A 72,089-nucleotide genomic window follows, 5' to 3' on the forward strand; every position below is an offset into this window, starting at 1 on the left:
TGAATATGTGTTCTTGGTGTTCTTGAAGAGTTCTGAGAATCAAACTCAAATTTGAAGGTGATTCTGTTATCCGTTTTTGATGCTCGAATAACCAATCTGAAGCTCTCATCAAGATCTTTGTTTTGATATCAACATCACAATCTAAGGTTAAGTTTTATGCAATTTCGGTTTTTGAAATTAAGAACTCGATTTGGGTTTTGGGGTTTGATTGATTGTTGAATGATTCTGGGCTTACAGATAGTTTTAGAATGTTGATTGGAAACGATTTACGTGTTTACTTCAGTCATTTGATTCCCAGAATGTTATAGACGAATTCTTAGTTTAGCCATTTTTGTTTTCGGTTTTATGAATTTACTGGTGATACGCTGAATGATTTTGAATATATAGATTGATTCTATGCATCCAGGGCTTCATTTTCGTGCATAGGTTGTTGAATTTGGTTGTCAATCGCGTGTTTTGCAATTTTCCGATGGTATCGCCGGAAAAGTATTCGATTTTTATCGGATCTTTTGAAGCTACGATTGTATGACGATTATGTTTGTGTTTCTGAGTTGCTGGAAGGTTTTGGAACTGATTAAGACCGAAAACCTGTTTGTATCGAGTCATTTTCTGACTCAACGGAGCTTCACCGGAAAATAAAAATTCCGGGCCGGATCTGGGACCAACGGCGGTGTTCTTCGAACATCCGGCCGTGTTCTTCACTCCTCCGCCAGTTCCTTCCGCCTGTCGATCCAAGGAAGAAGAAGACAGCCCCCTTAAACCTGTTTCTGCATTTTCTGTTTTATTTTAAGTCAAAAATCTTATTTTTTTAATTTCTAAAAATTCATTTCTATTTTAGAAATCATTATTTTAATTCTGAAAATTTATTTTTTAATTCAAAAATAAATCCAAATTATTTAGTTAATTAAATTTAGTTGATAATTAATTATTTAATTAGTCAATTAATTTAAATTTTAATTGATTAATTAATTTTAATTAGTTATTAATTAATTTTAATTGATTATTTAATTAGATTTAATTATTTATTTTTTTAATTTAAAAACTTCAAAAAATAGTTTCGAGGTTTAAAATATTATTGTAAATTATTTTCCAGGCTCAATAATTCTTACAAAATTATTTCGAGTGTTTGAGCACTATTATTTAGTTATAAATGATTCGGAGACCCGTTTTTATTCCGAAAAATGTTCGAAAATTCATAATAAATCAACCGTTCGTCCGTTTGATACGAAACGAACGCCTCTAGACTCAGAAAAATATTCTGCTTCTATTAAAAATATTTTCGAGACCTAAATTCTTTTATATTAAAAGGATATTTGTTTCACGAATCATCCTGAGTCGGTAATTGATTGATAAAATGTTCTTTTTGACCCAATTTCAACTCTAAACATATCGAGACCTATCTTTTGACGATTCAACTTATATGTTACGTGAATTACATGATTACGTGTTATCTGGATAATATGATTACCTGTCCTATGTGTATGTATTATGTAAATAATGAATCAACATGTCTTTTGAATGCTATCTGAATGAGATGTGATTCTTATATATTATTATTATCGGACGGGTAGACGATAGGGATAAGTGTATAGACTAGTCAATTATATATTGTCAGCTCATTGAATAGTATTATTTGTGATAGATGCATATAGTATGAGACGTTCAAAGCCAGATAGAGATGGTAGAAGTGAAGCCTGATTTCGTGTAATACTGAAACAAGTGGATTTGGGATAAAGATAACCTAAGAAGGTAAATGATAAGAAAGGTCAAGTAGCTCGTCAAGGGTAGTACAGAGGCGACAGGACTGAGTGATATGTCAACTAGTTAAAGATCAGAGGGATTCTCAATTGAGGCAAGTATCTCTATCATCACTTATTGTTCAAGTGATATTTATTTTAAATTTTATCATGCAAGTATTGCTTTCCCTATTCTCAGTTTAGAATCGATAAATATATCGCTGAATTAAATAATTCTGTTTATGCAAGTATTTTTGATTTTTCTTTTAAAACACTGCAAGTATTCCTAACCTTTCTCCTTAAATACTGCAAATATCTATTCGCTCCTATTCTAAGTTCATAATAGTTAGCTGTTTTATATTTCGCTGCAATTACTCTTATTATGCCAGTTCTTTTAATTCTTGTTCCTATAATTCGATTGCTCTCTTGAGCAAATACCCATTCGTTCGGGTTAATTGTGAACCCTAATTTGGGATGTGTTGAAATCAAAATGATTTGATATCAAAATACTCCACGGACTGGATAGTTACTATATATATATATATAAGGACCAGTGATGAGCTGGATCCTATGGGCCGGAGATGGACCGGACCCTTTAGGCCATAGTTGCCTGAGTACTCCTAATGTTGGTTGGGTCTATGCAGTTGGGTATAGATCCGCACTATCTCCTGACTGATCAGCAGGTTATAGTGCATATGTTGGTTTCTAGTGTTCAGTCCAATTTATTGTTGTTCGCCATTAAGGGCATTCCCTCTTGAAATAAAATATGATTATGGGTTAAAGTTATTCTTTCTTAGCCCTCAGTTTTGGGAAATTACAATGTTTCTAAATATATTCGAGGTTCAGATTGTTGCTGCAGCATTAGTTGCTCAGTGATAGTTAGGATCTCGAATGAATTGAGATCTTCTTAATTATTCAACCCGTCCTTATCAGGCTGGTTTAGCAGGCTAAGTCTATGGAAACTTAGTCGATAATGATGGATACTGAATAGTTAGGAATTTCTTGAACGTCGTTTTATGAATAGTTAGTGCATCCATTGCTCAATTATGAGATGATACCAGAAGCTATTTTGAAAACACGCGATCTCTAAAAGCTCTGACAAAAATGTCATTATGTCCTTTGTGATTTATAGCAATACAAATCAAATTGATTTTAAGCTGATAAAGTATATCCTTTAAATGATTTCGTGTTTCGCTCTTCAAAATATTTCAGAGAAATTAATGTTTAAGACTCAAATTATATACTTGCTGGGCATTTTTGGCTCACTCTTGCTTTGTTAATTCTTATTTCTGCCAGAAACAGATAAGGATACAAATGAATAGCTTAGATAGACAACAGAAGTTCGAGAAATCTCCGCTGCGAGAGGGTGAAGAAGTTAGAAGAATATGCTTCGAGCATTAGTTCAGAGGTATTTACAATTGTATATTAGTTGTTGTAAGTTGTAGAAGATTAGATTCTTGTTTCATACCATAACCTGTAAACGATCCGAATTCAAGGGGTTATTTATTTATTTCTTTCTTTATTCTATGTAAGGATTGTTTAGTAACACCAAATCTTGACCCCGGATTTGGGGGTGTTACAGTTGGTATCAGAGCTACAGGTTATTGGTCACTGAAATAAGAATAGATGAGAGTAAGATAAAAATGATAGGCCGTACAAGATAGGAAAGATCCTAGGCATATTCAGGATAAATTGAGTTGAGTACGAATTAGGGTTAGCAGATCCAATAAGGAGATGGTAAGATAGGATTGCTGAGAAAGTGTAAGGCGAATATCACAACATTATAGGTATATTGAGTTCTCAGATTCTATAGTAATGAGAAATCGACAGATCGACGGAGACTGGGTAGGTTACCCTACTTTCATGTGGTTTTAAGGAAAATGCGATTGAGTCTTGTGAGAACTTCGTGAGTTTTAGTACGATTTAACTTAGAATTAGGTAGTAAGACGAGCTCCATGCCGAAGGTAAACAGTTGATGGAAGCTGATGAAGAACCAACATTGCGCGTTTCGAAGGCACCACCGTTGCGAGAAGATTCTTATCACTCATCGGGAGCTGCGCGAGGAATAATAGCTACCTTAATAGGTATAGATAAAACTAGCAAGAAGATGCGACCCTATATACAGACGGAACGTCGAATCACATGTGTGGTTGTAAGCATAACGTCAAGGACGACGACAGGAATGTCAAAGATAGTACTAAACGTCAGTGTTGCGATAGAATTGTGAATACAATGATTTACGATGGCGAATGAAGTTTCGGCGACTAATCAGTGCGAGCAGAATCCAAGGAAAAGTGAAAGAGGTACCAAAGTGGAGAGACCCTTATATGGGCATTATTTTAGTTTGACATTTCATTGGTAAATCAGGAAAATAGCAGGTAACTTATATAGTGATAACGACTAAATATTTGATTTCCAAAACTTTAAAATGAGATTGCAGAAAAGATTTTCTTAATCAGGTTTCAGAAGATTTTTGGTATTAAATGAGTTTTACAATTTGGTTATCGAATTACTATTTATGTTCTTGTTATTATAAAGAGAAAATGACCTAAAAAGAAGAAAGGAAGTAGACTTAGTATTATTAATCTGGAAGACCAAATAGACCCACTAGTGAGAAGAAAGTTTAAACTTTTTGTGAAAGATGAATATAAATTTTGTTTAATACTAATGATTAAATTAACTTGTTAAAACATTATTTCCTCAATTCATGAAATTGTTAAAAGATGCGTAATTTGAGCGGACAACAGATGACTGAAGGAAATCAGAAGTAATAAATTATAAATTTCGTAGGAACGCGATTACGATCAAATCATTAAAGCATTTAATATGGAGGCATTTTCAGACGACATTTCGAAGATATAATGTGACCTAAATTATGAATCTCTCATCTGATTGGTTTCTGAAGCTATACGTAAGTAAAGCGTGGAAGGTGATCGGCATTGACATTCTTTCTTCTAGTATGATAACATATGTTCTTCTCGAATTTGAATATTTATGAGCTTCTTCTGTTGATAAATCATATGAGGCGGAAAACGAAAGAAAATTTATTGTATTCCTTCTGAATTGTTTCTCTTTTCGAATCCTTGATTTCTGATTGAGACAACAGTGCTGTGATATAACGTTTTGTCGAAATGACGAAAAGTCGGGTGGGACGCCACCTAATCATGTGTTGTATGCCATATAGTATGAAAGACTGGCCATCTTGAGTACGAATATGGTTGTCTCATTCTTCACTCATTTTTCTTCTTTCAATTTTCTGATTTACCAGTTCTCCCAATTATCTGTGGCATTGTTATTTCTTATTCAATTTTCAATCAAAATCATATTCACAAACTCTCCTTTTGCGTAGAGTCTGTTCTCTGACGATTTCAAAAGAAATGAAATAGTATAATACGTAGAATTATACAACTAACATAGATACGACTGCAATTCAATAAATAATGGACATCTGCGAGCAATGAAAATAGATGCACTGGCAAATATGGACGTGGCAAAGACATCAAGTCAGGTAGTGGTTCATGTTACGAGGATCTCATCAGTGATGAAAGTTTGATGCAGAACCATAAGTAGAGATGAAGCAATGGTGATTCGATGATGAAACCTTTTAAGAAATAACGATATAACGATTAAGGTTCTACCAGATTGCGACGATAGTAATGAAAACCGTGCGTGGTTATTGAAAGATAAACGGAATAGTTAATAAAAAAAAAAAATTAATTAAGTGCGTATTGTCAACAATAAATGATTGGTGTGACCAATTAAATGATGCGGTATAATTTTTCTATACACAATTAGTAATGACAATAAATAAGTTAAAATACTCGCGAAATAAAATTTTAAGACACGAGATAAATTTTAAAGCTTAATGGTAAAATTTTGTAACATTCTGAAAGAACTAGGAAGAAAGTGGTTATATTAATTTTTGTTGATTTAAAACCTTAAATCTCATTTCATATATATATATATATATGTTATGCCAATTAACCATACCTATACTAATCAAAAGGATATAGTTTGAATTATAGTGGATGGATGAATTTGGTTAATGAAAATGGATGGATGTGATTGTAGATGATTTGGAAGATTGATGGTGTCGGCTCGAATCCGACTGGTAGTCAATGGTATAGGGGAGGTGTTGCCCAAATTTTTAGAAATTACCCTACTTGTAAGAATAAAGGAGGGTGTTCTCGCTCCCAGTTGTACTCCAAATGATTGGTAAGTTAAAGGAATCGATGGTGTTAACAGGAATCAAAGTTAATAGAATTAGCGTGATGTTACCACGGACATGTGTGAGACTTTATCTAGATGAATACGCTCTTTTCGATAAACAAGAGGAACATAAAGTAATTGGTACATTCTAGTAAAAAGAATATTTCTAAGAACTAAAGGTTCAAGATAAAGCAAAGAGGTTCTATTATCTGAAATAGCATTCCCGGAAGGACCGGAAAGTATAACCATATCGAATGGCGATTGAATAAAATTTTTCGAAAGCTCGTAAATCTAAGTATCTAAGGTACACTAACAAAGTATTCATGTGAATTTGGGAAAAAGAAATGCTGATCAATTGAGGGAAAGTCAAATACGCAAACTGCGATGATTTAAGCAAGGCTAAGGAAATAGCTACCAAAGAAATTCGATAACTCTGTTAGTAAAAAAAAAAAAAAAAAAAAATAATAATTTAAATAGTACAAATAAAAGCCTTCATTCCAGTGTGAACTTCAGAAATGACCTATCCAATAATAAACGAAGTAATATTACTAAGAAAAAGAAATTCGTTATGTATGAACAAGATAATGAATAATGAAAACGAAGAACTAATCAAGACAAGAAGTGGAATCAAAAGGATGATAAAGAAATTTTATAAAATAATCCAGAAAATATATAAGTTGGGAACGTCGGTTGTGCCAGAACTATTAAGAGAATAAGATGGAACGTCGATAGTTGAAAATAGGAGTTCGTTCCAAGAATGCATGTAAGCAGGGGGATGAATAAAGGGATAGGAAAAGTTAGAAATTGAGAGCAGGTTTGATCCGACTTCTGGAATATTCTGATACTTATTTTGTTGTTAAATATCAAAGGTGGTATTAACATAGATGATTGGTGTTGACTTCAGTATGAAATGTTGTTAGCATCAAAGTTCATATTTATATCTAATTTGATATGACAATAAAATTAGTATTAATACAAGAGTTCGGTTTTGAATAAAGTTATGGTTCATTCTATTCCAAATTAATATTCTATTTAAAGAATAAAAGATTTCACTTGATGAATCTATTTGTTTAAAAAAAAAAAAATTGAAAAATACTACAAAATGGTGAGTTAAATGCGATGGTCGGGATTGCCTTTTTAATTGTTAGTTTTAATATATTCAAAACATTTCTAAGCGTTAAACGCCATGAGTTTAGTATATCGGGCGGATACAGAGTGAAAGTACAAGAAACCAACTAAAGGTTCTCGAATACGATTAAAAACAATTATAGGCCAGATTAACCAAATAGAAGGAGACGTGAGAAGTAAAGTTGAACAGTCAGGAAAATAGAAGGTGCATAATCGCAAATTGTTAAAATTAGAAAGAAAATCAGATTGGTATAACTCAAGTTAATCCATCAAGACAATGAGATAGATAGAACGGTTACGAATGAGCTGACCCTTTTCTTATAGGCATAACAAGTTCATAAGATATTTAAATGTATATGGCTGAGAAAGGTAATTTAGTTCCCTACGTATAAAAATGAAGAATGATTCAGGTTATGTGAGTAATTGACAGATTTAATGTCAGTGAAAGACTGCTAAATTGTGATTAAAATAATGAGACCGAGGAATTATAGGAAGGGTACTTGGAGAATATCATAGTTAACGTCAGAAAGCCAATGCGCCCCAGTTCCCGTGCATCCTTTACAAATGAAGAAGAAGATTACAGGAACGGTTACCTTCAGTGCGATAGGAAGTGATTACAAATTAGATTATTTGAACAAAGAAACATATGAGGACGAGATTCAACACCGAGTAACAATTGGAAATGCACGTAGGCACGAGTTACTGGAATTAGAAAGAAAAAGAGAATTAAGATGTGTTATGTTGTTCCTCCTAAGTAGTAAATAGACATGATAAGTAGAAGTGAGTTGGCTTCATCGTTACCCATACAGCGCATTCATAAGGCGTTTATCTGTAGAAATTCGGAAGGAGTAATTCGCTCCAGTATATATAAGAGATAGAGAGTTGAATTGAGTTATGCAAGCAATAAATAAAATATGATGTTAGCAAGAGGCTATAAAGGAAAGATTGGTATTATACGTTAAGGATATGAAAAATTATGAGGTTGAGAGATTAACCTGAGAAAATGAAAATTATATATATATATACTTGAAAAATAATAGTATTATTCCTTAGCGTGATTCTGAGGACAGAATCCTTTTAAGGGGGGAAGGATGTAACATCTGGGAAATATCGTATAATTATTTATATCAATATATGATTATTATGTGAATATTATATGAATTTTTGGTGAATTATCTGGTGTTTGATAATAATATTTGGATGTTTGTATGTAATAAAATGTGAGTATGTTAATTTTAATATGTCCAGAATAAAATATAGATAATTAAGATATTTTCTGGTAATTTTTGGAGTGTTAGATGATTTTATAATAATTTATGAAATTATTAATTATTTTCTGAATAATTACAAAATTATTTTATAAAGCCGGGAATCAGCCGACTTCAACCGTTTTTACGTTTTTATAACCCGAAAATCTTCCGAAAACTCCTTCCTAACCTAATCTGGTAATTCCGGACATTTTCCGTGTTTTGACTTTTTCGATCCGGATTACGGTTTAACCCGTGCGCGGCCCGGCGCAAGTTTTTCGATACGATAATCATTTCGGTGAACCAACGAAACCCGTATTTTCAAAAGACGGGATATTATTACATTACTTCCGTATAAAGTATTTTATAAAAAGCCCGGTTGGGATAATTATCCAAAACTGATATCAAATCGGATCGTTATTGCAATTACTTAGCGGCTAAGTAACTAATTTAACGATCCAAAATGATCCAGAACGATCCAATATTCCATAAATATAAATAGCCTATTTATTATTTCGTTTATTCCGTTTATGCATTTGCAACCAGTTAAAACACCGTAAATACAGAGAAAAACCCGAGAAACCGATACGTTCCCGAGAATCAAACACACGAACGAAGGCGTTATCGAACTCCGATTCGGGCGTGCAGCATATCAAAACGAAGCTCTCGGAATCCTCTTTCTGAATCAATCATCAGTTTCTGCCCAGAAATCACCGTAATTTTCTTATTTATTTATTTATATTCGAATTATTTGATAATTAAATTATGAAAATTTGTTCTTGATGTTGTTGATGTGATTTGATGATTCCATGTTGTAGAGCATGTTTTTCTGGTCAATTTGGTATATTATACTTCAAAAATAGGGTTCAATATCATGTAGTAATTAAGGTTTGATTTTCTGAAAATTTCTTGAATATGTGTTCTTGGTGTTCTTGAAGAGTTCTGAGAATCAAACTCAAATTTGAAGGTGATTCTGTTATCCGTTTTTGATGCTCGAATAACCAATCTGAAGCTCTCATCAAGATCTTTGTTTTGATATCAACATCACAATCTAAGGTTAAGTTTTATGCAATTTCGGTTTTTGAAATTAAGAACTCGATTTGGGTTTTGGGGTTTGATTGATTGTTGAATGATTCTGGGCTTACAGATAGTTTTAGAATGTTGATTGGAAACGATTTACGTGTTTACTTCAGTCATTTGATTCCCAGAATGTTATAGACGAATTCTTAGTTTAGCCATTTTTGTTTTCGGTTTTATGAATTTACTGGTGATACGCTGAATGATTTTGAATATATAGATTGATTCTATGCATCCAGGGCTTCATTTTCGTGCATAGGTTGTTGAATTTGGTTGTCAATCGCGTGTTTTGCAATTTTCCGATGGTATCGCCGGAAAAGTATTCGATTTTTATCGGATCTTTTGAAGCTACGATTGTATGACGATTATGTTTGTGTTTCTGAGTTGCTGGAAGGTTTTGGAACTGATTAAGACCGAAAACCTGTTTGTATCGAGTCATTTTCTGACTCAACGGAGCTTCACCGGAAAATAAAAATTCCGGGCCGGATCTGGGACCAACGGCGGTGTTCTTCGAACATCCGGCCGTGTTCTTCACTCCTCCGCCAGTTCCTTCCGCCTGTCGATCCAAGGAAGAAGAAGACAGCCCCCTTAAACCTGTTTCTGCATTTTCTGTTTTATTTTAAGTCAAAAATCTTATTTTTTTAATTTCTAAAAATTCATTTCTATTTTAGAAATCATTATTTTAATTCTGAAAATTTATTTTTTAATTCAAAAATAAATCCAAATTATTTAGTTAATTAAATTTAGTTGATAATTAATTATTTAATTAGTCAATTAATTTAAATTTTAATTGATTAATTAATTTTAATTAGTTATTAATTAATTTTAATTGATTATTTAATTAGATTTAATTATTTATTTTTTTAATTTAAAAACTTCAAAAAATAGTTTCGAGGTTTAAAATATTATTGTAAATTATTTTCCAGGCTCAATAATTCTTACAAAATTATTTCGAGTGTTTGAGCACTATTATTTAGTTATAAATGATTCGGAGACCCGTTTTTATTCCGAAAAATGTTCGAAAATTCATAATAAATCAACCGTTCGTCCGTTTGATACGAAACGAACGCCTCTAGACTCAGAAAAATATTCTGCTTCTATTAAAAATATTTTCGAGACCTAAATTCTTTTATATTAAAAGGATATTTGTTTCACGAATCATCCTGAGTCGGTAATTGATTGATAAAATGTTCTTTTTGACCCAATTTCAACTCTAAACATATCGAGACCTATCTTTTGACGATTCAACTTATATGTTACGTGAATTACATGATTACGTGTTATCTGGATAATATGATTACCTGTCCTATGTGTATGTATTATGTAAATAATGAATCAACATGTCTTTTGAATGCTATCTGAATGAGATGTGATTCTTATATATTATTATTATCGGACGGGTAGACGATAGGGATAAGTGTATAGACTAGTCAATTATATATTGTCAGCTCATTGAATAGTATTATTTGTGATAGATGCATATAGTATGAGACGTTCAAAGCCAGATAGAGATGGTAGAAGTGAAGCCTGATTTCGTGTAATACTGAAACAAGTGGATTTGGGATAAAGATAACCTAAGAAGGTAAATGATAAGAAAGGTCAAGTAGCTCGTCAAGGGTAGTACAGAGGCGACAGGACTGAGTGATATGTCAACTAGTTAAAGATCAGAGGGATTCTCAATTGAGGCAAGTATCTCTATCATCACTTATTGTTCAAGTGATATTTATTTTAAATTTTATCATGCAAGTATTGCTTTCCCTATTCTCAGTTTAGAATCGATAAATATATCGCTGAATTAAATAATTCTGTTTATGCAAGTATTTTTGATTTTTCTTTTAAAACACTGCAAGTATTCCTAACCTTTCTCCTTAAATACTGCAAATATCTATTCGCTCCTATTCTAAGTTCATAATAGTTAGCTGTTTTATATTTCGCTGCAATTACTCTTATTATGCCAGTTCTTTTAATTCTTGTTCCTATAATTCGATTGCTCTCTTGAGCAAATACCCATTCGTTCGGGTTAATTGTGAACCCTAATTTGGGATGTGTTGAAATCAAAATGATTTGATATCAAAATACTCCACGGACTGGATAGTTACTATATATATATATATAAGGACCAGTGATGAGCTGGATCCTATGGGCCGGAGATGGACCGGACCCTTTAGGCCATAGTTGCCTGAGTACTCCTAATGTTGGTTGGGTCTATGCAGTTGGGTATAGATCCGCACTATCTCCTGACTGATCAGCAGGTTATAGTGCATATGTTGGTTTCTAGTGTTCAGTCCAATTTATTGTTGTTCGCCATTAAGGGCATTCCCTCTTGAAATAAAATATGATTATGGGTTAAAGTTATTCTTTCTTAGCCCTCAGTTTTGGGAAATTACAATGTTTCTAAATATATTCGAGGTTCAGATTGTTGCTGCAGCATTAGTTGCTCAGTGATAGTTAGGATCTCGAATGAATTGAGATCTTCTTAATTATTCAACCCGTCCTTATCAGGCTGGTTTAGCAGGCTAAGTCTATGGAAACTTAGTCGATAATGATGGATACTGAATAGTTAGGAATTTCTTGAACGTCGTTTTATGAATAGTTAGTGCATCCATTGCTCAATTATGAGATGATACCAGAAGCTATTTTGAAAACACGCGATCTCTAAAAGCTCTGACAAAAATGTCATTATGTCCTTTGTGATTTATAGCAATACAAATCAAATTGATTTTAAGCTGATAAAGTATATCCTTTAAATGATTTCGTGTTTCGCTCTTCAAAATATTTCAGAGAAATTAATGTTTAAGACTCAAATTATATACTTGCTGGGCATTTTTGGCTCACTCTTGCTTTGTTAATTCTTATTTCTGCCAGAAACAGATAAGGATACAAATGAATAGCTTAGATAGACAACAGAAGTTCGAGAAATCTCCGCTGCGAGAGGGTGAAGAAGTTAGAAGAATATGCTTCGAGCATTAGTTCAGAGGTATTTACAATTGTATATTAGTTGTTGTAAGTTGTAGAAGATTAGATTCTTGTTTCATACCATAACCTGTAAACGATCCGAATTCAAGGGGTTATTTATTTATTTCTTTCTTTATTCTATGTAAGGATTGTTTAGTAACACCAAATCTTGACCCCGGATTTGGGGGTGTTACATAAAACACTGGACATCCTTCCGGCACTGACCACTATGTTTTTTACCACATAACTTACAATCCACAACTGGCCTGGTTGACTGAACTGGGGCAGAGGCAACTGAGGTGACACCAGAATTCCTCTAAGCCATGCCTTGCCTTCTAAATCTCTTATTCCTATTCCGGCCAAACTTCCTTGGGAACTTCTGACTAGACTCCTTCTGGTCTATATTATCTATACCACCTTCAAACTTTCTCTTCCCATTACTCCTTTCCTTGGAGGTCAGCTTCTGATCACTCTCAATCACTAGGGCAGCTTGAACTACAGAGGTATATGTCTTAAGCTGTAGGGCCACCACTCCACTACGAACTTCCAGCTTTAGTCCTTGCTGAAATCTCCTAGCTTTCTGAATCTCAGTGTTCACATATCCAGGGGCTAGTCAGGCCAACTCCGTAAACTTGGCCTCATACTCAGCCACGCTCTTTTCTCCTTGCTTCAATTCCAAAAATTCTACTTCCAACTGACACTGTAAATAATCTGGAAAATACTTCTCTAGAAACAACTCCATAATTCTGGCCCAAGAAACAGGGCCTTCTCCTTCTAAGGCACGCGCAGAATTCCACCAAAAACTTGCTTCACCTTTAAGAAAGTAACTGGCATAATCCGACTTAGAATCATCACTGACATGAATAAGGGTAAAGGCTTTCTCCATTTCTTTAAGCCAGATTCTAGTAGCAACCGGATCTACCTCGCCCTTAAACTCTGGGGGTTTAACTGACTGAAAAGACTTGGAGCTAACAGTCTGGTTCAACTCTCTTAGCTGGGGGGGGGGTTGTTGGAGCTATAGCTGTTGTTGGGTTTGTTGATGTTGTTGTTGTATGTAATAACCCCAATTTTTGGGAAATTTTTGAAACCCTTATGAATAGTGTTTTTGCTGAATGAGAAAACTTTTCATGCCACACTATGTAGGGGTTCTGATATGGATATTCTGAGATTTTATTAGTACTTTATATGGGATATAAGTGTATGTAAAGATCGTCAGAATCAAAATCCGAACACTTTGATTTTTCCCGGAAATACACTAGATACGGAAAGATTTGAGAAAAAGGTAACAGGATAAAAATGATTTAAATTAAAGGATTATAGGAGAGGATCATAAAAGGAATATAATATATTGAGAAAGGTTAAGGGAACCTAAGTAATAAGATCCCGGGTATGATCCTTCAAACGATAAACGAAAAGGAAAGTTAAGTGAACCGTATAACAGATCAGCGGTCATTAGGCAAACAATTAGGAAGTTAATCAAAGGGATTAGAGAGGATGATGTCACCCAACCAATGAGAAGAGGACAAGGAGGGCAGGATGACATCATGAGGATGACACAAGCATGACATGGGAAGGAAGGAGATGTGGTGGCTTTTTAACCACACAAAATCAAGGGCAACTAGGTAATTTACTAAAACAAACACAAAAATCAAACCAACCAAGCCAAGCAAATCATTTTTCATCAAAATCAAAAAGAAACCAAGGCATTGTTCTTCATGCTCTCGGCCAAAACAGAACCAGAACACTAAAACTGCTGTATCTCCTTCATTTCTCACTCAAATATTGTGTTCTATAGCTCATTGGAAAGGTATTGAGATGGCCTACAACTCTTGTTCACAAGTCTCATCCAAATAATCACGGTAAGACCCTCATTTTTACAGTTCTTTAAATCGGACTTTTAGAAACTTCAAAGCCTAACTTTGTGTTCTTGATTTCTTTGGAAAGATCAAGCTTGTAGGAGGCTCCCTCAGGCTTCCTAGCAACTTAACACCTCCCAAGGAAGGTATAAACTTCAAACCCTATCCTTTACTTTATTTGTTAGTAAGTTTAATGGTTGGTGTTGTGAAATGAGAAGCATGGATTGTGATTATTAGTAGTTTGGTTTGATTTGGAAGTGTTTTGGTAATTGAAGCTTGATTATAGTTCATAGGTCTTGATTGTGGTTGTTTGAGTTGAAAACCTTGGAGATTATGGACTGATGTGGTATGGTTTAGGTGAAGTTTTGTTGTATTGATGGTTAGAGTTGGTTGGTGGTTAATTGGAGTAGTTTAAACATTGGTAATCGCGTAAACATAGCCGTCGTAACGTCCGATTTTCTTTGGACTGTTTTTGTGCATAACATTAGGACCCGAGAACCCCCTGCTAGATTATGACCACTGCCATGTTTAGATAGCTCATGTTACGAGCTTCGTTTTGATATGTAGTTCGTTCGATTCCGATGCACGGTTTAGGAGAAACGACCGTTTCAAGTAACGGCGTTTCGTGAACGAAACTTTTCCCCTTGCCTTACTTTGAAACATAGGTTAAAGACCAAAAATGGTTAATTAATGTATGAAACATTTATGGTAAGTGTGTTAGGCAGTTGGTAAGACACTCGCGAAAGAATCGCCTTAAAACTCGTAAAGGTTAAATTATTAAAAATGGTGGAGCCGAGGGTACTCGAGTGACTTAAGAGAATCAGTAAGCGCAAAACAAGCGTTAGAGTCTAAGTTAGTTAAAGTATAGATTTACAAGTGACTTTGGTTTAATTCCAACTTACTTGTTGTTTATAGGTTACCAGACTCGTCCCGAGCCATTCGTAACCCCCAGTCGCTCAGGCAAGTTTTCTACCCGTTATACTGTTGTTGTGATGTATATATGTATATGCATTATCTTGCGATAGATGCATGATGTTTATATTAGCAAATGTTGCAATATATTGAAGCATGCTGCTATGGTATATATATGCATGCCTGTTTCATATTCTTTCCATATATAATTGTTGATTCAGTTGATAATACCTATGCTAGAGGATAGCGGTAACTTGCATATACCCTTAGTATAGGGACCCAAAAGGTAGGAAATATTTTCTAAACCGGGAGTCGAGGATCCCGAGTAGATTTTGTATATATGTATATATATACATATATATTTATATAAATATATGGTTATAGTTTTCAAAACTATTAATCGAATAAGGTTTATTCGATAACTTTATTTTATTTAATGAATATTATTTTGAATATTCATTCGAGGACTTATGACTCCTTTATTTTATTATTGAATATTATTTGAATATTCATTTGAGGATGTATGACTCCTTTATTTTATTTAATGAATATTATTTATAATATTCATTCGAGATATTATGACTCCGCTTATTACTAAAATATATTCCTTATTTTATTAAAGAATAAGGTGTCAATAGTCAAACTTATTTTCGATTATTCAAATAAAGATAGTACTTTCATATAAGTATATCTTTGGTTATTTGATATCCATTTCAAGTTTAAGTTTTAATACTTCTACTTCGATTATTTTTATAAAGATTATTCTTTATGGGAATATTATTTAAATAATAATATTCAGACATTTTCTAAATATAATGGGGACTGATTTACTTCATTAAATCAGCTTTACCCCAAACATTCTTAAAAATGTTTTCGAGTCTTCAAAATGAATTTAAAAGGTAGAGCGGATCCCAAAACTTGTTTTCAAATTCAAGATCTTCCATTTTAAGGGGACTTGAATACTCGCTCAAAAACCTAAGGGATCCGGCTCTGTGGTGTATTTTATATTCGCAACAAGGTTGCTGTTTTGTTAAATGAATCGATTACTTACCCAACACTCGGGAAGTAAAATTCTTGGAACAAGTTAATCCATTAACAGGCATCGCCTGGGAAACATCGGTGAGTTCTCCTTTCCAACTAGATACGACTTCTTGGTGGAGCCGTATCAACAAGTTTCTACTTGGGGAAAGGGGGAACGAGCTTTACAGTTTCAGAGTCATGGATTTCATCTGAACTAGGAGTGGCGTAAGTGGTCGAGTGGCGCCGGCCCAGCCTTATTATATTGGCCCAAATGGCCTGGAAGTTCCGCTAAGGCGGTCCATTCCTTAGGAGTTCAGTGTTCGGTTGACAAGTAAATCCGACAGGTTCTCCTCTACATGTAGAAAATGGTGGGGTTGTACTACTACGACTGATCATCGTAAGTGGTCTTCCTGGCGCGGCAAACTCCCGTAATGAGTTCATCATCCAATTGGATATTTCTGCAACACTACCCAGAGCACTTCGATAGAAAGGCTACGGCTGGGCGATTGTTGAGTGTTGGCAGGGTCAAGTTTTCAAAATGATGTTTGCATCAAATGAAGTATCTCGTAACTTCATTTTATTTTGATGATATTTTAAAGATTTAATCTATTCAAATCTGGTCTTGTAGTCTCATCTACGTGATGAACTTTTGAAACTAATTATAACTTGAACGGTGGTAGTTCAAGTAGTATTTGGAAAAGATATAAGTATATTGGAGTATCTTGTAACTTCATCTTTTAAACTTATATCTAGTAAATGATTATCTTATGCATGACAAAGATTTTCAGAAAAAAAAAACGTTGAGACAAGGTTAGATATATGAGATCACCTTGCAACAATATTTTTATACAGTTATAAACTGGAACTCTGTGTATATTATGTATGGAAGAGGACTTCCAAGATTTTGAAAAGTATATATGTATATATACTGAATATTTTGCGACTTCATCGCATTAAGATATCAACTTGGTTCATTTCTTTTGACCAAGACTTTCATGAGTACTATGAGAAGGCTCATATACTATTAATCATTATACATATTATTTTGGTGGGCTTGCTGCTCACCCTTGCTTTCTTCTTTCATCACACAACAACAGATAGAAAAGATGAACAGAACCAAGCTCCCGATTCGCAAGCGATTAGGAGACATTCCGCAGTTTTCTAGAAGCATTGATGCCGCCGTAGCTGAGGTAGGAACTACCAATAGGCTAGGCTTTCAACTTTTGATGAACCAGATTTATTTATATTTATGAATTGTAATAATGGCAAAGAAATGTAAATTTATTCAGAAAACCTTTTAAGGTGTATTGGCAGATAATTGTGGAATAAAATGACTTGTGGTTATTTTTGGATGTTCATCTCTGAGACTATAACGTGTGGTGTGTGTGTTTATTGTGGGGTCACAGTACAGAGTAGTTGAGTAATTATTAAGATTGAGTGTTATTAAGGGAAATGGAACTCGTGACGACCCGGATCCCCGACCCCGGATCTGGGGGTGTTACATAATCAACCCGACCTCAGACTCTTTCTTCTAAAAAAGAAATTTATATATATATCTTTCTTTTTCTTTTTTAAAAAAGCTGCAAGACCAAAACGGGGTGCAAAGAACCGAAAGCCCTTCTTTTAAGTTCCTCCCAGATACATGGCTTACATACCCGGCCCAACATTCTTGGAAAACAATCGAATCGAGGGTTCGGAGGAGAATTGGCCATTCAATCTTGTGAACTAATCGAGACCAAAATTGGAGAAAGAGATACAAACGGAGAGGAATAACCAATCGATGAAAGAACATGAAACCATTCTGTTTCAATAGAGGTACAAGAAAGGGTTGGGGGCAATGAAGTAGGTGAAGTGGTTGGATTTTGCGAGCTGTTCCAACCACTGCTGGATGTGATTCCAAGAGCCGAACGAGAATGAATACCACACAGAAGAGTCAAGACCAGGCTCCCTAATGGAATGTTTAACCGATCCATTCCGGATCGACCGAATTGGTACAGAAGTTGTAACATGGGAAAACCACGGAAAACACGACTTATTTGAATAACCCAGTGACCTACCAATTGTAGAAGTAGGATTTTTGGCAAGCAATAAGCACTTAAATAATACAATTCAAGTGTACCATCTTCTTTATCATTTCGAGGAAAAGGTGCGGAAGGAAAAGGAAACAGCGGAGGGATCCGAATCGGACCTAAATGGGAATGACATGAAAAGTCTTTTTCAAAACCTAGCATTAAGGGTGTTACGACTGATATACGAGAGGAATAGAGAAAAACTCGTGATTGGTGTGGAGGGGAAGATCTGTTTATGATATAGTGAAAGAAAGAGTCGTCTCATTTCCTTACTTCTTCGTTCTTTCTAATTCATTCACTTCAAGACTGGTTCTGAACGCCGCATAACATCATCTTCAACCAACCTCCACCTTCCCACCCTTTCTTTGAACCTTGTTCAATGATCGAACTTAAAGATATGAACTGAGTGCCATTTGATGAGTAACTGAGAACAAAGGAGAGGGATATGGAAAGAATGAAGTAATGAAAGAGGAAGTCATTGCTAGTAGTAACGACTTGTCACGATCCATTGGTTCATATAGAATCCATGTCCTAGGTGTATCAAAAAACATTCTTTTCGCTAAGCGTATATAATAAAATAGAGTGAAAGGGTCCACCCCGAAACCAAGGGGGTACTAACTAACAGCTGAGTCCTCTCCGAACCGCAGGAGATAGTTGCCCATCATACGGCTCACCAACTTCACTTGCCTCTATGGGGGGCTCGCTCCAGGCAGGTTCGGATCACTTACAATACACGGCTCTACGAAGAAAGGGGTTGGGTTAGGATCGTTTTCAATATGATTCTTTTCCTGTATTTGTTCGATGAGAAATGCGAGACGAAAAAGGAACCCATCTTTTCGACTGGGAAATGCGAGTCTGTTTTGTCCACTTTCTCCATCCCCCTCTATAAAAATGATGAAAAAAGGGAAGGCGAGCTTGCTTCTTAATTCTCGTCTTTAATCTCTTCCATCCCTGCCTCGCTCGTTGTCACCTATGTTGAAGAAAGATTTGGAACCCTGTAGAGAATGAAGAGGGGCCAGGGATCTTCCTCTCAACAGTGCTTCTCGAGGCTCCACCCTCCCCCCTGAATAAGTAAGGCCCCGTTAGCCTGGGCGAAGATGGGGATAAAGAGTAAGGATTGAAGCCCCCTTAGCTCTGCCAGGCACTGGACAGGGGTTAGCTCTGTAAATGTGTAGAGCCAAGTGTAGTGTGGTGTAGTAGTAGGCACTTCTAGGCCCCTTCCCGGCTACTGGATCGCTCCAGTGCTTCGGGTACTACGGACCCTCTGCCATCCATTGCAGCAGAGCCGTTTCATGAGCGGGGGGGCTAAGCACAGTTCTTTGAATCAAACGTTGAATGAAATCGATTCTCTTTTTATAAAAAAAATAGAAATCGGATAGGATAGCTGGATGGATCTATCTTTTATTCATATATATTACTCAAAAAAAGGATTTCTATAGTTAAGTAGCGTAGCAAGAAGCCCCAAATCCTTGATTTGGCCAGGAAAGACTGCACTGCTTTGGGCCCAGGAAGCGAAGGGAATGAGCTCGGCTGCTTCTCCTCCAAACTTTTTATCCGTGCCCGTTTCGCATGCGCTTCGCGCGCCATTGGCGCTTTGCTCTCCTCTTATTCTTCATTGGACGGTTCGGATGGACTTCGCCGTTCTTTCCCAACATAAATTTAAAAGGCTGTATCACATCGAGATGTCGATTCGTTTTCCGCCCCCAATGAGATGGGGAATTTGTAACCCCCTATTTATACTTTTTGGCCCTTCATCTTTATGAATCGAGACCCGGCCCGGCTCGCGTCGTTCCAACAACCGGCGGGGAGCACCTCAGTATACGATCGCGCGTAGTAACTGGGAGTCCTATTACACCTAAGGCCAACTTCAATTCACCAAACCAAGGTTCATCTCGTGTAGTGATTGTGAACTCGTACAAGGATATTGAGTAGACGGTTGATGTATCAGACTCGACCCTATCTTTCGTAGCATGCATTCCCATCCGTGTCGCAACTGATTCGGTAAGCTACGTGTCCGGTGCACGGAGAACTGCCTTCGGTCCCCCAAACTGACTTACTCGTGGCAACCTTCCGGCCGCCCAACGACCTATAACGCTAGTCACTATTCCCACTGGGGCTAGGAAGTAAGCCCCACAACCCAAAGCGGCAAAAAACAAATAGAATTTGCTACAAAAGCCGGCTAACGGGGGTATTCCTGCGTATGAGAACATAGTAATGGAGAAGGTAATAGCCGAAATAGGATTCGTTTTGGCTAGAGCGCCCAAATCCGCTATATATTTGACACGGGTTTGCCGTAATGCTGAAACTATGGCGAATGCATCTATCGTCATTGATGCATAAATAAAGATACCAATTAGTAGTGATTGAATTCCTTCTATGGTTCCGCACGAGAAACCAGTACGAATATAACCTACATGTCCAATTGAACTATGAGCTAGAAGTCTTTTTACTTTCGTTTGGGCCATGGCGGCCAGTGCTCCTAAGATCATAGAAGCAATGCTGCAGAAAAAGAAGATTTGTTGCAATGTAGCTCCATAAGAACCATAAATAGAAACACGTGAAATATTAGCAGAAATAGAGATTTTAGGCGCAATAGAAAGGAATGCTGTAACCGGGGTGGGTGAACCCTCATAGATATCAGGTGCCCACATATATAGAGTCAAAAGAGATATGGAATCCGGGGGGGTGGGTGGTTTTCTTCGGGGCTCGAGAGATGGAATAGATAGGGCCCACAAGTTTTTAATTCGCCGCTGGGGAATTCACACGAAAGGGAACGACGAATTCTCAACAAAAAAAGTGCTCTCTGAACCGAACGTGAAAGTCGTTTTCCATCAGACGGCTGTTCCCGTAACTCTACTCTCGACTTGGATTATATATCCAAAAAGGTCCGCTCTCGGCCATTCCACGCGCTGCCCTAGCAGAGGCGCGGTTATCTGAAGTGGATTCTCTCTTTTGTAGTAGATGCCGAACCTGCTGCCCCATTGACTAAGAGGGGGGCGGGCGCAGCAGCTACATGGACCCCTTCCTTTCTGTTGTTGCCAGCGCTTTCCCGGGCCGAGCCGGAATTCTTTATTCTATTAGAAAGGGCAGGTAAAGCCCGAAGGCTGCTATCCCAATAGGCCAGCGGGCGGAACGAGGAGAGAGCCCGACAATCATACCGCCGCGGTCGAAAAAGCGTGTTCCCTTCAGATAAGACGCACCGTAGGCCATCCTCGGCCTTCTTCGTTTTCGATGAAAAACAAAGAAAATATCGATCTCCGAAAGCCTTTTCCTTCCCCCGACGCGTCTCCCCCCCCCCCTCGTCGAGCCTTTCCTTTAATGGTTGGGGGAAGCATTCCCTTATCTGAACTTGGCGGACATTCTTTCCAGCCTGCCTCAAATAGGGGGGTGGGGTTGGTTTGAACATAAGCTCAAACATGATTTGAAGGGTCCTAGCTCCGCCATGCGTTCCATACAAAATATGGAAAGCAGCAGGGATGACAAAAAGAGGGCGCTTTCCTGTGTTGCACTGAAAAAAAAGGACCTAAGAGAAGAGCGTCTTCTCTTAGCTTTCTTCCTCCCGCGCCCGCCGCCGCCCGGTCCGCGTTAGAGGGGAAGATTCGCAAAGCGGGAAAAGGCAGAGGGAGGGGGAGCACCATCTTATTATCTTCGCGATAACTTCCGGATCGAAGAAGCATTCGGAACGGGCTCCGCGTTCATAAAGAGCAGATGGATCCTATCCCCTATATCGAACACTCATTCCTATCTATTGATAGAAAGATCTTCGTAAAATACCGGACTTTTCCTTTTTTTAATAATTCCTCATATCCAAGGCAGCTTATCACAAGCACCCCGCCCCATACGACTAGTTGGGGGGGCTGTTCGCCTTTTGAATCAAACAAAGTAAGTAGTAGGGGCTTCATAGCGACTTTCATTCTAAAGGAAAGCGAAGAACCAACTTTTCTTTTAGTCAAATAAGAGCCCTACTTCCCTCTTTGCGACCTCATCACTGAAATTAAAGTGCAAACCCATTTCTTAGTCACCGGGCTGAGCGCACCTTTGGTACTTCAGTAGGGCGAGCTGTTTGATAGCGACTTCTTTCGTTTGGTAGGGCGGCGAAAGGCTACTTCAATCTAGAAAACAGCCGGAAACTCGAGAGGGTCGCCTTTGGAAACGTTCGCCGGTAACCAAAGTGTCACTCCTTCCTTTTGATTATGTCGTGACGCTGACTGAATCCAATCCATAAACCCAGGAAACGAAACAAAGTTCGTTCCCTTTCGTCAAGTAGGTAAACAAGTAGGTAAAGTAGGCATACGAGCCACTTTTGCTTTGCCTTAGACTCTATTGGAACAAAGCAAAGAAGGAGGGGGAATGGAGAAAGGAAAGGGACAAGGGCGGTCTTGCTTGGCGCGAAGGCTGCTGGTTCGGGGGTAGAGTACAGTACTAAAGGTCCTCGGACTTCCAGGCGGTTTTTCTTTTGGGCAGCTGTTCACCGTTGGATCTCGCCAATACAGCCCCCTATAGTTTTCGTTACCGAGATATCTTTTTTTTCATTGTTCCCAGGTATTTTTTGGGTAATCTGCTCCCATGCTGCAAACAGTAAAATCTGAACTTCACTTTGTCGCCCTTCTTTCTTTCCTCGCGAGCAGGAAGCACACCAGCAGCGCGCGTTGCGTGATTCTACTGTGTTTTTTGCACTTGACTGGGTGGATAGTTGACCGGAAGATAACTTCGATTCGCCCGGCCAGCAGGCGGGCGGCGTGCTTATCTTGTGTGACAACACTACGAGTGGCTCTTCTAGGCGGGCAGCTGTGTGACAACGCTACAGAGAAAGCGGCGCTTTCGTGTAACATGCTATGGTCTCAACGCCCTTACGAGGTAGTGATGAGTTTCACGCGCTCTAAGCGCGGCCCGCGCGCGGTTAGGAAGATTGGCCGCAATCTGAGCGGTACCACCCACCCTACCCTACCACCTATAGGCGGCCGTCTGTCCTACAGCCGCCCGAAAAGGAACTGCAGTGATCTTGAATAGGGATCCTACAGCGATAGATAGAATCCTCATAAAAATACCACTAGATCGAGCACCAGTGATTTCGTATCCGGTCAAAATCTTGGCTAATTGATCAAAGTGGGTAGCTCCAATAGACCCATAGATCATGGAACAAATAGGGTGGGTAGGCCCAACCACCACACTACACGTATAGACGCGAACCCCCCTCGTTACCGTACGTGCGACTCTCACCGCATACGGCTCGCACAAAGACTCCTAAATCCACCCCGAGCCTTTTCTTTTATTCCACCTCTCCTCTCCAATCCTCGATAAAACTTGCGTTCCCCAGGCGCTAATTAAATGGGGGTCTTTCCTTTTCGCCTATCGTATGTATCGGCTTGGCTTCGTCCCGAACCAGGGGGGCATTTTTGCTTGCGCGTGCGTGTAGGAAGGCCGGCGGCTCCATAAGCTAAAAGACTACGACTACAAGCCAAGCCGGAAGCGACTCGCTTCTATTCTCGCTGGGATTGGACATAGATGGGGGATTTATAAATCGTAGTAGTTCGCCAACCTCTCTTACTAACATACGATACAATTTCACTTCACGACACGGCCAAAAAAAGAAAGAAAGAGCTTCGGCTCGGTTGGCCTTCCTACGCTGACGAATGCCTCTTTTCTCTTCTCTGAAGTCTACAACAAACAAGTGGGAGAGGCAGGATTCGAACCTACGTAGAAAAACTTCAACAGATTTACAGTCTGCCGCTTTTGACCACTCGGCCACTCTCCCCTTCCCGGGCCCGGGCCGGGGCCCCCCTCAATGGGTTAGAAGAAGGAGGGCGGCGCTCTGAATCAATCAAAACAAGCTTATTGATTTCATTGAAGGGAACTAAGACTATTAGCTTAGCTAGCGTTCCGGGAGAATCTAGTCATTTAGTCATAACAATATCTGTAAAGCAAGGGGCAAGGCTTCTATGATAGCTTCCCCTCATGTAGTCGTCGGCCTTCCCCGGCCCCCCTTCGTCGCTTCTGGCGAAGCTGCGGGTTCATGAGCAAGTGAATGAACGAGCCATGTTCCTAAAAGGAGTGACCATCTTTGTTTTCTTCCCTTCCCCTATCCCTTCAAAGCCCTTGTATAGGTTGGGCGCTAGCGCTTGACTAATAGAATAGGAAAGTAAGGCTCTTCTGCTGAGCGAAGCTGCGAGCCTACCCTTCTCGAGCCTACTTAAATAGCTTACGCTTACCAAGCCTTATGTAATAACCCCAATTTTTGAGAAATTTTGAAACCCTTATGAATAGTGTTTTTGCTGAACGAGAAAACTTTTCATGCCACGCTATGTAGGGGTTCTGTTATTGATCTTATGGGATATTATTAGTACTCTATGTGGTATATAAGTGTATGTAAAGATCGTCAGAATCCAATTCCGAACACTTTGATTTTTCCCGGAAATCCACAAGATACGGAGAGAATTGAGTATAAGGTAACAGGATAAAAAGGATTGAAATTAAAGGATTATAGGAGAGGATCATAAAAGGAATATAATATATTGAGAAAGGCTAAGGGAACCTAAGTAATAAGATCCCGGGTATGATCCCTCAAACGATAAACGAGAACGAAAGTTAAGCGAACCGTATAACAGATCAGCGGTCATTAGGCAAACGATTAGGAAGTTAATCAAAGGGATTAGTGGGAATGATGTCATCCAACCAATAGAAAGAGGACAAGGAAGGGAGAATGACATCATGAGGATGACATAAGCATGACATGGGAAGGAAGGAGGTGTGGTTGAATGAGAACCACACAAATTCAAGGGCAAGAAGGTAATTGACTAAAGCAAGCACAAAAACCAAGCAACCAAGCCAAGCAAAAATCATTTTCATCAAAAATCAAAAGCAACCAAGGCTTGTTCATGAAGCTCTCGGGTGGTTTTCTTAAAATTTGAAGATCCAAGCTCCACCACTTACTATTTAGCAAGGTAATTATCTAAGCTTCCCCATGGATAGTTACATACTTCCTATAAGTTTAAGCTTCTAATTCCAAGCCAATCTTTTTCTATAAATCAAGGAAGAAGATGGTGAATAGTAACCTTCAAGAAATAACTTTAGTTTTCTTGAATTTTTATGAAAGATTAAGGTTATACAAGCAAGGATCAAGGTTCTTTTAGGCATTCAAAGCTCTTGGGTTGTGTTAGGAAGCTTCAAGGAGGTATAAACAACTTTCACCTTTAACTTATAGTTTGAACTTTGAGTTTTGATGAGTTTATGGATGGATTAATGTATATATAGAAATATCCATGTATGTATAGCAAGATCCATGTATGTTAGATGGTTTGGTTGGATTTGTGGTGATTTTGGATATGAATCTTGGTTAATGGTTAATGAATCTTAAGTTATGGTTAGTAGATCATGTTTGTGGTTGAATAAGTTGGAAAACCTTGAGATTATGGACTGACTTTGCCTTGATATAAGTTGTGTTTGAGGTATTGATGATGGTTGGGTGGTTTGTAGTGAATTGGTAAAGAATTGGAGTGGTATAAATATTGGTAATCGCGTAAACATAGCCGTCGTAACGTCCGATTTTCTTTAGACTGTTTTGTGCATAACATTAGGACCCGAGGACCCCCTGCTAGATTATGACCACTGCCATGTTTAGGTAGCTCATGTTACGAGCTTCGTTTTGATATGTAGTTCGTTCGATTCCGATGTACGGTTTAGGAGAAACGACCGTTTCAAGTAACGGCGTTTCGCGAACGAAACTTTTTCCCTCGCCTTACTTTGAAACATAGGTTAAAGACCAAAAAGGGTTAATTAATCTATGAAACATTTATGGTAAGTGTTTTAGGCAGTTGGTAAGACATTCGCGAAGGAATCGCTTTAAAACTCGTAAAGGTTAAATTATTAAAAATGGTGGAGCCGAGGGTACCCGAGTGACTTAAGCAAATCAGTGAGCGCAAAACAAGCGTTAGAGTCTAAGTTAGTTAAAGTATAGATTTACAAGTGACTTTGGTTTAATTCCAACTTACTTGTTGCTTATAGGTTACCAGACTCGTCCCGAGCCATTCGTAACCCCCAGTCGCTCAGGCAAGTTTTCTACCCGTTATACTGTTGTTGTGATGAATATATGTATATGCATTATCTTGCGATAGATGCATGTTGGTTAATTAGCAAATGTTGCGATATATTGAAGCATGCTGATATGGTATATATATATGCATGCATGTTTCGTATTCTTGATTTATATATCTGTTGGTTCAAGTGCTTATTCGTTGCATAATACCTATGCTAGAGATAAGCGGTATTTGCGTATACCCTTAGTATAGGGACCCAAAGGTGAAAATATTTTCAAAAACCGGGAGTCGAGGATCCCGAGTAGATTTTATATATATGGATATGGATATTTATATATATATATATATATTTATATATATATATGGTTATAGTTTTCCAAACTATTAATCGAATAAGGTTTATTCGATAGCTTGAAACTTTATTTTATTATTGAATATTATTTCGAATATTATTCGAAGGCATATGACTCCTTTTATTTATTTATCTGAATATTATTTGAATATTCATTCGAGGGCTTATGACTCTTTTATATTATTTATTGAATATTATTTGAATATTCATTCGAGGACTTATGACTCTTTTATATTATTTATTGAATATTATTTGAATATTCATTTGAGGATGTATGACTCCTGTATTTTATTTAATGAATATTATTTATAATATTCATTCGAGGTATTATGACTCAGCTTATTTTATTTATTGAATATTATTTGAATATTCATTTGAGGATCTATGACTCCGATTATTTGCTGAGGTATATTCTTTATTTTATTAAAGAATAAGGTGTAAATAATCAAACTTATTTTCGATTATTCAAATAAAGATAATACTTTCATATAAGTATATCTTTGGTTATTTAATACTCGTTTCAAGTATAAGTTTTAATACTTCTACATCAAATTATTTTTATAAAGATTATTCTTTATGGGAATATTATTTAATTAATAATATTCAGTCATTTTCTAAATATTCTGGGGACTGATTTACTTCATTAAATCAGCTTTACTCCAAACACTCTTTAAAGTGTTTTCGAGTCTTCAAAATGATTTTTAAAAGTCAGAGTGGATCCCAAAACTCTTTTTTTTATATTTAAGATCTTCCTTTTAAGGGGATTTAAATACTCGCTCAAAACCTGGGGAATCCGGCTCTGTGGTGTATTTTATATTCGCAACGAGGTTGCTGTTTTGAGAAAACAATTTGATTACTTGCCCAATGTTCGGGAAGTAAGTCCATTTGATTGAGTCGGCATAAGCGACAGGCCGGGGTACAGTCTATTATTGTGTAAGTGGCTGGGTGGCAGTCCATCAACGCGTGAGGGGCCGGGGTACGGTCTAGCGCGAGGTCCTAATGCGGCCAGGGTGATGACCGGTGAGGAATTCATCCATCTACAGTAGAAAAGGTTACTTATTGGTATCTTTGCCTGATCAGCAAGATATCGGGTTTATGCCAAAATTCTTTTCCTTTCCAAAATTCATTGGATGTTTCAAACTCTGTTCATACTTTACATAACAGAGGTTTCAGGAAATGTTGAAAGGGGTATATATGTGGATATATATATATCGGGACTAAATAAAGTATCTCATAACTTTTTCATTCAATAATATTTCAAAGATTGAATCTATTCAAATCTTGTCTTGTAGTCTCATCTATGTGATGAACTTTTGAAACTGGTTATAACTTGAACGGTGGTAGTTCAAGTAGTATTGGGAAAGATATAAGTATATTGGGGTATTTTGTAACCTCATCTTTTAAACTTATATCTAATTAATAATTGTCTTATGAATGACAAAGATTTTCAGAAAAACGTTGAGACAAGGTTAGATATATGAGATCACCTTGCAACGATATTTTTTTTATACAGTTGTACACTGGGACTTTGTGTATATTATGCATGGAAGAGGACTTCCAATATTTTGAAAAGTATATGTGTATATATACTGAATATTTTGCGACTTCATCGCATTAAGATATCAAACTTGGTTCATTTCTTTTGACCAAAACTTTCATGAGTATTATGAGTAGGCTCATATAATGTAAATCATTATACATATTATTTTGGTGGGCTTGCTGCTCACCCTTGCTTTATTTCTTCATCACACAACAACAGTTAGGAAAGATGGCCAGACTCCAGCAGACCCAGCGCAAGCGCGTGGGAAGCGTCCCGCGTCTTCCCGTTGATGTTGTGGCTGCTATAGCTGCAGAGGTAGATCTATTTGTAGATCAGACCATCTACTTTTGAGAATCAATTATGTATAATTATAACTTGTGGCAGATAATGGCAATTAACTGTAAATTTATCAAGTAATCATTTTGGGTTGTAATAACTTTTAAATTGTGGATTCAAAGACTTGTACTTATTTAAATTTCATCTCTGAGACTATAACGGGTTGTGGTGTGTGTTAGTGTGGGGTCACAGCATAAGGTTATTTATTATTAATTAAGTGAAGTGATATTGTGGAAAGAAAGACCCTGACGACCCGGATCCCCGACCCCGGATCTGGGGGTGTTACAGAAATGGTATCAGAGCTAAGCGTTATAAACCTCAGAGATGATGGGACGTTAAGATAATAAGTTCACTAAGATAATAAGAACTCTTGCCAAGTTCATAGTCGGACTACCTAACGTAGTACTGACAGTTAAAACCCTTATGGGAACCCTTATAAATGTAGCGATAGAAGCGTAGTTCGTTATCGTATAGAGTAGCGGGACTCCGAACCCTGAGGTTGAGGAGCAACAGCGCGATGATGTTTTATTACTAATTGGAGATCGGATTGTGGATCCGATAGAGTGTCCTAATGCAGGACCGGATGATGTTGATATTGAGGATGTAGCGGTTGAGGATGTTGTCCTAGAAGGGATAGTTGCTGAGAAGGATCCCATGGAGGATCCTGACAAGAATGAATAAAGGACCACTGATGAATTGATGACCATGGTTAGGTCGACTACCAGAGGTAGGATTGGTCGGTCACTACCGGAGGTTCGTTCAAGTTTGTAAAGATAGTAGCCCCTTTAACACGGCTTACTCGTAAGACTGAGAAGTTCGAATGGACAGAGAAATGCGAGAACAGCTTTCAAGAACTAAAGCAGAGGTTGGTGATGGCCCTATGCTGGCATTGCCGGATGGAAAAGGAGATTTTGTGAAATGTAGTGACGCTTCGCATAAGGAATTAGGGTGCTTCTTAGCACAGCAAGATAATCGCGTCTGCGTCAAGAAAATTAAGGTAATATGAAATTTGATATCACCGCCCATGAGCTTGGGCTCGTGGCAATACTTTTTCCCTAAAGATTGGAGGCACTACTTGTATGGAGAGAAGTGCAAGATTTACACAAACCATAGGAGCTCTAGTACATTTTTACGTAGAAAGAGCTCAACATACGCCAGAGGAGGCGGTTAGAGCTAATCAAGAATTATGATTGGGAGATTCTTTATCATTCGGGGAAAGCCTATATGGTGGCTGATGCCCTTAGTAAAAAGGAGAGACTCAAGATGATAATGTCTTTTGGAGAGTTTATAAGAGATTTTGAGAAAATGGAAATAGTAGTGAAGGTAACCGGAGCCGGTACCGAAAAGCTGTTTGAGATAGCAATACAGCCCGAATTATTGGAAAAGAACATATTGTGCCAGTAAAGGTGATGAATGAAGGCAGAGAGCCAACAAATAAATATGAGATTAATACCGAGAAAGATGATAAGGGAGTAATGAGGTATTCCTACAGAATTTGGGTTCCAATTGTTCAAAAGCTTAAAGATGAGATCTTAGATGACAGCTAGTTTGAGGAATAAGATTTAGAGCAAACCCTGAACGTGATAGTCAGGGAGGTCGCCATCAAGATAGAAGGAACCCATAACATAATGAAGTGAAAATGAGGATTTAAAATATGAAGGATGGCCCCGATTATGGGGAGGAGGAGGAAATGTTCAGACTAAGGAAACAGAAAGTCGAGTAAGGAAAGGAGACCCGAGACGGTACTCCTATACGGCAATTCATGGACCTGTCTAAAAAGAACTTAGACTATTATCCCCAACCACCACCCTGAGGAGACAGTACGGTGAGAAATTCTTTCAGGACCTTTAAGTCATTAAGCTCTCAGAGTTCCAAGGAACAAGCTGACCCAGCCGAGGCAAGAGCCTGGCTAAAGGAAATAGAGGAATCATTTGAGATTCTAAATGATTGACGAACCACAAAGGACTATTTTTGTCACTTACCCTCCTAAGAGAGAGGCCACCCGCTGGTGAAAGACCAAGAAAGGCACGGAGCCAGAGGTTATAATAAACTGATTTAAGTTCAGCCAATTATTTTCGGGAAAGTAATTCCCAAGGTTATGGAGAGAGTGTAAAAGCTTTAGAGCCAGAACAAAGGAAGACGAGTATGATGAATTATGAATTTAAGTTGTAAAAGTTATCAAGATTCGTTCTGAGGACACGAATCCAGAATGACGGGATGTTTAAAATCAATGCTTATGTTGTGTTAGTTCATGAAATAATGATAAGGAAGTTGGGTATGAGGAAACCCTAAAGACTCGTAGTAATAGAAATAGAAAAGTAAGTAATCGTCAGGATGAGGGTGATTCACCATGAGTTAAAATTGATGGTTGAGGGCATAAGAGATACATATATATTATCCCCTGTAAGTTGGGAGGATTCGAAGAAACCTTGAGATAGTTCGAAGGATAAATAATGAGACGCGGATAGACTGAGGAGACGAGAAAGTAAGAAATTAAGAAAATTGGATGAAGGAAGTGACCTTCAAGAATGTGAAGTGTAAGACCGGTGGCTTGTTACCCAAAAAGGGAGACGCCAGGTATGGGAGGTATCCCAACATTGAGGTGACTGTTGAGATAAACAACAAAAGTAAATAAGGAATTATTAAGAAGAAGTTCACGTTGAACACGACCAATATCTTCCAGATCATCCATGTGATCATTACCAAATCAGGAAAGAAAAGCGGATAACCATTGTTATCTTTTGGAGGCCATATGGATTGACCTCAATTTGAATAAGGATGCTATTATGAAGTTAGGTATAGACTATCGAGGTGGGAATGATGGATAAGATAATCTATCAAGGATATATGACTTGATTTATCCGTGGAAGGATGCAGGTACCTTTTAAAGGTGGAATTAAGGATAGAACATTGGTAACTTAAAATGAATCCTAGGGGACTGCATAAAGGTTGGCATGTCACCCTTAATAGGGATAGTGTGAGTTTTGACAGTATGAATTGGAAATGATTAAGGTAATAACAACCTTTAAGGATCAGTGGAGAAATTTTTCAGAAGTATATAGACAATGGTTCTAGTAATAGTGAATGGTATTTTGATATGCCCTGTATCTAGGGAATACAGGAGGAACGATTGAAGGATAACCTTAGAGGTTTTACAAGGAGAAAGGTAATATTCAAAATTCTCAAGAATAAGAATGTTGATAAAGGAAATATGACATAATTATAATGTTGCCAAGTGGGGCACGTGTTAAACCACGAGAAAGTATGGATCGAACCAGTAATGGTCAAAATTGTTCAGGGCAATTAGGACTTAAGATAAAAGATGTTCTAAGTATGATTGAGAGTCAGTCTTGACAGTGATTAGCCTCTAAAGACTGAGGCAATAACTTATGGAAAAATGGTGATATTTTTTTTTTCTTTTCTTTCCCATCTGATTTTAAGGAAAACATCTTCACTCAAGCAGTGATCGGAAATAAGGTAGGAAATTTATTTGGAGGTGGTTAAAATGACATTGACTGTAAGGAAATTTTACTATCAGGAAAGGCCAAAGAGGTGGCCGACACTTTAAAGGTAAGTGGATAATTATAGGCGCGTGTGCCAAAAGAATACAGTGATGATGGTTAAAAATGTGAAGGTTGAATTATGGGTTGGAAGATTGACATTCCTTCTGATGACTGTGCAATACCCAACCGTAATAGTAGTTGGTAAAGGTTTAATTTGTGTAATCGCCATGAACGGGCTATCTATCTTAGAAGGTACTATCTTGAGAATGAGCCTGGACCATGTTTCAAAAGGACTAAACGAACCTTTGAGTAAGTCTTCTATTTAAGGCATATGGTTTAGAATGGTATTAACCTGCTACCGTTGCTTTGATGGAAACTCTTCTGCAATTTTATCTGCTTCATGTCATGATGTATGTCAGGATCAGGAGTGTTCTTCATGAATCAGGAATGGTGATTATGTTACCTCCGTAGAAGGATTTGATACGAGATGTATGGACTCCGTATGGTTAGCTATTAAGACTTCATGGAAAATGAATGACTACAGTAGGTCAGTGGTGGACCATAGTAAGGTAGCAATGATTCTGCGAGTAATGAGCTGATTACAACCGTGAGAGTTGTATTGGAATGGGTGTTGAGATTGAGTACCACTAATCGGGTCGTGGTAGTGTATAAGTTATCATTGATAGACTAATTAAGTAGAGTATCTACCTAGTGAATAATTATTCTTTCTTATCAATAGAGAGTCGTATTATTATACGAGGAAGGATGCGGTGCAAGCATAGAATTCTAGTAACGATGATGTATAGAATGAGATCCCAGATTCGATTTTCGATGTCGAGGGAGTTTCAAAGGTAATTGTGTATAAGCTCGAGGAAGAGCATGGGTCCATAGAATGATGGACGGGATAGCGAAAATATTTAGGCATGGGAAATACGAGGCTATAATGCTTGATGCTGATATAAATACGTATATGTTTTGTTCTCCTATGATAAACCTCTATAGTTCAGAGGTAGGTTCCAAGCCAGATATTTTGTGGCAGTATATTTTTTTCATATATACAATTCTCTTCAGTTCGTTCTTTTCTCTTCTTTTCATTTCATGTAAGCTGAGAAGAACAACCCTTCCAGAAGGGGAGGTATTGCCGAATGACTATCTATCTTTGTGATAGAAGCCTAGTAGGATACCACATGTTGTTTAATTGCTTGTCAAGTACTAAAGGCTGGCCACCTTCTGTACTAACTATGCGATATAACAAGTGTTCATGATCATAGTGATCTCTCAACAAATTCCTTTACTTCTATTTGATTGATTAAATTTTGGAAAATAGAAACCACTGAAAAAGGAGTAATAAAGTGGTGGTAGTATGCGGAATGGGAACACATTCGTGATACTAAGGTTGACGTGGTTATTAAAAGGTTATAGAACGCTAACGAGCACAAGTATAACCAGTATAATATTAGGAATGGAAGGTAGTAGCGATTACGAACTGGAAAAGAATGGGTATTGAGAAGCAAAAGTTCTAATGATAAAAGCTATAATGGGAGTCTGTGCAATAGACTTGAAAGAATTTGGAATGATCACTTAATTCGGATTGAGTTATCTTACGACAATAGATCATATGTCATTATCGAGATGTCGCCTTATGAGATCCTTGAGGGAAGACAATGTCGATCTCCCTTACGTTAGGATGAAGTTGTAGAGCGCAAGATGCTCGGACCTGCAGTAGTCCAAAGGACCAAGGATATGATAGATCTAATCAGAGGACGGCTGGTAGTAGCCCAAGATGGACATGATAAGTATGTTGATTTGACACGAAAGGATAAAGAGTATGAAATAGGGGACCTAGTAATGTTATAGGTATCCCTTGGAAAGGATTGATGAGGTTCGGAAAGAAAGGAAAGCTAAGTCTACAATTTGTTGGACCCTTGGATATATTAAGACGTTTGGGAAGTTAGCATATGAGCTAGCCCTAACCCCGAACATGTAGCAAGTTCATAACGTGTTCCACGTATCAATGTTAAGGAAGTGTAATTCGGATGCCAGTCAAATAGGGGCATATGAGCGCATAGATATGCAACCCGACGTAACCTTTATGGAGCAACCAGGAAGGGTTATAGAGTGAAAACGAACAAGTGCTTAGGAGAAGGATTATCAAACTAGGCAGAGTTTGGTGGTAGAACCACAATGTGGAAAATTGACTCGAGAGTTAGAATGTGTAATGCTAATAAAGTATCCCCATTTGTTTTCTATCTGATTCCGGGACGGAATCCTTTTAAGGAGGGGAGACTGTAATAACCCCAATTTTTGAGAAATTTTGAAACCCTTATGAATAGTGTTTTTGCTGAACGAGAAAACTTTTCATGCCACGCTATGTAGGGGTTCTGTTATTGATCTTATGGGATATTATTAGTACTCTATGTGGTATATAAGTGTATGTAAAGATCGTCAGAATCCAATTCCGAACACTTTGATTTTTCCCGGAAATCCACAAGATACGGAGAGAATTGAGTATAAGGTAACAGGATAAAAAGGATTGAAATTAAAGGATTATAGGAGAGGATCATAAAAGGAATATAATATATTGAGAAAGGCTAAGGGAACCTAAGTAATAAGATCCCGGGTATGATCCCTCAAACGATAAACGAGAACGAAAGTTAAGCGAACCGTATAACAGATCAGCGGTCATTAGGCAAACGATTAGGAAGTTAATCAAAGGGATTAGTGGGAATGATGTCATCCAACCAATAGAAAGAGGACAAGGAAGGGAGAATGACATCATGAGGATGACATAAGCATGACATGGGAAGGAAGGAGGTGTGGTTGAATGAGAACCACACAAATTCAAGGGCAAGAAGGTAATTGACTAAAGCAAGCACAAAAACCAAGCAACCAAGCCAAGCAAAAATCATTTTCATCAAAAATCAAAAGCAACCAAGGCTTGTTCATGAAGCTCTCGGGTGGTTTTCTTAAAATTTGAAGATCCAAGCTCCACCACTTACTATTTAGCAAGGTAATTATCTAAGCTTCCCCATGGATAGTTACATACTTCCTATAAGTTTAAGCTTCTAATTCCAAGCCAATCTTTTTCTATAAATCAAGGAAGAAGATGGTGAATAGTAACCTTCAAGAAATAACTTTAGTTTTCTTGAATTTTTATGAAAGATTAAGGTTATACAAGCAAGGATCAAGGTTCTTTTAGGCATTCAAAGCTCTTGGGTTGTGTTAGGAAGCTTCAAGGAGGTATAAACAACTTTCACCTTTAACTTATAGTTTGAACTTTGAGTTTTGATGAGTTTATGGATGGATTAATGTATATATAGAAATATCCATGTATGTATAGCAAGATCCATGTATGTTAGATGGTTTGGTTGGATTTGTGGTGATTTTGGATATGAATCTTGGTTAATGGTTAATGAATCTTAAGTTATGGTTAGTAGATCATGTTTGTGGTTGAATAAGTTGGAAAACCTTGAGATTATGGACTGACTTTGCCTTGATATAAGTTGTGTTTGAGGTATTGATGATGGTTGGGTGGTTTGTAGTGAATTGGTAAAGAATTGGAGTGGTATAAATATTGGTAATCGCGTAAACATAGCCGTCGTAACGTCCGATTTTCTTTAGACTGTTTTGTGCATAACATTAGGACCCGAGGACCCCCTGCTAGATTATTACCACTGCCATGTTTAGGTAGCTCATGTTACGAGCTTCGTTTTGATATGTAGTTCGTTCGATTCCGATGTACGGTTTAGGAGAAACGACCGTTTCAAGTAACGGCGTTTCGCGAACGAAACTTTTTCCCTCGCCTTACTTTGAAACATAGGTTAAAGACCAAAAAGGGTTAATTAATCTATGAAACATTTATGGTAAGTGTTTTAGGCAGTTGGTAAGACATTCGCGAAGGAATCGCTTTAAAACTCGTAAAGGTTAAATTATTAAAAATGGTGGAGCCGAGGGTACCCGAGTGACTTAAGCAAATCAGTGAGCGCAAAACAAGCGTTAGAGTCTAAGTTAGTTAAAGTATAGATTTACAAGTGACTTTGGTTTAATTCCAACTTACTTGTTGCTTATAGGTTACCAGACTCGTCCCGAGCCATTCGTAACCCCCAGTCGCTCAGGCAAGTTTTCTACCCGTTATACTGTTGTTGTGATGAATATATGTATATGCATTATCTTGCGATAGATGCATGTTGGTTAATTAGCAAATGTTGCGATATATTGAAGCATGCTGATATGGTATATATATATGCATGCCTGTTTCGTATTCTTGATTTATATATCTGTTGGTTCAAGTGCTTATTCGTTGCATAATACCTATGCTAGAGATAAGCGGTATTTGCGTATACCCTTAGTATAGGGACCCAAAGGTGAAAATATTTTCAAAAACCGGGAGTCGAGGATCCCGAGTAGATTTTATATATATGGATATGGATATTTATATATATATATATATATATATTTATATATATATATGGTTATAGTTTTCCAAACTATTAATCGAATAAGGTTTATTCGATAGCTTGAAACTTTATTTTATTATTGAATATTATTTCGAATATTATTCGAAGGCATATGACTCCTTTTATTTATTTATCTGAATATTATTTGAATATTCATTCGAGGGCTTATGACTCTTTTATATTATTTATTGAATATTATTTGAATATTCATTCGAGGACTTATGACTCTTTTATATTATTTATTGAATATTATTTGAATATTCATTTGAGGATGTATGACTCCTGTATTTTATTTAATGAATATTATTTATAATATTCATTCGAGGTATTATGACTCAGCTTATTTTATTTATTGAATATTATTTGAATATTCATTTGAGGATCTATGACTCCGATTATTTGCTGAGGTATATTCTTTATTTTATTAAAGAATAAGGTGTAAATAATCAAACTTATTTTCGATTATTCAAATAAAGATAATACTTTCATATAAGTATATCTTTGGTTATTTAATACTCGTTTCAAGTATAAGTTTTAATACTTCTACATCAAATTATTTTTATAAAGATTATTCTTTATGGGAATATTATTTAATTAATAATATTCAGTCATTTTCTAAATATTCTGGGGACTGATTTACTTCATTAAATCAGCTTTACTCCAAACACTCTTTAAAGTGTTTTCGAGTCTTCAAAATGATTTTTAAAAGTCAGAGTGGATCCCAAAACTCTTTTTTTTTATATTTAAGATCTTCCTTTTAAGGGGATTTAAATACTCGCTCAAAACCTGGGGAATCCGGCTCTGTGGTGTATTTTATATTCGCAACGAGGTTGCTGTTTTGAGAAAACAATTTGATTACTTGCCCAATGTTCGGGAAGTAAGTCCATTTGATTGAGTCGGCATAAGCGACAGGCCGGGGTACGGTCTATTATTGTGTAAGTGGCTGGGTGGCAGTCCATCAACGCGTGAGGGGCCGGGGTACGGTCTAGCGCGAGGTCCTAATGCGGCCAGGGTGATGACCGGTGAGGAATTCATCCATCTACAGTAGAAAAGGTTACTTATTGGTATCTTTGCCTGATCAGCAAGATATCGGGTTTATGCCAAAATTCTTTTCCTTTCCAAAATTCATTGGATGTTTCAAACTCTGTTCATACTTTACATAACAGAGGTTTCAGGAAATGTTGAAAGGGGTATATATATGTGGATATATATATATCGGGACTAAATAAAGTATCTCATAACTTTTTCATTCAATAATATTTCAAAGATTGAATCTATTCAAATCTTGTCTTGTAGTCTCATCTATGTGATGAACTTTTGAAACTGGTTATAACTTGAACGGTGGTAGTTCAAGTAGTATTGGGAAAGATATAAGTATATTGGGGTATTTTGTAACCTCATCTTTTAAACTTATATCTAATTAATAATTGTCTTATGAATGACAAAGATTTTCAGAAAAACGTTGAGACAAGGTTAGATATATGAGATCACCTTGCAACGATATTTTTTTTATACAGTTGTACACTGGGACTTTGTGTATATTATGCATGGAAGAGGACTTCCAATATTTTGAAAAGTATATGTGTATATATACTGAATATTTTGCGACTTCATCGCATTAAGATATCAAACTTGGTTCATTTCTTTTGACCAAAACTTTCATGAGTATTATGAGTAGGCTCATATAATGTAAATCATTATACATATTATTTTGGTGGGCTTGCTGCTCACCCTTGCTTTATTTCTTCATCACACAACAACAGTTAGGAAAGATGGCCAGACTCCAGCAGACCCAGCGCAAGCGCGTGGGAAGCGTCCCGCGTCTTCCCGTTGATGTTGTGGCTGCTATAGCTGCAGAGGTAGATCTATTTGTAGATCAGACCATCTACTTTTGAGAATCAATTATGTATAATTATAACTTGTGGCAGATAATGGCAATTAACTGTAAATTTATCAAGTAATCATTTTGGGTTGTAATAACTTTTAAATTGTGGATTCAAAGACTTGTACTTATTTAAATTTCATCTCTGAGACTATAACGGGTTGTGGTGTGTGTTAGTGTGGGGTCACAGCATAAGGTTATTTATTATTAATTAAGTGAAGTGATATTGTGAAAATAAAGACCGTGACGACCCGGATCCCCGACCCCGGATCTGGGGGTGTTACACCTTAGGTACTCAAATAGGGCTACAGCAAGCAAAGCAAGCTTTCCCCCTTCGTTTGTTGTGGGTCGCGCCTCACCGCAGGCACTGAATGAATGAAATGAGTGGGACTAATTCCTTCCGGCCAATGAAGATACTACTCCAGTCTTCCCATTCATTCCCAGTGGATCCTTCTTCTCCCTAAGAATGGAACAAACCAAATTCACCTATACGAGAGTGAGGAAAAAAACCAACAAGAAACTTCCCACTTTTGATGTTCCACGATTCTGCTAGTTTAGAAACTAAGGAGAAGGACAGGGGTTGCTAGGTCAGAAAAGCGAGAACTCTAAAATCTCCCCAAGTAGGATTTGAACCTACGACCAGTCAGTTAACAGCCGACCGCTCTACCACTGAGCTACTGAGGAACAACGGACTTAAGGAAGCCGGCTCTCGTTCTTTGGACCAACCTATGACCGAACAAAAAGGAGTTCGTCGCTCTTTTTCACATACACCGGGAGAAAGGGTTACGATAGCAAGCCCCTCCCCGGCCGGAGAGCCTCCAGAACAAGGAGGCGGCGATCAACCATCCGCTCTCGAGATTCATATTGATCAATCGATCTCCGCGTCCTGCCAGTTCGCTAAGTAGACTCACTCTACCGAGGGGCAACAAAGGCTGGAACTCTTCCTGCCAAAAACAAGGGACCTACTTCTCATCCTAGGAGTTAGCAGGTATGAAAGAGTCCCTCTCTGTCTGTCTCTCCGAGTTTATACTACTAAGTAGCACTTATGCTATTCAATCATAGAATCAATTCCGATCAAGCGGAAACTATATATGTTATTAGTCAAGCACTAACGCCCTATCTAGAGTCTATAGTAAGGGGCCTCGTTAGCGCGCCCCTTTTCTTTCTCAAAGTCAAGTTTCTCGCTTGTTAGTAAAGCTTTGAAGCCCCTACTTTTATGTTATATGGGATATTTGAAGAAGCGCGGGTTTGGAACCCTATGGGCTGGTCTCGATCTCGCTTGATGGTTGGTGCCCCTCTCGATGATTGATTGTTGACTCAACATTTATTTCGTGCTTGAGTTGGAGGGCTCTCCCTCCATCCATCGAGTCAAGTAATTCGCTATCGGAAATTTTTCCGCCGCCTATCTTATGCCATGCTTCTTCTTTCTCCGAATCGGTTTCTAGTGTCAGTCAATCAAGATTCGCCATCAAGAGAGGGAAGAGCCTTTACTTTAGGACTTTAGGTTAGGCCGGTCTCGTCATTCACGCAATTCCCCCGTCCATCGATTGATCGCGCGAGTACGCATCCAGTCAGCGCATAGCGAATTAAAAAAGCGTTCATCTTGGATTATCTTCCTCAATCAAAATTGATATCAATTGATCCCTATTCATTCGGTCAAAGTCTCCACGGCCTTTTCATACCCCTCTACTAAGAGGTGCACCATGTTGATAGGAATCGGCAAAGACCTTCTTGTACACGTCCTCGAGGGCAGCATTCATGGCAATCATTACTACTTTCTCCCGAGGGCATGGTATGGCTTTGTTCTTGGTGTTGTTTAATAGATAGATGCCGAGTGCCGCTTTTCCCCGTCCGGGAATCTCCATCTGCTTTAAGTGGGTGAGCTAGAATCCTTATGCCAGGTTGGTTGTTCAAAAGACTTTATCTTTACCCCTTGCATCTTCATCTTTTCGAAAGCCCATACCTAGCCTTCTGGATCTGCATTAGTCCTATTTCAGGTGCAAAGCCTCTTCAATAAAGACCTCTTTCTCTCTTTCTTTTCTTTCTCCCCCATTTCTCTTTTTGTTGATTGAAAGAGAATAAGCGCTATCCGTTGAGTAAAGGGGGGGTTGCTACAGTGATTCGGGCGGTTGGTGGCCCCTTCGAGAGTTGCGGGTCCTTGCCCCGCTGCATGAGTGGTAGCTCCCGCTCAAAACTCCTCCGACACGAGTCCTAGTCGTTGCGCTGCGGTCCGTTTCCCGGCTTCGCTTGCGCGATTTGCACTTCTGATTGGTTCCATATCCATCCCCAACCCTAACGAATCGAGTATGAAGGGGGCAGTCAAGCGGTTCGGGTTTTCGGTCGGTTCCCGTTCGCCTGCCCCCCTCATACATAGTCCATTAGTGGGTAGGGCGGTAAACTTAGAGGGCGCCCGCCTCCTCTTCAGACGTGTCCTCGATAACCTGGCGGTTCTTCGGTCTCCGCTTTGGGGGCGGGAGTGCGGGTTTCCTTTTCCTCAACCAATTCGGTTGTGTCAGCCGGCCTAACATTTTGTTATGAGCTGGCTAGACAAAGGTGGATTTAAGGTAAGATATATTTGAGTTCAAATGGCACAGGACCTTCGATCGACCATAGGGCGTATTCTACCCTTACCGAATTCATTTCATTATATTATTAAAATGAAAGCGTAACGTAAAAAGCGACTTCTCGTGTTGATGTTGCATTTCTTTGGTTTGGAAGTTCCAGAATGTTTTCTGTGGATTTATAACAAAGGAAAGCCCTACCATTTGATTGATTCAAGTTCCGTGCTGCTCACCGCTCCTCGAGGCCAAGGACGGGGTCGAACCGTCATTCCAGGATTTGCAGTCCGATACATTTCCATTATGTTACCTAGCCAAACCCGCCACCTCATGTGCCAAAGTAAAACGGCTGTTCTTCCTTCCCCGCTCCCTCTTTTTCTATATATGCGGTGGCGGGTTACCAGAGAAGAGAGGACAACTTCTTTCTCCTTTTCCTTGCTCAATCTTCCTATTCTGATTGAAAGTAGCAAGCCACTCCACTACTGTACTAGTATAGAGGCCAGATAGAAGGTTGCTTCTTCTATATGTATGTTCAGGCGAAGAACATCTATAAGCTAGCTCTTGTAAACAACCATGCCTATCTGATAATAATCTAATTTTTCTTACCAAAAAGGGGGTCTTACTAAAAGTAAGTAAGCAACCAGTTCCAAGTGACATGGCTTTTCACTATTCCTTTCCAGAGAAGGTTGCTCATCCAGCCCGGCGGATCCGTTGTTTATGCGGCAGTGCAATGCAGCTGAAAAACGGAAGCCCCTTTTGATTAGTAAGGTATAGGCTGGGGAAACTAGGGTTCCAAAAAGCTTCCCTTCCTTATACTTATATTAGAGAACAGTTTTAGAAAGGGGCACCCCTACTATACCCCTAAACTACAAGCTAGCGCGCAACGGCTTTTTAGCCGTTGTTGCTTGCTGCTTGCAAGCTCGAAAATAGATCTTTCGCCTCTCCTCCCTGTCTCCATTCTGATTGATTAGCTTCTTCCTTCGCGCAAGCGTTTGGTTCGCCCCTTGTTGTGTTGCATTTTGTGATCCTCCGCTTCAGTCTGCGTTTTTCGGATATCCGGGATCCGACGTTGATTTCCGATTTCAATGTAAGTTCCAGGGCGGCCCATCTGGTTAGTTCAGCTATCACTGCTGGAAGCCCCTGCGGTTGTTCGGCTGCGTACTCCCCGTCCGCCTATCTCACACTCCCAAAGCATATTTCTCTTTTAGATTTCATTTTCCTTTCCTGCATCTTTATTTCTATCCATAGGTCGGCTTCGTGCAGATAGATGTTTGCCGGGGGAGATTGGTGCTCCTTGAGGTATGCCCTTCCGGTAGGTTGTTCCCTTCTCTTTCTTTTCCATCCAGTGCCCGCACTGCGTCAGAAAATCTTCGTCTTCGATCTCTCTTCGCAATGCAATAAAGAAGTCTAACAGTTTCTCTCGACATCTGTCTTTTCTTTTAAGTCATTGATCTCATATCTATCAGCAGGGGGGTCTGCCTTAACTATTAAGCCTACGCCCTTTTCTTTTCTTTTTTAGCTCGATCCCGCCCTTAGACTCGTTATGTTGTTCGACTGAACTCGTCGGCTCCGCGCTCTATTCGGCCGGAACCCGGTTCGAGAACCTTCTCTCATAGATTCCCTTCACCAAGTCATCGCCAGCAATCAGCTCTTCTCCCTTGGTGGATAAGAGCGAGTTCCTTTCTTGTCTTGCCCAAAAACTTTCTTTATTCTTATTGGAGAAAGACTCTCCCGCGGCAAGGTTTTACATATAGGGCCAGCTGCTTTCTTTATCTCGCTTGCCGTTAGTCCGTCTAGCGCCTTTCGGTTGGGGCCCGCCCTGGGGGTTAGACCGCTTGGCTTCTATTTTAGAGTCTCGAAGGCAGTCAACGTGTCAGCCATTCTTCTCCCATTATACTTGTAAATCCTTTGCTCTTTTTCCTTCTCTCTTCCAGTTCTCCCCCTCTACTTTCTTTTATTTTACAGGGGCGGAGAATACCACTCTATCAATAACAATAAAAAAGTAGCAATTCCGTTTCAAATGGTTTGAGCTTGGAAGCAACCTGCTATCTATCGATAGGCGAGAACAGACTGCTATTGGCCGCTTCGCCTATCTATTCTATTATGGCCGACTTGGAGACATCAGAGGAAGACCATCATCTCTATCTGGGTACGATCATAGCTCCATTCGTTGAACCTTGGGGATAACCATTAGCATTGAGGTCAATCACCACACCACCTCTATCATACAATACATACGACATTACACGACGCGAGAGTGCATGGTCAATACACACCTAAAGCGCCTACGTTCCGCTTGCAGCCAATACAACCACAACCTAACTTGCACGAGATTCAACAACCGAAGCTACTGACTGGTAGTCCCGAGGGGACGACATCCCCCTATAATAGTTAGCAGTACTGAACAAGCGAGTCATCGGTCCGGGGAAAGAAAAGGGCCGCCTTTAAAAAAAAAAAAAAAAAAAAGAAAGAACTCGCTTAACTCGCTAGGCCTTCGGAACAAAGGCTATTCTGTTCATGCTTCAGACGATCCGGCTTATTATATATACTTCTTCTATTAGAAAGGCGAACCTATAGGCCTGTTTAGCGCGTTTCTAAAGTAAACCTCCGGTTACCTTTGTCAACGCTACTAAGGACCGGGTGAAGAATGAAAAACGTCCGCTAACGCCCACGGGAGAAGATCTTTTTTAGAGCAGCAACGAATGTCTTGTATCTATGAAGAAAGATTTATCCCCGGGTTCAGACCCTGAGTGCCATACCTTGCTGAAGGCGATTCACGAGAGAATCGCGCACAGTTCCCTTTGACCGAGATGTGAATGCCCGTGATCTGCTCGGTATAGTGATGGATTTCATGGCCGACGTCTAACCGGCACGAATACGCCGACATGAAACGAGTTCCCCGCGGAGCATTTTTTCTTTCGTCCTCGGACGTTCGGACCTTTTGTTTGATTCCGGCACTTGCGTTCTCATGCCCGGAACCCCCGCGACTGATTGGGAGAAAGAGCGAAAGCGGGAAAGATGGATTGTTATCCATCGGAAATCGATAGGAATTCCCCGGGGATTGCCTTCTAATATATGTTCTGTCTTTCATTATTAACATCCGCTAATAAGAAAAACGCGCGATTGCTAGTCAGCTTTCATTTTTTTAAATAGAATGGTAGGGGCTGAGGCTCTGAAGGCTTTCCAACTTTCTTCAATTAGGGAATAGCGCAGATGGATCAATCACGCGGTTCTGCAGCGTCTTCCAACTCGCTGTCCGCTCCCCTTCACCCTCAGTGATGTTCAAAAACGGGAAAAGCGTCATTCGAAAACTCGCGTTAGCTCGTTTTTTGGACCACCTTCTACTTTTGAACCAGTTCTCGACCCCGAGCGTGGGCGACTCAAAGAAAGGCGCGCTGGCAGCTCGTAGTCGCGGCAAACGCACTTTTATTGTTCAATCATTACATTAATAGGGGCCTTCCAGGAATTGACCAAGCGGGAACCGGGGATCAAAGTTCCGTTGATTCATCTATCTCAAATAGGGAAAAAACTGAATCAAGAAGGGGTCAGCTGAGCTCGAAAGGGGTAGCCGGTCGTCGGCTAGGAGCTCTGGCCGGCAACGAAACTCAAGCTTCACACTGGTCCACTCGCAACTTACACGGCCAAGTTCCAACTCTATGTTGATAAGAAAAAAGAAAATCCCCTAAGAAGAGGACTTTCAACTATTCCAACAGAAAGGGGCAATTCCAATGCTTCATAGATAACCCCCTGTGTCTCGTTCTCGTCCAACTCACCGGGAGATCAAAGAGCGGTTTGCGCTTCGCGCCCCAACCCCCTTAACTAATGGATGCTTAGATACCTGCAACTGAATCTGTAAGCGGCGCAGGGCAGGATGGACGATAAAAGCGGCGAGAAGAAGACAAACAGAGGGAGGAAGGGAGACCTCTTTCTATTGCCTTCCCTTTCTACTTCTAGACTGGTTCGTCGGCGGGACAGCGCGCCAAGATCCGATTCGTCAATCGACGAATCCATGCCGCGTAACCTGGCGGGAAAGAGACGATGGCAACACACCTCATACAAGAGGGAGGGAGTCCGAACAGCCTTGTACGTACGCCGCCCGCGCGAAGAAGTTCTTCTCTAATTCCAAAAAGTAAAGCCACCATTCTTCAGTGATGAGCTCTAGCGAACAAATTTTATGTTTTTTTCCCAGAGAGAAATGTCTTTCCACTAGAACAAGTCCGCTGCGAGCCGAGCGAACAAAATGACTCAACCGAGCCGAGGCACTATTCACCAAGTGGAACTATGTACTCTCTTTCCTAAGCCAACCGCCCCTTCTCCTATACCTGGCTGCTTCTCGCTCACCAAAGCGTACTTCGTTTCCCGGGACAAGCGGCTCCCTCTTTATTCCTTCTAATTGGTAAGAAAGCGGTTTTTCCCTCAGGTTCCTTGTAACACCCCCAGATCCGGGGTCGGGAATCCGGGTTGTCACGGTCTTTCTTTCCACAATATCACTTTACTTAATTAATAATAAATACCCTCATGCTGTGACCCCACACTAACACACACCACAACTCGTTATAGTCTCAGAGATGAAATTGAAATAAGTACAAGTCTTTGAATCCACAATTTAAAATTATTACAACCCAAAATGATTACTTGATAAATTTACAGTTAATTGCCATTATCTGCCACAAGTTATAATTATACATAATTGGATTCTCAAAAGTAGATGGTCTAAACTACAATGGATCTACCTCTGCAGCTATAGCAGCTACAATCTCAGCGGGAAGACGCGGGACGCTTCCCACGCGCTTGCGCTGGGTCTGCTGGAGTCTGGCCATCTCTCCTAACTGTTGTTGTGTGATGAAGAAATAAAGCAAGAGTGAGCCTTACAGCTCGCAAGATAATATATACAGTGATATCAATAATATAAGTATCTAAATGGATACTTAATAGCATCTCTATCATATGCAAGATAATTACTTGCTAGATATAAGTAAAAACAAGGAATGAAGCTACCAGTACTTCACCACACTTATATCATATAAAGTTACTTGAACTACCACTTTTCAAAGTATTATAAGTTTTAAGAAAAACATCCCATAGATGAGACCACAAGTTAAGACTTGAATAGATTCAATCTTTGAAATATTATTGAATGAAAAAGTTATGAGATACTTTATTTAGTCCTGATATATATATATATATATATCCACATATATATATATCCCGAAAACATTTCCTGGAACCTCTGTTATGTGAAGTATGAACAGAGTTCGAAACATCCAATGAATTTTTGGAAAGGAAAAGAAAACAGTTGGCATAAACCCGATATCTTGCTGATCAGGCACAGATACCAATAAGTAACCTTTTCTACTAGTAGATGGACGAATTCCCCACTGGTCATCACCCCGGGTCATAATTAAGACCCATGCTGGACTGCCACTCAGCCACCTATGCATTTGATGGACTCCCACTGAGCCACTTACACAATAATAGACCGTACCTCGGCCTGTCGCTTATGCCGACTCAATGAGAGGGGCTTACTTCCCGAACGTTGGGCAAGTAATCAATTCATTTACCAAATCTGCAACCTTGTTGCGAATATAAAATACACCACAGAGCCGGATTCCCCAGGTTTTGAACGAGTATTTAAATCCCCTTTAAAAGGGAGATCTTAAATATAAAAATGAGTTTTGGGATCCGCTCTGACTTTTAAAAATCATTTTGAAGACTCGAAAACACTTTAAAGAGTGTTTGGAGTAAGGCTGATTTAATGAAGTAAATCAGTCCCCAGAATATTAGGAAATATCTGAATATTATTAATTAAATAATATTCCCATAAAGAATAATCTTTATAAAAATAATTGAAGTAGAAGTATTAAAATTTATACTTGAAACGAGTATTAAATAACCAAAGATATACTTATATGAAAGTATTATCTTTATTTGAATAATCGAAAATAAGTTTGATTATTAACAGTTTATTCTCTAATGAAATAAAGAATATATTTTAGCAAATAATCGGAGTCATAGATCCTCAAATGAATATTCAAATAATATTCATTAAATAATATAAACTGAGTCATAAGCCCTCGAATGAATATTCAAATAATATTCAATAATAATATATAAAAGAGTCATAAGCCCTCGAATGAATATTCAAATAATATTCAATAATAATATAAAAGAGTCATAAGCCCTCGAATGAATATTCAAATAATATTCAATAATAATATAAAAGAGTCATAAGCCCTCGAATAATATTCGAAATAATATTCAAATAAATAAATAAAGTTAAAGTTATCGAATAAACCTTATTCGATTAATAGTTTGGAAAACTATAACCATATATATATATAAATATATATATATATATCCATATCCATATATACAAAATCTACTCGGGATCCTCGACTCCCGGTTTTAGAAAATATTTTCACCTTTGGGTCCCTATACTAAGGGTATATGCAAGTTACCGCTATCCTCTAGCATATGTATTATCAACTGAACCAACAGATATATTTCAAGAATATGAAACAGGCATGCATATATACCATATCACATGCTACAATATATCGCAAGAATTTGCTAAATAACCAATATGCATTTATCGCAAGATCATGCATATACAAATGTATACATCACAACAACAGTATAACGGATAGAATACTTGCCTGAGCGACTTGGGGGTGAGAAAGGCTCGGGACGAGTCTGATAACCTATAAACAACAAGTAAGTTGGAATTAAACCAAAATCACTTGTAAATCTATGCTTTAACTAACTTAGACTCTAATGCTAGTTTTGCGCTCACCGATTCACTTAAGTCACTCGGGTACCCTCGGCTCCATCATTTTTAATAACTTAACCTTTACGAGTTTCAAAGTGATTTCTTCGCGAATGACTTACCAACTGCCTAACGCACTTACCATAAATGTTTCATACATTAATTAACCCTTTTTGGTCTTTAACCTATGTTTCAAAGTAAGGCGAGGGAAAAAGTTTCGTTCGCGAAACGCCGTTACTTGAAACGGCCGTTTCTCCTAAACCGTAAATCGGAATCGGACGAACTACATATCAAAACGAAGCTCGTAACATGAGCTATCTAATCAAGGCAGTGGTCACAATCTAGCAGGGGGTTCTCGGGTCCTAATGCTATGCACAAAAACAGTCCAAAGAAAATCGGACGTTACGACGGCTATGTTTACGCGATTTCCCATTTTTTTTAAACTACCCACAATCAACACAAACCATCCTCAAATCCAACACACAACAAACACCCATCCTTATCACATCATAACAATCCCAACCAATTCAATTTTAATCATTCAAACATATGCTTAAACCTAACTTTAATCATACTTAAGTTTCTTTAAATCAAAACCACAAAATTACCATCTCATTTCACTACCATACCAAACCTCAAACTCTAATCATATCAACAAGATACCATAACATCCTACTCATCAAAATCACCTTATAACATATAAGAACCTAGGGTTTGAAAATGGTATACCTTCCTTGAAGTGGTGGGTTGAGCTAGGAAGCCTTAAGAAGCTTGGAGAAGCCTTAGGAAAGCTTGGATCTTCAAGAAAAACAAGAAAAGTTCAAGTTAAAAACTTGAAAACACTATTCATTGTCTTCTTCATTGCTTAAATGGAGAAGCTAGAGAAAGAATTAATGGCTTAAACTCATGATATAGCCATAACTAAGCATAAGGATGGTTAGGGAATTTTCTTACCAATTAAGGATGCTTGGATCTTGATTTTGGAAATTCTAAGCCTTGCAAAAAGAAGAAAGCCGAGAGCAAACAATGAAGAACAAGGCCTTGGTTGATTTTTTGATTTTGATGAAATGATTTGCTAGTTGGTTGACTTGGTTTTGTATTTGATTTAGCAAATTACCACCTTGCCCTTGAATTTGTGTGGTCCTTAATCAACCACACCTCCCTTCTTCCATGTCATGCTTACCTCATCCACATGATGTCATCCTTCCTTCCTTGTCTTCTTTCTATTGGTGGGATGACATCATTCCTACTAATCCCTTTTTGATTAACTTCCTAATCGTTTGCCTAATGACCGCTGATCTGTTATGCGGTTCGCTTAACTTTCGTTCTCGTTTATCGTTTGAAGGATCATACCCGGGATCTTATTACTTAGGTTCCCTTAACCTTTCTCAATACATTATATTCCTTTTTATGATCCTCTATTATAATCCTTTAATTTAAATCCTTTTTATCCTGTTACCTTATACTCAATTCTCTCCGTATCTTGTGGATTTCCGGGAAAAACCAAAGTGTTCGGAATTGGATTCTGACGATCTTTACATACACTTATATACTTCATATGGTACTAATAAAATCCCAGAATATCCATAACAGAACCCCTACATAGTGTGGCGCGAAAAGTTTTCTCATTCAGCTAAAACACTATTCACAAGGGTTACAAAAAGTTGAAAAATTTTGGGGTTATTACAGTCTCCCCTCCTTAAAAGGATTCCGTCCCGGAATCAAACAGAAAACAAATGGGGGTACTTTTCTAGCATTGCGCTCTCTAGTTCCCAAGTTGATTCTTCCACATTATGATTCTGCCATAGTACTCTGACTAGCTTGATTACCTTGTTCCGAAGCACCTGCTCCTTCTTATCTATAATCCTTACTGGCTTCTCCACGTAAGTTAGATCTGGCTGCATATCCACCTGCTCGTACTCCACTATGTGCCTGGCATCTCGATGATACCTCCTTAGCATTGACACATGGAACACATTATGAACTTGTTGCAAATTAGGGGGTAGGGCTAGCTCGTAAGCTAACTTTCCAATCCGTCTTAATATCTCAAAAGGTCCAATGTATCTTGGGCTTAGTTTTCCTTTCTTTCCGAACCTCATTAATCCCTTCCAAGGGGATACTTTCAACAGTACTAAGTCCCCTACTTCATATTCCTTGTCCTTTCGGGCTAGGTCTGCATATTTCTTTTGTCTGTCTTGGGCTGCTACAAGTCGCCCTCTGATAAGATCCACTATATCTTTGGTCCTTTGGACCACTTCGGGTCCGAGCATCTTCCGCTCTCCTACTTCATCCCAGTATAAGGGAGATCGACACCTTCTTCCGTACAGGGCCTCATAAGGCGGCATCCCGATGCTAGCATGAAAGCTATTGTTATAAGAAAACTCGATCAACGGTAAGTGATCATCCCAACTTCCTTTAAGGTCTATTGCACAGACTCTCAACATATCCTCTAGTGTCTGGATGGTCCTTTCACTCTGCCCATCTGTCTGGGGATGGTACGCGGTACTCATATTTAACTTGGTCCCCGCACATTCCTGAAAGCTCCTCCAAAATCTGGAGTTGAACCTTGGGTCTCGGTCTGAGACAATGGACGCTGGGACTCCATGTCGCGACACTATTTCCTTAAGGTAAATGTCCACCAGTTTATCGACTGTGTATCTCTCATTGATAGGAATGAAATGAGCTGACTTTGTCAGTCGGTCTATAATTACCCAAATGGCGTCGTGATTGGCTTTCGTCCTTGGCAAGCCTACAACAAAATCCATCGCTATCTGTTCCCATTTCCATTCGGGAATCTCCAGGGGTCGCAAAAGTCCACTGGGTCTCTGGTGCTCTGCCTTTACTCTTTGGCAAGTCAAACACTTGTTCACCCATTCTGCTACGTCCCTCTTCATGTTGGGCCACCAGTAATATTCCTTCAAATCCCTATACATCTTGGTACTTCCTGGGTGAATGGAATACCTTGAACTATGGCTTTCATCCAAAATCTCATCTTTAAGTTCTTGAACATTCGGAACCCAAATTCGGTAGGAGTACCTCATTATCCCTTTATCATCTTTCTCAGTATGGATCTCTTCTCCAGTCATTGACTCTCTGCCTTCATTCATTATTTTCTCCTGGCACAATCTGATCTTTTCCAATAACTCTGGCTGCATTGAGATCTCAAAAAGCTTTTCAGTTCCGGTTCCGGTTACCTTTACTTCTATTTCCATTCTCTCAAAATCCCTTATCAACTCTTCCGAAGTCGTTATCATTCTGAGTCTTTCCTTTCTACTAAGGGCATCAGCCACCACATTGGCTTTCCCTGGATGATAGAGAATCTCACAATCATAGTCCTTGATTAGTTCTAACCATCTCCTCTGGCGCATGTTGAGCTCTTTCTGCGTAAATATGTACTTGAGGCTCTTATGGTCTGTGAAAATCTCGCACTTCTCTCCATACAAGTAGTGCCTCCAAATTTTTAAAGCAAATACTATTGCTGCGAGCTCAAGGTCATGAGTAGGATATCTAACCTCGTATTCCTTCAATTGTCTCGACGCATACGCAATAACTTTACCGTGCTGCATAAGCACACATCCTAATCCTTTGTGCGACGCGTCACTATATATCACAAAATCTCCTTTTCCATCCGGCAATGCCAATACCGGAGCCGTTATCAACCTTTTCTTTAATTCCTGAAAACTGTTCTCGCATTTCTCCGTCCATTCAAACTTCTCTGTCTTACGAGTAAGTCGTGTCAAAGGGGCTGCGATCTTCGCAAAGTCCTGTACAAATCTACGGTAGTAGCCGGCCAATCCTATGAAACTCCTTACCTCTGTGGGTGTGGTTGGCCTTTCCCAGTTTGAGACCGCCTCTATCTTGGAGGGGTCGACCAATACTCCTTCTTTATTGATCACATGTCCTAAAAACTGTACTTCCTTCCGCCAGAATTCACACTTCGAGAATTTGGCATATAACTGCTCCTCTCTGAGTATTCCTAGAGCTATCCTCAAATGCTCTGCATGTTCTGCCTCAGTCCTTGAGTAGATCAAAATATCATCGATAAAAACTATCACACACTTGTCCAAGTACTTCTTAAATACTCTATTCATTAAATCCATGAAAGCTGCTGGGGCATTGGTTAATCCAAAGGACATTACCAAGAACTCATAATGCCCATACCTGGTACGGAACGCTGTCTTGGAAATATCTTCGGGTTTAATCTTTAGTTGGTGGTATCCAGTTCTCAGGTCAATCTTGGAAAAATAAACAGCATCCTTTAGCTGGTCGAACAGATCGTCTATTCTAGGTAATGGGTACCTGTTCTTTATGGTTAGCTTGTTCAACTCTCGATAGTCTATGCACAACCTCATGCTCCCATCTTTCTTCTTAACAAATAAAACTGGTGCTCCCCACGGAGACACACTGGGTCTTATCATACCCTTATCCAAGAGTTCCTGCAATTGGATAGCTAATTCTTTCATTTCTAACGGGGCTAACCGGTAAGGTGCTTTTGAAACTGGCGCCGTCCCTGGGGCCAACTCAATAGCGAACTCAATCACTCTATCGGGTGGTAATCCCGGAAGGTCTTGGGGGAATACATCTTCAAATTCATTGACTACTGGAATATCTTGTAAGTTGGGCACCTCCTTCTGTGTGTCCACCACATAGGCTAGGTAGGCCTCACTTCCTTTTCGTAACATCCTTTTGGCCTGAGCCATAGTCAAAAATTTCTGCGTCTGCCTCTTTCCTCTAAATATAACTTCTTTCTTCCCGGGGATATTTAACTTAACTTTCTTCCCTTTACAGTCTATCTGAGCATTGTTGCTAGATAGCCAGTCCATTCCCAAAATCACATCAAACTCCCCTAATTTAAAAGGAATCAGATCAACACTGAAAGATTGCTCCCCTATGCCTATCTCGCAGGCGGGGTGAATCTGGTTAACAGGAATAATTTCATGATTGGCTATTTCCACTTGTAAGGGTTCTATCAAAGGTTTAGCCTTAAGTCTTAACTTACGAGCAAAGTCCTTTGATATAAAAGATTTAGTTGCTCCCGTATCAAATAAAACAATTGCACTGACTGAATTTAGAGAAATGGTACCTGCTATCACATCTGAATCTTTCATAGCATCCTGGACTGTCATGTTGAAAGTCCTCGCAGTAGGTGGCTTATTAGAAGCAGCCCTGCTTGCTCCCGAAGCTGCTGGTTTGTTCATTGGGCAATCCTTCTTCCAATGACCCTGGCGTCCACACTGATGACAATTGGTGGTTGGAACAACGGCAGGGGTTGATGATGGGCACCTAGTCGAATAGTGGCCTTCCCGACCGCACTTAAAACAGGTTACTGGCCTTCCTTTACACTCCCCAGTGTGATTCCTTCCACATATATTACAGGCTGGCAATGGGGGTCGAGATTGGTTGGGATAGGACATTCTTGACTTCTGGCCGCCCTGGCTCACACTCACACTCATTGGCCGCTTAAACCCAGTGTTCCTTCCTGGTAGGGACACTGCTCCTCGATTAAATCTAGTTGGGAAGCTCCTTCCTGCGGAACCTCCACCCATGCTCATACTTTTCCTCTTTATCCCTTTCTCCTCTCTTTCCTTCTGCATCTGTTCACTTCCAACTTCTACAATCGTTGCCTTTTGCACCAGAGTGGCATAGTCCGTAAGCTCAAGGATTGCTACCCTATTCTGAATCCATGGTTTCAGTCCCTGCTGAAACCTCCTAGCTTTCTTTTCCTCGGTGCTCACAAACTCTGGCACAAACCTTGATAACTCAGTAAATTTCGCTTCGTACTCTGCTACAGACAAGTTATTCTGTTTTAGCTCCAAGAACTTGAGCTCCATCTGGTTTTCCATAAACCTCGGGAAATACTTCCCTAGAAACAACTGACTAAATCTCTCCCAGGTTATTATAGCATCTGTCTCCATGTTTTTCTTGGCCTCCCACCAGTAGTTAGCTTCTCCTTTCAGAAGGTAGGTAGCAAATACTGTTTTCTGTGCCTCATCGATACTCAAAATCTCAAAAGATTTATCCATTTCCTTTAACCATGCCCTTGCCTCAACTGGGTCGGCTGATCCGTGGAACTCAGGGGGCTTAAGGGACTTAAAAGCCCTGAAAGAGTTTGCCACTGCATTGTTACTTCCTTGAGGGGGTGGGTTGGGTTGACGTTCCAAATTCTGTCTTAGGAGTTGCATGAACTGGCTCATGGGATCCATGCCTGGGTTTGGTACTGGTTGCTCAACCTCGGTTTCTCCTTCTTCAGCCTCTATCTCGAATCCCTCAACATCATACGTTTCCTCTTCTTCTTCATACAGGGAGTCATCCTGTTCCACATAATCCTCATCTTCCTCTTCACTGTGTTCTTGGTTTCTATTGTCCTGATTATGGCTTCCCTGGTCCTCAGACCCAGGGTTCGCCCTAGTCCCAATCTTTCTTGGCGGCATGATTCTGATAATAATAAAAACAATTATTGGGAAAAATTCAACGTTAGGTCACAATCATATACAACATTGTGCCTTGCACCGCTCTTACAATGGGGAGGACGTATAACGCAGTTCTATTATTTTAAGAAAGTTCTAATACGAAGTGCAGTAATAATAATAATAAAACAGTGATCACGTCACTAAGGAACTGAACCGAAAGGAAACAAATATATACATAATGCGAGAATACATAGTTTGATCTGGTCAAAAGTACAACAGTGCTACAGTCATCTGCCCCAAAAGTGATACACAAGAGTCTATCTGTCTAGTCAGAAAAAGGGATGCTATATACAAGTCAACTATCCCGGAAAATTGGCTCTTACTACGGCCTCGGCTAACTAGACAACTAGACTATTCCATCATCAATCCTGAATCACACACCGGAACGGGTCAGCTCCCAAACCCTTTCCATCGCACGACGGAAGATATAGTCGGCCTGCCGCCTGGAGATCCTACCATGCCTGTCCCCCTGGAGAGATCTGAGTCTCGCTCGGGACGTGAGCTCTATCCCCGTAAGCTCCCTCCTCAAGGATCGGGGTATAGAAGCCCTGGTCTCATAAGCTCGGGTACGCCTACCCGCTCTCTCTGCATCCAACTCCCTCCTGGCCTCATCCAGTCGGGCCTCGGCAACAGCCACTCGGGTCCTCAAAACATCCTGAACATATCCATGAGCTAACGAAGACTGCCTCTGGGCAGGGTCAAGAGGTGGTGAATCCGGAGCCGCTGAGGGTGCCTCCTCGGTCTGCCTAGGCTCGGAAGTATGGGTCTCTGAGCTGTCATCATCAGGAATCCAAGATGGTGGTGGAGGGGTAGGGGCTCTGACCACCGGAAGTGTGGGTAAAGGGATACCATCATACACTACCATAGATCCAACACGCTCCTCAGCTACTGGGACCTCATCCGGGTCCTCCTCATCTGGAATAACAATAACCTCTGTCTCTGACTCCTCTGAGGGGTCCTCCTCATCCTCCTCCATCTCAGGCTCCTCCTGATCCTCAACATCTACCAATGCCTCATCATGCTCACGCTCGTACATCTCAGGGTCCTCCATCTCAGGCGCCTACACATTAAACGAGCTAAGTTACTATCATGATACTTATAAGGGTTCCCGTAAGGGTTTTAGCTGTCAGTACTACTTTAAGTAGTCCGACCATGAACTTGGCAAGAGTTCTTATTATCTTTGTGAGTTTATTATTTTATCGTCGCATCATCTCTGAGATTTATAACGCTTAGCTCTGATACCATTTCTGTAACACCCCCAGATCCGGGGTCGGGAATCCGGGTTGTCACGGTCTTTCTTTCCACAATATCACTTTACTTAATTAATAATAAATACCCTCATGCTGTGACCCCACACTAACACACACCACAACTCGTTATAGTCTCAGAGATGAAATTGAAATAAGTACAAGTCTTTGAATCCACAATTTAAAATTATTACAACCCAAAATGATTACTTGATAAATTTACAGTTAATTGCCATTATCTGCCACAAGTTATAATTATACATAATTGGATTCTCAAAAGTAGATGGTCTAAACTACAATGGATCTACCTCTGCAGCTATAGCAGCTACAATCTCAGCGGGAAGACGCGGGACGCTTCCCACGCGCTTGCGCTGGGTCTGCTGGAGTCTGGCCATCTCTCCTAACTGTTGTTGTGTGATGAAGAAATAAAGCAAGAGTGAGCCTTACAGCTCGCAAGATAATATATACAGTGATATCAATAATATAAGTATCTAAATGGATACTTAATAGCATCTCTATCATATGCAAGATAATTACTTGCTAGATATAAGTAAAAACAAGGAATGAAGCTACCAGTACTTCACCACACTTATATCATATAAAGTTACTTGAACTACCACTTTTCAAAGTATTATAAGTTTTAAGAAAAACATCCCATAGATGAGACCACAAGTTAAGACTTGAATAGATTCAATCTTTGAAATATTATTGAATGAAAAAGTTATGAGATACTTTATTTAGTCCTGATATATATATATATATCCACATATATATATATCCCGAAAACATTTCCTGGAACCTCTGTTATGTGAAGTATGAACAGAGTTCGAAACATCCAATGAATTTTTGGAAAGGAAAAGAAAACAGTTGGCATAAACCCGATATCTTGCTGATCAGGCACAGATACCAATAAGTAACCTTTTCTACTAGTAGATGGACGAATTCCCCACTGGTCATCACCCCGGGTCATAATTAAGACCCATGCTGGACTGCCACTCAGCCACCTATGCATTTGATGGACTCCCACTGAGCCACTTACACAATAATAGACCGTACCTCGGCCTGTCGCTTATGCCGACTCAATGAGAGGGGCTTACTTCCCGAACGTTGGGCAAGTAATCAATTCATTTACCAAATCTGCAACCTTGTTGCGAATATAAAATACACCACAGAGCCGGATTCCCCAGGTTTTGAACGAGTATTTAAATCCCCTTTAAAAGGGAGATCTTAAATATAAAAATGAGTTTTGGGATCCGCTCTGACTTTTAAAAATCATTTTGAAGACTCGAAAACACTTTAAAGAGTGTTTGGAGTAAGGCTGATTTAATGAAGTAAATCAGTCCCCAGAATATTAGGAAATATCTGAATATTATTAATTAAATAATATTCCCATAAAGAATAATCTTTATAAAAATAATTGAAGTAGAAGTATTAAAATTTATACTTGAAACGAGTATTAAATAACCAAAGATATACTTATATGAAAGTATTATCTTTATTTGAATAATCGAAAATAAGTTTGATTATTAACAGTTTATTCTCTAATGAAATAAAGAATATATTTTAGCAAATAATCGGAGTCATAGATCCTCAAATGAATATTCAAATAATATTCATTAAATAATATAAACTGAGTCATAAGCCCTCGAATGAATATTCAAATAATATTCAATAATAATATATAAAAGAGTCATAAGCCCTCGAATGAATATTCAAATAATATTCAATAATAATATAAAAGAGTCATAAGCCCTCGAATGAATATTCAAATAATATTCAATAATAATATAAAAGAGTCATAAGCCCTCGAATAATATTCGAAATAATATTCAAATAAATAAATAAAGTTAAAGTTATCGAATAAACCTTATTCGATTAATAGTTTGGAAAACTATAACCATATATATATATAAATATATATATATATATATCCATATCCATATATACAAAATCTACTCGGGATCCTCGACTCCCGGTTTTAGAAAATATTTTCACCTTTGGGTCCCTATACTAAGGGTATATGCAAGTTACCGCTATCCTCTAGCATATGTATTATCAACTGAACCAACAGATATATTTCAAGAATATGAAACAGGCATGCATATATACCATATCACATGCTACAATATATCGCAAGAATTTGCTAAATAACCAATATGCATTTATCGCAAGATCATGCATATACAAATGTATACATCACAACAACAGTATAACGGATAGAATACTTGCCTGAGCGACTTGGGGGTGAGAAAGGCTCGGGACGAGTCTGATAACCTATAAACAACAAGTAAGTTGGAATTAAACCAAAATCACTTGTAAATCTATGCTTTAACTAACTTAGACTCTAATGCTAGTTTTGCGCTCACCGATTCACTTAAGTCACTCGGGTACCCTCGGCTCCATCATTTTTAATAACTTAACCTTTACGAGTTTCAAAGTGATTCCTTCGCGAATGACTTACCAACTGCCTAACGCACTTACCATAAATGTTTCATACATTAATTAACCCTTTTTGGTCTTTAACCTATGTTTCAAAGTAAGGCGAGGGAAAAAGTTTCGTTCGCGAAACGCCGTTACTTGAAACGGCCGTTTCTCCTAAACCGTAAATCGGAATCGGACGAACTACATATCAAAACGAAGCTCGTAACATGAGCTATCTAATCAAGGCAGTGGTCACAATCTAGCAGGGGGTTCTCGGGTCCTAATGCTATGCACGAAAACAGTCCAAAGAAAATCGGATGTTACGACGGCTATGTTTACGCGATTTCCCATTTTTTTAAACTACCCACAATCAACACAAACCATCCTCAAATCCAACACACAACAAACACCCATCCTTATCACATCATAACAATCCCAACCAATTCAATTTTAATCATTCAAACATATGCTTAAACCTAACTTTAATCATACTTAAGTTTCTTTAAATCAAAACCACAAAATTACCATCTCATTTCACTACCATACCAAACCTCAAACTCTAATCATATCAACAAGATACCATAACATCCTACTCATCAAAATCACCTTATAACATATAAGAACCTAGGGTTTGAAAATGGTATACCTTCCTTGAAGTGGTGGGTTGAGCTAGGAAGCCTTAAGAAGCTTGGAGAAGCCTTAGGAAAGCTTGGATCTTCAAGAAAAACAAGAAAAGTTCAAGTTAAAAACTTGAAAACACTATTCATTGTCTTCTTCATTGCTTAAATGGAGAAGCTAGAGAAAGAATTAATGGCTTAAACTCATGATATAGCCATAACTAAGCATAAGGATGGTTAGGGAATTTTCTTACCAATTAAGGATGCTTGGATCTTGATTTTGGAAATTCTAAGCCTTGCAAAAAGAAGAAAGCCGAGAGCAAACAATGAAGAACAAGGCCTTGGTTGATTTTTTGATTTTGATGAAATGATTTGCTAGTTGGTTGACTTGGTTTTGTATTTGATTTAGCAAATTACCACCTTGCCCTTGAATTTGTGTGGTCCTTAATCAACCACACCTCCCTTCTTCCATGTCATGCTTACCTCATCCACATGATGTCATCCTTCCTTCCTTGTCTTCTTTCTATTGGTGGGATGACATCATTCCTACTAATCCCTTTTTGATTAACTTCCTAATCGTTTGCCTAATGACCGCTGATCTGTTATGCGGTTCGCTTAACTTTCGTTCTCGTTTATCGTTTGAAGGATCATACCCGGGATCTTATTACTTAGGTTCCCTTAACCTTTCTCAATACATTATATTCCTTTTTATGATCCTCTATTATAATCCTTTAATTTAAATCCTTTTTATCCTGTTACCTTATACTCAATTCTCTCCGTATCTTGTGGATTTCCGGGAAAAACCAAAGTGTTCGGAATTGGATTCTGACGATCTTTACATACACTTATATACTTCATATGGTACTAATAAAATCCCAGAATATCCATAACAGAACCCCTACATAGTGTGGCGTGAAAAGTTTTCTCATTCAGCTAAAACACTATTCACAAGGGTTACAAAAAGTTGAAAAATTTTGGGGTTATTACATTCCTCCCTGACCTTAGATGGAGAAATAAATGCTTAAAGAAAAGGCGCCCTCGAAGCTGACGCGTCAGTCCTCTCTTATTGCCTTATAAGAACTTGAACCGGCGTAAGGAGGTTCAGTAAAGTATAGTATAATGCGGCTTATGGTTCTAGTAGCACAAAATATAGAAACTCTACTATGCTAGTTCACTCTAGAAGACCTAGTCTGACTATAATAGTTAGTAGTAGTATAGATTAGTTAGATTCGTAAAACAGAAGAAGAGCCTATACTTTCTATTCTATTAGTCAAGCGCTAGCACCCTATAGATTAAGGATATCTTCTGGATAGCTTCGAAGCCTTCAATGTTGGTATGGATACTTTGCTTCCCGTTCGCTGAACAACCCCCCCAACACTTAACTATGCTTTAAAGGGCGAACTCCACCTATTTTTTTTTGAGCTATTGAATTAGGCGATCCGAAAAGAAAATTCTTTCTCACTTCCCTCTATCAGAAAAGGCTCTGAATGGTGGTAAAGCAAGCTGTATGTATCTAGGTAGAAGTAGACCTAGAGCTCTGGGGCTTTAAGGGAGAGGGCTGGTTTGGAACCCTAATCCAGACCAGGAGGGGAACTATATCCTTCATCCGGGTTAGACTATCACACACGAGACTCGCCCGGGCTCTCATCGAGACCAACTCACTTCTCTCTCCTTAACGTCTGGTACCATTGCCCCGCCACTCTGCCTGTCTTCTTGTGGCCGGGTCGGGTCATTCTTCACTCCTGTTACAAGGGAGACCTCTCTTCGCATACCGACCCTCCAGTTAGTTCCATTTCTGGGGCAAAGCTGAGCACTCGGGGCATAAGGGCCTGCGGTGATTATTAACATGCTTTTCCAGCCCATATCTTCCCACCTCCGGTCACATGAGCTTTCGAGAGCCCGGTCTGGTTGAAACTCTTTTTTATGTATGTCTCATGTCTTTCAGCTCAGCGGGATCCAGAGAAAGACAGGCCTACCTACCAGTTCTAAGTGGCAAGATCAATAAAAAAAAATAGGCTCAAGAGAAGAACCAGTTTTCTTCTTATTATATATCCCATCGTATACATCGGAATAGAGCCCTATTTTTAAGATTTAAGAAAGGGCCCTCTCTTAAGTAGGCCTGCACCTTTTAGGTTATCCGGAAGGAATGGAATGATTAGTGTGATGTGAAACCTCCACAAATAAAAAGCTCCTTGGACTTCCCTATCCGTATGGCCGGCCAATCCGTGACAACCCCACAACAAAGAGTGAAATGCCAAGCCCTTTCTCTATTAAAGCAACAAGCATGCGCTCAAAATACCTCCTAAACCCCAACCCACCTTGTTTGTGTACTGGAACAGCTACCACTTCCTTAGAGCAACACTAACTTACCGCTCTCTACTATAATAAAATCCAAGAAAGAGAATAGCTCCGTAATAAAAAAACTGCCATTAATTACACACACGCAAGTAGTGGCTCGGCTGGAGGAAGAATGGTTAGAGCTATCATTGCCGGAGCTAGTTGAAGAATGGTTCTCAGAAGTAGTATTGGGCGAAGAAGTGCTATTCCTGAAAGCGAGTGAGTAGACCTCTCCTCTCCTCTCCTTCCAGTCGAGTCTCTTTCAGAACCTTCCAGTCGAGTCTCTTTCAGAACCTTACAGTCGAGATACTACGTAACCTATATACGGTATACGAACGATAGAAGACTTGAGTCTATAGAGAATGTCACCCAGAAGAAAGATTGACTGTAGATAGGTAGTGGCTTCCGTGCAATGCGCTCATATCTCGAATTGCACGGAATCCACTACAACATTCGGGTAATGAAGCATAATCTATTGGGTCAACAACTGCTGGATCTACTACTGGACCTGGAGCTGCTCCCGTGTCTTTAACTGCTGCTCGTCCTGCTTCATTAACAGCATAATCATAGTAAGAATAAAGTCTACGTACTGGAACAGGATTAACAGCTTTAGGCTCTTCTGCTCCTGTTGCTAGCTTACGAACTATTAGCCATGGAACTTGCTATTGGTGATCATGGGGCAGCAGGTTCTACGCTAGGCACTATATCTCCATCTGGCTCTTCCTTTCTATCACGATAATCAGACTCTCGATCGTAGGCATTAGTCACCACCTATTATTAATGTAAGGAAACCCATCCAGGAAAAACGACCACTACATGGTGAAGTCTGTTCCTACGCCTATTCCCGCCCAAAGGATCTCCAGTAACTTGTTTACGGGTAACAGAGCCAACAGGTTAGGTTCCGGTCTTTCTGTTCTTATGAAGTAGCTAATTTCGTTCCAATGGCAGCTAAAGATTTGTTTATTACTAATGTAACGGTCGGGGTAACACCCATGCGATCCCATAATCGCGATATAGCGCTCAATTATAGTCATAGAATGGATTTGATGATGGGTAGGCGGAGTCTATTGGCATGGAATATGGAATCTTTTCCACGTAAGCTGGTTGTGCAAAGTTTGTTTTTTCATACAGGCAGTGTGATTTGGGGAGATTTTGTTTGCTCCGCAAGGTAGCCAGAGCCAGCCAGTTTTTCATTAAAAAGGCATGATAGTCTTCAACTGCAGAAAAGTAGTGCGGAGAACTAGTCATAATTGTGCCTGCCATGCAATTCGTACTGCATGGCGAGATTCCTCTACCACTCTATAAATAGAGGCTCGATAAGTGCGACTTCAATGAGCAGACGATTACTGAAAACTTTCAACAGAATGCCTTTTTGCGGCAGTTACTATTTCCGGAAATTGACTGAAAGTCGCTTTACCGTGCATACATTAGGAAAAGAGTCCTAGCTGCTATACTAATATCTACTTCTTTAGCTAAACTGTAAGAGAGTAGAAGGAGCGGATACACCTTTTCAAAAGGCTACCGGGGCAGTTGCCAACATCATAATGGAGATCTTGATGTACTTGGACAGTAAATGCCAGAGTGAGCCAGGCAGTCAAACCCGATCGGGAAGACCTAGTAGGAGGTTCGACTCTTGAACTCTATCACAGTCTAGCGATGGACGAGGGAATAGCCTTTCCGAGATAAAATACAGTACAAAGACGAGAGGAAAACTTATTGATGTAGTTGCTTGTAGTGATTTCGTCGAGATTGGATTGGTGTTGACCCGAGGAGGACGGCTAATAATTTATATTAAAAATAGCGGACCGATGGGGTCGTTTTTCAAGCACGAATAGAACGATCTAAAGGGGGTGTGCACAGTTAAGAAGAATAAGTTGTTTTCAAGTTAATCAGATGAATCCTATAATAAGTAAAAGGGACGAAAGGGATTGATTGGGAAATTAAAATGTTAAAGCAAATAATGAATTAGAAATGAGAACCTGGTGATATGCTGTTAGCTCATAAAAGGGCTCCTTCAGAGCTTCAATGACAGGTGTATCGCAAGGTCAGATGCTTCCTTTGCTAGCGAGGTTAGATCAGTCAAATGAAGAGTCTCCATGCCGTATTCTTCTATGTTGCCGAACCTATTGGGCGCATCCGAAGCAAAGTAGAGTTTTCCAGTAGACTAGAGATAGAACTAGCACTAATAGATCTCAGATTCCTAGAAGAGCAATAAAGCGAAAGAAGCAGAAGAAGGTTCTGAAAGAAAGCTAGCTCATCGCCTCAAATAGAGCCTTATCACTACGCCCCTGTTTCCGATGGGGAAACCACAGACAGATATAGAGTTTAGGCGGGCGGGGGGGCATATAGAATAGGTCCTGCTATAGAATAGCTATTCCAAAACAACTTACTGGATTTCATTCCTTTTACAGGGGAGTTGACTCTCTTAGTGTTCGTAACTATGGAGAAGTAGATCTTCATCCGCAAAAGCGTAATAGCTCACTGGTCTAGCCGGGAAGAAAGGCGGATTCCCCCCCCCCCAATTAAATAGTCTTTGCGCGGGCCGGTCCCCGAGAGTTAGAGGGTTATCAGCCAAAGTTTACAGAGTAGCTTTTCCTTTGGTAAAGGAGAGTTTCGTCAGGTTGAACGTTTGTTTGGGATCAGGCTTAAGGTTATGAAAGATGCTCGACCAAATGGGAGAGGTTATTCAAGAAAGAGAAAAGCCAAGCTTTAACCGGCGTTAGGAGAACAGCATTCCCCGGTGGGGGAGAACCTGTTGAGAAGTTGGGTAAGGTAGAGGAAATACACAACCAAGCTATCTAGCCGTAGGAGATACAAGCATTGGTGTTTCTACTGCAGGGTTTAGCTCCTAGCTATCGTAAGCCCTTTTTTTAGGAATACATATCATAGACCATATACTTCCGTTGGATAGGGTATATAGATAGAGGAATCCCCTGTTCCAAGCTAAGGTACGGAGTAATCAGCTTTTACTTGATTGAGTACCTTACAGCAGGTATTCTTTAATAAAGGATACAAGCACCGGCTAGCGGCCTAAACACCAGCGAAGGAGATGAGAGTTAACTCACCTTTGTTTAGGACAACCAGCTTTCACATTGGTGTTCATACGAAGGATTTCTCTTAGTAGACGTGTTGCTAGACAGTCCCGCTTCGCGAAGAACCATATTTAGTTGTACACGACTGTTAAAACAATACTTCCGGAACAGCGATAGGAAGAGAACAACCAAACTATTCAAGTGATTGATTACCAAGGATTGCTGGCCGAAGCGAAGGTTGTTCACTTACTTAGTTGTTATACGCCCGAAAGAGCGTTAGATTCGATTACTTTCATTCTCACCATTTTGTGACCAAAAGAAAGTATCACATGATTATCCCAGTTGACGATGAGTGGACTAAGCCACTGGATGATGGGGTTTTTGATATGAACACTCATCTTTTACATGGGTTGATTCATTGTAATGGTTTCGGCCATCTTCTTTCTATCAATGGGATGGAAGGTGGGTCTAAGTTCTTGTATGGCAAAGAGATAATGGATCTTTGGGACAGAATATGCACCAATCTTCACACTCGGTAAACCGCAGTTCTTAAAATCAATCATATTCATTCTAAATTCTGTTTGCTGATATGCCTGAATATCTTTTATTTTTTGACCTTTTCAGTAAAATTACAGTGGAGGACGTGTCTGTGAAAAGGGGGATGGATCTACGGTTGCTTCACGGTATTGCAGCATACGGAAGGCCATGGTTTGGCAGATGGGGATATAGATTTTGCCAAGGGAGTTTTGGAGTAACTAATGAAAAGTATGAAAGGGCTATTGAGCTTCTTAGTTGTCTTGGACTTGATCAGATCATTCAAGACTTTTGTTCTTCGAAACTCTATAGTGATGTCAAACGGATCATTTGTTATTACAGGGACACAAGTGAATCTGAATTGATCACAATCAGGGATCTGTTTCACTTCATGCTTTCTCTCAAGTCCCGGGGTTTGCCTGCAAGAAGATCACCCACTAATGCTGTACTATAAATTTGTTCAAGATCCTCAGCAAGAAAATATGTGCAGAATAAGAATGCCAGCAAAAGGAAAAATGGAAGGTGCAAGAAATTCACCACGCTGGCTTCCAATTTAGACAGTAGGTGGCCAATGAAAAGAATGCAGTATGTTGCTGAAGTTGCTGTTAATGCACTTAGAGAAAAGAAAGCAGCAAATGGGGGATATAATTGTGAAACGAGCAGGCAAGAAGTTCGGGATGCAGCGCGTATGCGAATTGGAGATACTGGTTTGATTGATTACATTTTAAAATCAATGAACAATGTCATTGTTGGTGGGCACGTTGTTTGTCGAGATGTGAACCCACAAACTCGTGTGTTGGAGTACACTATTGAAGAGGTTTGTGAGAATGGAGCTGCTGTTCAAGTTGATCCAGGATCGAATTTGGTTGTGCTTTCACAGGATCAGCCACAGGCTATAATGCCTGGGATTGATGTTTACTCAGATATTGCATACTTGTACAACAATGTGTTTTTGGAATATCAGAACTCAGAATGGGTTGAGCTGGCGGTTGAAAGAGTCCTCGATAGTAAACAGTTTGTCAAAGAGTGGCTTTTTATAGATGAGCCTGATCAGCTACTGAGGTTTGTTTGTAGGGTGATTCCTCATTTGAGTGATTTGGAAACTGAATTTACAAGGGGATATCCGCCGGGAGAACACATTGCAGTTCCTTTGCGCGATACTTACTATCAGGGAGAGGATTTTGGTAACTGAAGTTAGTGGACTGGAGGGAGTGGAAGATGGAGAGGTGTTATTTGGCATAGTTGAATCGGGGTCTGAACTATGCTTTAGGGCTGTTGGAATGGATTTTGGTTCTGAATTGAAGTATGAAGGTGGGGCAGATAATTGGACTGTTAAATGCAAATGTGGAACAAGGGATGACGGCGGGGAGAGGATGGTGGCTTGTGATATTTGTGAGGTTTGGCAGCATACTCGCTGCATTGGCATTGATGATTTCAATACTATGCCGCCTTTGTTTGTATGTGACAGCTGTTGTGCTGCCCTTGCTCCTCCAAGAACCATTCAGCCGAGAATATGACTTTGAGTCTCTTGGGGCTTGTTATAACTATTGAGAGGTGGTTTGTGGAGTGCTAACTAAAGAATGATTGCAGCTGTCTGCTCATTTACTGTACATGTTCACCGTCGTAGACTACATGACATTCTGCCTTTATTGTTCTCTGGTAGAAAACAGAGATAAGATAGAATTCTTTTGACTGTGTGTTGTACATGATCATGATCTTGTAACCATTCAGTTCATACTAGATATCCTCAATCTGTAAAGAAAATAGATTCTAAGTACATAATCTGGAGACCTTGAAATGGAACTAAGCAACGGATGAGTTGATTGCTGCTGCGCATAAAGAAGTAGGAGCGCGCTTAAAAAAATAGTAAAAGAATAGCTGTTCCTCTTGCTTTCCTTAAGCTTCGCATAAGCGACTACATACCTGCGGCTCCCGGCCTCTTAACTTATTAAGTTCTTTCCTTTGAAATGAAACAAGCTTAAAAATAGAATATCGTAAGTTAAAGAAAGAAAATTTTTAAAAGGCTTTCATATAGAGAACCCCCATCCCTCTCTAAAATTCTATCATTTGGATATATAGTATCACCTTATACCCCTTATAGAGATAAGACTGGCCTATCTCTATAGTGAATTCTATCCAGGGTTCTATCATCTATAGAGTGTGGACGCTGGCTACTAGAACTAGCGGTCGTAGGGCAGCATGGAGCTGAGTTAGGCACTTCATGTTTAAAACATTCCAATCCATCTACAGGGGACCCTCTCACAGGGCTAATTTATGGATGCCCAATCCCGGAAAGTATCAGAGGCTGTCGAGCGATCCAGCCTCTCCCTGCATATATGGGTAGTCTAGTACACCACGGTCACAGCGGTGGCGGCCTCATAGTACACCAACGTGCCGGTGTTACTATGCTAAAATCCAAGGCTTATACTCTGGCTTTTAATCTGACCAAATCATATGTTCTGTTCATATATGTCTGTTGATTCTGGATCTAATGTTACTCCTTCAGTCTCTGTTTTGCTATATCGTTATACCACCAGTCGGAATATGAGATCTACGATAGCTTTTCTCAAGAAAAATATTCTGACATCGGGTGTAGCTAGATTACCCGATAAGGTTGCACACCTCTCTCTGGGTAATGATCAACCATCTGATGAATCATCATCCTCCAATGTTGTCTCACGTCGTATTCCTCGTAATATTACGATTAATCGAAATAGAACTCAGATAATGCCTAATAGTGTTCTGGGTTCCCATATGTCGTATGTCTGTAATTACATGAATAATATTCGTTCTGAAGCGCACTTCAAAGTAAATCCTCCTGTGTTGACTTTTCCTCATGCTTTGATAGACTGTCTATTCGAAAGTCAAACAACAACCTTTATGGGTTTAGGATATCGTTTTAATCCAGGCCAATCAGAGTTTATCATGCATGATGCTCGATTTCCATCTAGGTTGATGAAGATGAGTTACACTTGCTGGATGAATTCGCTTCATTTATCCATGAGTAAGAAGATGTCATCGGCACGGGAGTTGTGTTCGTTTAGTCGCCAGGATGGAATGAGAAGTGTCTTAGATTTGAATTACTATAAAAACTTAGTGGAGGTTATAACCCTCTTTAATGGTACCTTTGGACGTTTTTTAATATTAACCTGTTCGGGGATTGGTTGCACAGTGTGGTATAAATTTTTCCCATGTATTGATGGTCAAGTTCCTATGGAGCTCTTTACACCTATCGTCTCATATGATCCTATCAACAATATGGACCTTTTGGATCCCTCCTACAATTGTGTTGAGTTTACAGCTCAAAAGGATATATCTGAGAAGATCAAATCATCATTTGCGAATGTTCCCCCATTTTCTGGGATGAATATCCCGGCTAGTGGTGTGGTTCTTCGGAATGTATGTTTAGGCATAATGATTGCCTTCTTAATTACTACAGGTGTAGTAGATATGAGTAATGTAATGAACAATGTATAGAAGGATCAAAATGGGCATTGTACTTCATTCACTTAGTGTGTCTAACGTCTTACGTTCTCAAAACAACAACCTTGAAGATTGTATTCTAAAGCGCTTTAACTCGTCTTTATGTAGACGTGAACAGCTATTGGAAGATATTCTCTTTGTTTATAACGATTTAACTACAACTACAAGATGGTCTATGCCTCTTGATCAATTCGAATCAATTCTACGACAAATAGCATCGGATGAATACCATCTATCTCCACTAAGATATCTTCTTATCCCGGAGTATGCTTTTCAAAAGTCTTTTGTCGAAGAACTGGTATTATCATACCCTGATATCATGTTTCGAAAATGTCGACAGCATCCTGGTTCTATAGAGGTTCTTTTACCGCATAATGATGATGTAGTGGTCTACACTGGTTTAGCACATTTCTTGTATCGTCTCTCTTGTGGTAGCTTACCGCATAATGAGGAATGCCGAATATTGAATCAATCAAGTATCGAGTCATTCTATAAAAGTCTTCTAGGTAGAAGGGTTCAAAGGTTGTACTCTATTGAATTAGATGAATCCTTGAATTTCATTCAAAAAAGGCTTTTATTAGAGACGTTGTCTCCTATCCTTCTTGATAGGTCTGTCTATAGACTCATATCAGAGTTATTGGAACTCAATATCTTCTATAAGGATATGTATTATCCACCATCACCTTATGGTATACCAACTCTAGGTGAAATATGCAGAGTCTTATTCAATCTATTCTTGGCCGAAAGCTTTGATCTTGGCTTTGCTCGAAAGTATCCTAGTATTGAGTTTGAGAGGTATTATGATACTATTTTTATCTTTATTAAAGACGATGAACAAGAACAGGCTTTCTCCGGGATAGAAGATATGCTGGCAGATCTTGATCTAATCAACGGCTATATAAAGTCTATCGATACTTTAGGATGTATGTACTCGAGAATAGGACTTGTCAAGAAAGTCTTGCGTATTGCACCTGATGGCACGTTAGAACGTGGGGAAGATCGATTTGATTGTATTTGATTCGAGTAGGATGTTGCTATGCAGTAGAACGATCGAAGAAAGAAACCTCTTGCATGTGCTCTTTCGTCACTGTTGGATGTGAGGTTACGTAGTATCTCGACTGAGTTGAAGAGGCTTCGCCGACTGAGAACAGAAGAGGCTTCGCCGACTGAGAACACCTAAGAAAGAAAGCTTCTAGAACACTTATCTTATGCAACTACTGTGGTACCACTGCAGTGAGGCTTCGCCGACTGAGAACAGAAGAGGCTTCGCCGACTGAGAACACCGCTACCCTAATAGAAAGCTCCTTGATGTGCCGGATAAAGCAAATCTTGTGCCGGACTCCGATCCCTATGCTTTTCTAACTCACACCAGAACAACTGCTTTCTAAGCTAAAGGAGTTTAAGCCTTCCTGTACAGGGTTCTCTCACAATAGCAAATACAAGCCAGAGATATGTTCTTCTTCTATCTCTTTATCTTTATCTAGAAATATTAGACTACCCTCCCGACCCCTTATAGAGTAAATCAGGCCTATCTCTATAGCTAGAACTCAAAATAGAGTTTGATTATTTCATATAGTTCTACCATCTATAGAGTGTGGGACACTGGGTACTTTAACTATTGGTTGCAGGGCACTGGTTAGTTAAGTAAGAGCTTTACCAGTAAAAACATTCTCCTTTCCTTATATAGAGTCTTCTTTTAAGGCTTCTTGTTTGGATGCCCAATCCCAGAAAGTATAGAGGTAGTTGATTGATTCCTACCTCTCCATGCATATATGGGTTAGTATAGTCTAGTATACCAGGACCACAGGGTGGCGGCCTCATAGTACATCAACGTGCCGGTTTACTATGCAAAATCCAGGGTTTCACTCTGGTTCAAAAGCAAATTTTCTATGATACCAATGATACCAAGTATACGTTCTAATATGTATGTTCTCAAATGTTCTATTGTTACCACATCCCGCATAGTACCAATCCATTGCTATATATCATTTCGTTATATGAGAGCATCACCTGCTTTTTCTCTTTCCAAATTGAAAAATGCTTTGGATGTATCTAAAGTTACTGAGAGGTTGGAGACACTATCTCTGGTTGATGATGACGGTGATCTGGTTGACAATAACCGTGCATCCTCATCTTCATGCTCGACCTCTGGTTCTAACAGACCAAGCGAAGGGGGGATACCTTCTCCAAGATGCTCGGCCTCGGCCAGCGAGATATTTGATCCATTTTCATCTTCGTGTCATCATGTTTTTCTGAGTCGTTATTCATTTTATTCATCTTCATCTTTGTCCTCACAACTAGTGTGTCATCGCGTACCTGGTATGGTAAGACAATTTTTTCTTCCTTATTCTAGTATAAGTTCACTTATGTCATATGTTTCGAGTGAGATTATTCAAAATCCTCTATCTACCGAGTTCAGAAAGACAGTGGATGTAATAACCCCAATTTTTGAGAAATTTTGAAACCCTTATGAATAGTGTTTTTGCTGAACGAGAAAACTTTTCATGCCACGCTATGTAGGGGTTCTGTTATTGATCTTATGGGATATTATTAGTACTCTATGAGGTATATAAGTGTATGTAAAGATCGTCAGAATCCAATTACGAACACTTTGATTTTTCCCGGAAATCCACAATATACGGAGAGAATTGAGTATAAGGTAACAGGATAAAAAGGATTTAAATTAAAGGATTATAAGAGAGGATCATAAAAGGAATATAATATATTGAGAAAGGTTAAGGGAACCTAAGTAATAAGATCCCGGGTATGATCCCTCAAACGATAAACGAGAACGAAAGATAAGCGAACCGTAAAACAAATAAGTGACCAAGAGACAAGCTTGTACAAGAAGCCAGGGATTGTGACATCATCAAACCACAAGGTGTGGACAAGTGGGAGCATAATGACATGTGCAAGGTGACACAAGCATGACATAGGGAAGGAGGAAGTGTGGTTGGTTTATAACCACACAAATAAAAGGTTAATTAAGTCATTAACCAAAAACAACACAAAAATCAACCAACCAAGCAAATCATTTCATTTTCATCAAACAAAACACAAAAATATCATTCTTCCCAAGCTAGCTCTCGGCCCATTTCTTAAAATTTGAAGATCCAAGCTCCACCACTTATTATTTAGCAAGGTAATTATCCTAGCTTCTCCTAGTTAAGTTACATACTTCCTATAAGTTTAAGCTTCTAATTCCAAGCCAATCTTTTTCTATAAATCAAGGAAGAAGATGGTGAATAGTAACCTTCAAGAAATAACTTTAGTTTTCTTGGATTTTTATGAAAGATTAAGGTTATACAAGCAAGGATCAAGGTTCTTTTAGGCATTCAAAGCTCTTGGGTTGTGTTAGGAAGCTTCAAGGAGGTATAAACAACTTTCACCTTTAACTTATAGTTTGAACTTTGAGTTTTGATGAGTTTATGGATGGATTAATGTCTATATAGAAATATCCATGTATGTATAGCAAGATCCATGTATGTTAGATAGTTGGGTTGGATTTGTGGTGATTTTGGATATGAATCTTGGTTAATGGTTAATGAATCTTAAGTTATGGATTAGTAGATCATGTTTGTGGTTGAATAAGTTGGAAAACCTTGAGATTATGGACTGACTTTGCCTTGATATAAGTTGTGTTTGATGTATTGATGATGGTTGGGTGGTTTGTAGTGAATTGGTAAAGAATTGGAGTGGTATAAATATTGGTAATCGCGTAAACATAGCCGTCGTAATGTCCGATTTTCTTTGGACTGTTTTTGTGCATAGCATTAGGACCCGAGAACCCCCTGCTAGATTGTGACCACTGCCATGTTTAGATAGCTCATGTTACGAGCTTCGTTTTGATATGTAGTTCGTTCGATTCCGATTTACGGTTTAGGAGAAACGACCGTTTCAAGTAACGGCGTTTCGCGAACGAAACTTTTTCCCTCGCCTTACTTTGAAATGTAGGTTAAAGACCAAAAAGGGTTAATTAATGCATGAAACATTTATGGTAAGTGTTTTAGGCAGTTGGTAAGTCACTCGCGAAGGAATCGCTTTAAAACTCGTAAAGGTTAAATTATTAAAAATGGTGGAGCCGAGGGTACCCGAGTGACTTAAGCGAATCAGTGAGCGCAAAACAAGCGTTAGAGTCTAAGTTAGTTAAAGTATAGATTCACAAGTGACTTTGGTTTAATTCCAACTTACTTGTTGTTTATAGGTTACCAGACTCGTCCCGAGCCATTCGTAACCCCCAGTCGCTCAGGCAAGTTTTCTACCCGTTATACTGTTGTTGTGATGTAAATATATGTATATGCATTATCTTGTG

General features: G+C 39.1%; 2 non-coding genes and 1 pseudogene across 2 annotated transcripts; 1 reads left to right on the plus strand and 2 right to left on the minus strand.

Annotated features, from left to right (window-relative positions):
* Window positions 1-23,881: 23,881 nt before the first annotated feature.
* On the minus strand, window positions 23,882-23,964 carry TRNAY-GUA (transfer RNA tyrosine (anticodon GUA)). Its single transcript has one exon. It is a non-coding gene; the product is annotated as a tRNA-Tyr (tRNA).
* A 14,960-nt stretch (window positions 23,965-38,924) lies between these two features.
* On the minus strand, window positions 38,925-38,996 carry TRNAN-GUU (transfer RNA asparagine (anticodon GUU)). Its single transcript has one exon. It is a non-coding gene; the product is annotated as a tRNA-Asn (tRNA).
* Window positions 38,997-61,380: 22,384 nt separating this feature from the next.
* On the plus strand, window positions 61,381-65,837 carry LOC141661020 (PHD finger protein MALE MEIOCYTE DEATH 1-like; annotated as a pseudogene).
* Window positions 65,838-72,089: the final 6,252 nt, after the last annotated feature.

The sequence above is a fragment of the Apium graveolens genome, chromosome 5, assembly GCF_009905375.1.
Source record: "Apium graveolens cultivar Ventura chromosome 5, ASM990537v1, whole genome shotgun sequence".
NCBI classification, from domain to species: Eukaryota; Viridiplantae; Streptophyta; class Magnoliopsida; order Apiales; family Apiaceae; genus Apium; species Apium graveolens.